The following is a 72,089-nucleotide window of genomic DNA, read 5'->3' as shown; positions in this document are numbered from 1 at the left end:
AACTCCCTGTGCCTGGCAGGGCATGATGGGAGTTGTAGTTTCACAGTTCTTACTAACGTCTTGTTCCATACAGAGTGTGGTCTCCTCTATGGCACAGCCTCATGTAAGGAGGGTGTAGGGTATTCCCTCGCCCCACCAATCGCAGCCCCTGGGTACCTCAAGCCCTGCCCTGTATGCAGTCAAATAGCCACGCTCTCCAGTAGACAGGCAGTGTGTGAGCAGGGGGTTAACAGGGAAGGTAAATTTTATACAAGAGGGGGACAACCACGAGAGGAAAGTGACGATCACCACTGAACAGAGACTAATATATCCCTCGTTGTAGGGTCATCCCAGTACTTACCTGCTACGTTGTTTTCAGATCTATATATTTTATTTATTTTTTATATAAGTACGTGGCACCGCCAGAAGGGGACATTTGACTTCCATTTTGTTTGTATCACAGGACGATTTTCTTTTGGAGTTATTTGGAACTTTTGGCTTTTTTTTTTTTTCCTCCTACTTTTTACTTTCTTGGTGCTATAAAGAAGGACGTTCAACATGGATGAAGTGTGGATCCTGTCTCTGTGCCTCACCGTATTCGGCTTTTTCCTTTTGATTCTGACCTTAAAACCCAAAAAACAAGAGGTGCCCGAGAGCATCATTAAGTCGTTTGCGGCCTCCACTTCAGTGTGTGCTAGCTCCGGTGGCAAGAGCCTGGAGGTTAGAGAGGAGGAGGTGGAGAAGATGATGGAACGGCTAAATAAACTCTTGAGCGAATCGGAGCTGAAGAAGACAGAAGTGTATCAAGAGAGCAAGAAAGCCGTTCTCGAGAAGGAAGAAGACTTTCCCCACTGTAGAGCAGACACGAAGAGCACTAATGAAACCCAAGAGCCGGCGGGCAAGGTGCCAGAGCATACCCAGCCCACAATCCAACCAAGACATCACAGGGTTCAGGTATGGGACAAGGCGTGGAGGATCAGTCCAGTCAGCAATGCCACCGAAAGCTAGGACAGAATTAGCAGCTCGAGAATTATAGGTGGATATAAATATCACCTGAGCTACCAGATCGCTCTCCAAATCTGGAAGTTTGATTTAAAATTTTGGAAATTCTGAGCCCTTCTGCTTCATTTTGGCCCCTGCACATGACTCTATCTGTTCTGTAGTCTGGAAATCCCGGATCTGCAAAATGCGGGTGCGGTCCTTGTGCATCCTGCAACTTTCGTGGGACCCACTGTCAAAAAGCCTACTCTTGTCTGCAAAATGGACACAAGCCAGGTTCTGTAATTTGTGCGTCCTGGCTTCACAGATGCAGACAGCACACGCATGACATCTGTTTTTTTTTTTTTTTTTTGTGGACCCTTAGTAATGAATGGGTCAGTGTGCGATCCACAAAAATGTGGCTTGGACACGGACCAAAAATACGGTCGTGTGCATGAGGCCTTAATGGAGTTCTGCAGTTTTATGTAAATAAAGCATCATTGCAGGGCTTTGAAATGATAGGTAACGTTCTAATATGCTGCGTGTGTCAACTTCTCCCAGTTTTCAAGATCTCTGATTGCTGTCAGTGACATGAAAACCTATTCCGATGTAGTCCAGCTCTTGCAGCATGCATGCTTTATTGGAAGAGAGGTCTCTGATATGAACCGTGCAACTGTGTTAGCGTTGCATGGCAAGTATCCAGTCTATGAATGTTTCAGTTCACTCACAGCAAGCAGAGGGACTGAATCAGTGAAGATCTGATGTACACTGGGGGCGATTTATCAGTGTATTTCTGAAAGTTTTTAGGTGTAAATACATAGAAACAATGAGACGTCTGGTTCGAAAACTTTGTTTTGGGCCCATGCAATGTTCTTCTGCAGGGCTTGCACCCCTGTGATTCTTCAGTCAGCACAAAAATCCATCAAGGGTAACACAGTAAGGGTACGTTCAGACCATGACAAAATCATCTGCGCTGTCCTGCTGTTTCTGCCGTGGGTTTTGATGTGGACTCGCTCTAGGTTTAGCTCCATTGAAGGGAACTAATCTGCAAGCAGGCTTCCCCGCTCCAGCTTTGTGAGGGGTCCGAGTGGTAACCGCACCTTTTACATTCTTGACATGGTCTTAAAAAACCGCACAGCAAAAACCCTTGGCTGCATGAACTTACAGATTCGACCCGGTTTCTGGCACAGAATCCGTGCTGAAACCAGTGTCTAAAATCCTTTGTCTGAACCTTCCCTAGGCTAAAACCAGGGAAGAGGGAGTGCGGCTGCAGAATCTCCCCCTTTGTGTCTGTGAGGCTGCATGCTGTGAGGAGGAGCTGATGTGGGGAGACGGATTGGCTCAGAGAGCAACATTTTGTAAACTTTTTGCACAAAAAAAAAGTGCAACTCATGACACTCCAAAAATGAGAGCAAAAAGTTGCATGTTGTTAATACATGACCCCCTAAGTCTGTACTGTCCATTAGTTGGTTTACAATTTTGGTGCATGGTGTGAAATCTTAGAGTCACTGTACATTCACACAGTTTCATTTAATAGAGAATGATGTAACTAGCAACATTTCTAGGGCTCTTTCACACCTGCGTTCTTGTCTTCCGGCATAGAGTTCCGTCGTCGGGGCTCTATGCCGGAAGAATCCTGATCAGGATTATCCTAATGCATTCTGAATGGAGAGAAATCCGTTCAGGATGCATCAGGATGTCTTCAGTTCCGGACCGGAACGTTTTTTGGCCGGAGAAAATACCGCAGCATGCTGCGCTTTTTGCTCCGGCCAAAAATCCTGAACACTTGCCGCAAGGCCGGATCCGGAATTAATGCCCATTGAAAGCCATTAATCCGGATCCGGCCTTAAGCTAAATGTCGTTTCGGCGCATTACCGGATCCGACGTTTAGCTTTTTCTGAATAGTTACAATGGCTGCCAGGACGCTATAGTCCTGTTTGCCATGGTAAAGTGTAGTGGGGAGCAGTATACTTACCATCCGTGCGGCTCCCGGGGCGCTTCAGAGTGACGTCAGGGTGCCCCACGCGCATGGATGACGTGATCACATGGACACGTCATCCATGCGTATGGGGCGCTCTGACGTCACTCTGGAGCGCCCCGGGAGCCGCACGGACTGTAAGTATACTGCTCCCCCGCTCCCCACTACTACTATGGCAACCAGGACTTTAATAGCGTCCTGGCTGCCATAGTAACACTGAACGCATTTTGAAGACGGATCAGTCTTCAAATGCTTTCAGATCACTTGCGATGTTACGGATCCGGCAGGCACTTCTGGCAAATGGAGTGCACGACGGATCCGGACAACGCAAGTGTGAAAGAGCCCTAAATCACTTAATTTAAAAAAAAATTCCTGCATCCACCTTAAGAAGAGCTGTAATGTCATGGCCCTAGGGGGTCTCACTTCCACCTAATTTGCAGTCCACTGTCTGATCCGTCCCTAGTAACAGAGACTCAGAAAATGGAGATGGGGGGGGGGGGGGAGATGTCAGAGCTAGCTGGGATACTGTGCCTGATAAGTGCTTCTACACAGCTTCTAAATAGGGATGAGCGAATTTCATATTTTTGAAATTCGTTTTCGGTTCGTGCTGTGGTATTTACTGAATTGCATTATGGATTCCGATACCACGGACCATGACGGAATGCATAAGGAATGCCTTAAGAGGCATTCCGTTTTTCATTCCGTCATAATAGAAGTCTATGGCCTGCCTAACGGATCCATTATGCAGGCCATAGACTTCCAGTATAACGGAATGCCTCTTAAGGCATTCCGTTATGGAATGTGTTATGGTCCGTGGGAACGGACGGATCCGGAAGTGGGTAGTGGGAAAGGACGTCATAGGAGTAAAGTTAGGGAGAATTATGCCCCATGCTTGTGAGACTAATGCGGTAACGGACGGATCCGGTAGTGGGAAAGGACGTCATAGGAGTAAAGTAAGGGAGATTTACGGCCCATGCTTGTGAGAGAAATGCAGCTAGCTGTGCAGCTGAAAAGGGAATACTATGGCTGAAAGGGACATTAGGCAAGCCCAAAAAGACCCCTTCCTTCACGGTTATGATTGTACGAAGAAGCACAGCCATTATGCGATTATATATATATATATTTTTTAACTCTGGTACGCTCTCAGTTATACCCCTTTCCCACTAAGTCATGCCCATTTTCCGCCATGCCTCTTTGTTGTGGCAGAAAAAAAGCATCTAAAACCCTTTCTAAATGTGGCGTGAACTATGTGCTCCTGATTTCTGGCACATTTGCGGTAGCAAGTTTGCTACAGTGTATCAGCTTTAAGTCAGAAAGGAAAGACAGGATACACAGAGATTCATTTATTCCATGATAGAAGGAGGGGATGTTATGGGGGCAGATTATTGTGCAAGGTCCCCTGTCACAGCGAAATGCAGAAGTGTATCTTTCTATTGCACAAGATATAAAATACGTGTTTTTAAACTTGGCGAAATTCCGTAACTCAACACGTAATAGCCAGAAATCCACAAAGGCCGTTCATTTCTCTTTGTATCGGATGAGACTATAGGGTTTAGGGCAATTATCCTGTGGAGCTCAAACCCATATACAGTATATATTAGGGATCCTCCGTAAGATGCAGCCATATTGGCCTGTGGGAACCTACTGTACCCGGTCGACATCTGATTCCATATAGAGGCGCCACGTCCCATTGGATAATGTATGGCGATACTATATGGCGGTATATGGAGTCCCAAGACTCTACACTGCGACTGTAGCGCCATTGTTCAGGCTTTTGTTGTATCTGAATATAATATTTATATAATATTGAATATAATAATTATATAATATAATCTTTTTTTATAAAAAAATTTTTGAATGAAATAAAGTTTTTCATGTACAATAAAACACACATCTGGATAGAAGAATAAGAAAGCAATATAAAAACACAAATATTGCACATTTCTAAAATCGTCATTGAATTTCATTGCAGCCCCTTCCCCCTCACTTGTTCTTTGGGTGCAGATTTTCAGTGCCTCAAATTTTTTGACTTCCCCCCCCCTAAAAAAAATTGTAATAATTAACAGTTACTTGTCCAGTCTGGTTTTTGTATCCTCTGTGGTTTATACACATAGGTGTTGCAATATTCAACATATTACATGACATTACATGATCAGTAGATGAATATCTCTCCCGTCCGGCTGTAATATCCCCAGTATCCCTGCCGGCTGCGTACATTTCATAATGGCTTCGATTGCCAAAGAGCAATCCTATCTGGATGTCACAGTGTTAGTATTTTTCCAGTGCGGGCTGCAGCTGTCTCTCCCGGGGGCCTATGAAGATGATGTATCTCGCGCTCTTCCTTAACATGTATGTTTATTGTAGTATACCCCAGGCCAATAGATGAGACTGTGACCTGCAATATCCCTAATATTCTTCTAGCAGGAGGATCTGCAGCTAGAGCATAATGGGGGTCATTTACGAATATTTTTACTCCAGCTTTTTGCATAAAATGATTTGCAAAACCCTTTTTCTTTAACATTTTGTAGCGCGGGCGTTTTTGCGACGTTCTCGACACTTGGAATTGGACTTCAGCATCCAAGCATACCTGTAAACGGGCATAAAAGAGGAGTGAAAACTATACGGGTCAGGGTCTAGGCATAAGGACTGCCGGAGGCGCGCCTAATTTATGACGAGGCCTGCACTGGCTTATGTGGCTGAGATCTGCCAGATATGATGTAAAATGTTCTGTATGGATTGAGGCCATGGGGTGAATGGAGTACTAACACTCCCGGGGTTACAGTGCATTAGGGCTCATGCACACAAACGTATGTATTTAGCGGTCCGCAAAAAACGGAACCACAAAAAATACGGATGCATTCCATATTTTGCAGAACGGAAGAGTTGGCCCCTAATAGAACAGTACTGTCCTTGCTCGTAATGCAAACAATAATAGGACATGTTCTATTTTTCTGCGAAACGGACATATGGAAACGGAATGCTTCTGGTTTTTTTTTGCGGACCTGTTGGAATGAATGGTTCCGCAAAAATAACGAAACGGATACGGAAAGAAAATACGTTCATGTGCATGAGCCCTTAGGCCAGGTGTTGATAGGCATTACAGTTCATTGTGAATAATGCACTATGTTTATTGTATGGAACACAAGTGGTAGTGAAGGGTTATCTGCCTGATTTTGCAGCATTGCTGAGTGCAGTCATCTGTCAGGGTCATACGCCTCCTGATAAACGGAAGTCCGTCAGAGACGCAAAGACAGAGACAGAGAGTAAGTTTGGAGATGCTGTCGCTGGTAAGAAAGCCAGCCAAAGTTATTCCTGCATGTAGCTAGCTAGAAGTGGAGGTGAGTGACACTAGACAGGGCCTAGATAGGGCAAGTAGCAGCTGAGCACAGCAGTGGAGAGGGAAGCATGAGCAGAAAGGAGCTGTCTATCTATAAGGCTAGGTCTACACAATGACATTTGTTGCGCGACAAATAGGGCACAACATTTGTCGCGCAACATTTTGTTGCACTAATGTCGCGCGACAATGTTTATAATGGCAGTCTATGGTGTCGCACTGCAACATGCGACATGCTGCGACGCGACAGTCGCAGAAAAATCCATCTCGAATGGATTTTCTGCAACTGTCGCAGTCGCAGCATGTCGCATGTTGCAGTGCGACACCATAGACTGCCATTATAAAAATTGTCGCGCGACATTAGTGCAACAAAATGTCGCGCGACAAATGTCGTCGTGTAGACCTAGCCTTACAGTTTCAGCAAATAAACAGTATGCTTCGCACAATGAAATGTTATACAGTACAATTGCTTGCTCTCATGCAAGCAGGACCTTCATTGCTTGCTCTGAGTAGAAATAATTCTGTCCTGGTCATGTGATGGACACAAAGGTGCACGGGCTTATTACAATACAGCTATCGGGGCTGTGTGTCCATCACATGGCCAGGAGTGAGTAAACAAGTCCCTTGCTACGGCGGTCACCAATGGGCCTTAGGCTGGGACACTGCCTTTCTATGGCTGCCTAGTCTAAGGCTGGTTTAACACTAGATATTTTAGATCCGGCAGGGAACAGCCTGCTGAATCTCCCTGCATTCTGCATTGCCAGAAACTACTGCGTTGCCTTCCGGCCCCATTAACTATAGTGGGGACTGGCGGAGATCCTGCTGCAACCTGGCAAATATGCCAAGAGTCGGCCGGACTAAGGCTCCATTCACACGTCCGCAAAATGGGTCCGCATCCGTTCCGCAATTTTGCGGAACGGGTGCGGACCTATTATTCTCTATGGGGACGGAATGGATGCGGACAGCACACAGTGTGCTGTCTGCATCCGCAATTGCGGAGCGCACCCCCGATCTTCGGGTCCGCAGCTCCGCAAAAGATAGAACATGTCCTATTCTTGTCCGCAATTTGCGGGTCCGCAACACACCACGGACGTGTGAATGGAGCCTAAAACCGATGCGTGCAGCAGTTTTTGTCTGACCAATTCTCAGCTTGTTTGTCGGGTTGCGGCCGGATCTCCACCAGTGCCCATTATAGTTAATGGGGCCGACGGGTATCAGGTAGTGTCTGGCAGTGCCGAATCCAGACTCCCTGTGTGAAACTAGCCTAAGCGCTGCATGGGTCTCCTGTGTAGTGGAGAGCGGAGATTTGGCTCTCACATGAGTGGCGAGCTCCTGCTGTAACGGCCTTGAACGGCAAAAGCTATGATCCAGGCCGTTTAACCTCTTAGATGCCACAGTCAATAGCAACTGTGGCATCTAAGCAGTTACAAAAGAAAATGGACTCCTACTGTCTGCCTATTGGCACCCCACAACTGAGACTGTGGGGTTCCGATACTTGTACATGGCAGCCTGGGACCCTGATGAAGGCCCCAGGCCTGTCTTCAGTGTTTCCCATTACACTGCACCTCTCTGCTGCACCCTGATGGCGGCTGTCAGTATAGCAGTATAATGCATTGTCCATCATAAGCTGTACAATGTATTATAGAAGTACTAGTAAATGGTTAAAAAAAAAAAAGTAAATAAAGTTTTATTAATTTAAAAAAATCTCCAAGTTAAACAATACATCCTTTTTACCATGGAAAAATTGCAACAATGAAATAAAAGCTCTCACACAGCTCCGTAGAAGAAAAAAAAAAAGTCATGGCTCTTGGATTGTAGCGATGCAAAAATATTTTTGTTTTAAAAAGTGGTGCAAAAGTAGTAAAATGTAAAAAAAAAAAATCTCCAACTAAACCGTACTCACCCAGAGAATGAAGATATCGTCACAACATTTATAAACTCAGTGGCAGTATTGCAGTTTTTTTTTCATCCTCCTCCCCAGAAAGAGTAAGTTATGTGTTCCCCAGAAATGTTGCTATAAAATCTACTTCTTGTCCTGCAAAAAACAAGGCCTCATACAGATACATTGACGGAAAAACAAAGAACGTTATAGCCCTTGGAATGCGACAAAAAAAAAAATTGCTTGGTCATTAAGGCCCCAAACAGGCTGGTTACTAAATGACAGCAAGCAGAGATTTTAAAAACTATGAGGAATTGCTAAAAATTAAAAAAAACTGTAGTTGAAATTTGTAGCATCATTAGTCAATTTAAAGAGCATCTGTCAGCAGTTTTGCCCCTATGAATGTGTTTGTAAAAGAGGTGACGCATGATCCAGGTCTGTAATACACAAGCCGACTATCTGAGAAGTGACATACTGCTTAGATCATTAACGGACAATTCTGCAGCCATCGTATTGCATTACAGAGAGGATTCTCCGGAATCTTGGCCGGCCCGCCGGCACTATGATCCAATATAATATCCATTACTGATATGACCATGGACTAGCCTCCTAAATGTCAGGAGTGCAGTCCATGGGATAATGTCATGGGCTGTATTCCCTCTCTATAATTTTATAATCCCACGTACATCTTCAAGGATTCCTCCAAAACAGGACAATTGTAGCAATCCTTACGAACCAGTAGGTTCTAATTATTTGTACAATCTACAACAGGGGTCAGCCACTTCCAACACTCCGGGTATTACAGCTCCCAGCATTGTCCATTCACTTCTGTGGGACTTCCAAGAATAGTCAAGTAAGTGTGCATGCTGGGAATTGTAGTTCCACTACAGCTGGAGTGTTGACGGTTGCAGACCTCTGATCTTGGCTACACTAACGGTGAGGCGGCAGGATGCATGGGACACTTCTCAGCATCTGAACACAGCGTGATGACCACTGTCGGACTGTGCCTCCTATGAGTTAGGCGTTGATGAGATACTTCACTATTTATTGTCACTACTATATTCCCCTAGTGAGTCCTATGATGAGGACGAAACGTGGCGTCTAGGGATGAAGTGAGGGCAAGCATAGGGAACAGGCCCCTAACTAGGGACAGGTTCCGTCTGTGTCTGCTAGGCAGTTGAATGGACTAGTTCCCCTCCTTGGTATAATTGTTAGGGAACCTGTGATTAGGGTCACTAGTTGTTGCTGCTCATGTGCAACCCAGCACCCGTCCTCAATATCCTTGGCCACTGCATTGAAGGATACCTTTCCAGTACCCACCGTACATCCATCTATCATCTACACGTCTGGATGCGATAGGACTGTATATTACCCTCTTCTATCTTGGGCAATTAGACGGTATATAACAGGTTGGATGTGCTGGTAGTGGTTCAGTCCATCTGCTGCTCACTGTCGTTTGGTGTTTTTTATGGCATATCTAGTAAAAGTTATATTTTAATGAATTTGTATACCCGGTCAACAAAGGAATTTGATTGACTGACCCCTGATCTATAATGTGATCCTAATGGTAAAAGGTGTAGTCACATGCAGTACTACCTACTTGTGTCACACTAGATATTATTTAGGCACAGATAATACTACCTCCTGTCTCTCCCTGCAAATGATGTAGATACAGATAGGTACTGCCTCCCTGTCTCTCCCTTTAAATGATGTAGGTACAGATTATACTGCCTCCCTGTCTCTCCCTTTCTCTCCCTTTAAATGATGTAGGTACAGATAGTACTGCTTTCTTGTCTCGCTATATAAATGATGTAGGTACAGATAGTACTGCCTCTCTGTCTGTTGATGTAAATGATGTAGGTACAGATAGTATTGCCTCCCTTTCTCTCCCTGTAAATGATCTAAGTACACATAGTACTGTCTCTCCTTGTAAATGATGTATGTTCAGATAGTACTGCCTCCATATCTCTCTGTCTCTATAAATGATGTAGGTACAGAAAGTACTGTCTCCCTGGACATTATTTAGGTACAGATAATACTACCTCCTTTAATTCCCTGTAATTAATGTAAGTACAGATAGTACTGCCTTCATGTGTCTGTGTCTCTCTATAAATGATGTAGGTATAGATAGTACTGCCTCCTTGTCCTACCCTGTAAATTATGTAGCTACAGATAGTACTTTTTCCCTGTCTCTCTATAAAAGATTTAGTTACAGATAGTACTGCCTCCCTGTCTCTCCCTTTAAATGATGTAGGTACAGATAGTACTGCCTCCTTGTTTCGCTATATAAATGATGTAGGTACAGATATTACCGCCTCTCTGTCTCTCTATGTAAATGATGTAGTTACAGACAGTACCACCTCCCTCTCTCCACATGTAATTGATGTAGGTACAGAGAGTACAGCCTCTCTGTCTCTCTATGTAAATAATTTAGGCACAGATAGTACTGCTTCCTTATCTTGCTATATAAATTATGTAGGTATAGATAGTACTGCCTCCCTGTCTGTTGATGTAAATGATGTAGGTACAGATAGTATTGCCTCCCTTTCTCTCCCTGTAAATGATCTAAGTACACATAGTACTGTCTCTCCTTGTAAATGATGTAGTTACAGATAGTACTGCCTCCCTGTCTCTCTGTTAATTATGTAGTTACAGATAGTACTGCCTCCCTGTCTCTCTGTTAATTATGTAGTTACAGATAGTACTGCCTCCCTGTCTCTCTGTTAATTATGTAGTTACAGATAGTACTGCCTCCCTGTCTCTCTGTTAATTATGTAGTTACAGATAGTACTGCCTCCCTGTCTCTCTGTTAATTATGTAGTTACAGATAGTACTGCCTCCCTGTCTCTCTGTTAATTATGTAGTTACAGATAGTACTGCTTCCCTCTCTCCACATGTAAATGATGTAGGTACAGATAGTACTGCCTCCCTGTCTCTCTATGTTAATTATGTAGTTACAGATAGTACTGCCTCCCTGTCTTTTCCTGTGAATCATGTAGGCCCAATCGTACTGCCTTAGTTTTTCTCTTTGTAACCTATGGCACATATCGTACACGACAAAACAAAAAAAGTTTCCTATCGTGACCAATTCAAATCTAAGTGCCATTTAGAAACTAACCTGTGATTGGTTACTATGGTTATAGAGACTCTGCACCACGGATGACACTTTACATTGAGTTCTTACAGGCGGTCTGTAGTCTGTTCCCTCATAATGTGATGTTTTCTGTGTCCTAGGAGAGATCTTCCCCGGCTGCTGTTGAAAATATCATGGATGAAATAGGTAAGTCGAAGCCTTCATCTATTGCATAAAGGGGGGGTTCTAATGTTATGTAATAAGCCTCATTTATATTTAGCAACTTTCTGATTCAACTTAAGACCCAGGGCTACTTGGATTTTGATACCCGCAAAACAGCGCCACTCTTGTCCATGGGCTGTGTCTGGTATTGCAGCTTCCTAATGATCAAATCTTCAGGCAGTTAAATTGTTCTTCTATTATCCTAGAACAAGCGGTGCAGGAGACTGTGGAACCAGACTACTACACCAGGCGTAGGCAAGAACGGGCAGCAGCTCGGGCAAAGCAATGGCAAGTAAAACATGAGAACCTGGCTATTTTCTCCCACAGGATGATGGAGGGTGCAATACATTAATCGTCCCCATCATGCCCGAGTTTTAGTTTCACAACAGCTGGAGTACCAGAGAGTACCAGAGAGATGTTGCCAGCTTCACACAGCAGACACCTGGGGCTAATGTCTGCGATCGGTGACTATGCCGATCGCAGACATTTAACCCCTCAGATGCAGTGGTCGAATGTCAACACCGCATCTGAAAGACAAAAAACCTGGAAGCATGCTTCCCAGGCAGAAGTGCCTTGATCTGGTCGAGAATGCATTCCATAGGGCCTAAAAAAAAAAAAAGTTTTTAAAAATATAAAAAAAATATATAAAAATGAAAATCATCCCACTTTTCCCAAAATAAAAAATAAAAATTAAAAATAAACATCATAGGCATTGCCACGTCCCACCTGTACTAGTAAAATATTAAAACATTTATCCCATATGGTGAAGGGCATAATGGAAAAAAAATCTATATGTTCGATTCGCAATTTTTTTTTTATCACATCAACTCCCATAAAATTGAATAAAAAGTGATCAAAAAGTCATATGCACTCCAAAATGCTATCAATAAAAGCTACAGATCATCCCACAAAATATGATCCCCTCACACAGCTCCATAGACATAACTTTAAAAAAGTTATGGGGGTCAAAATATGGCGATTAAAAGAAAAAAAGAAATTCCCCAAAGTTTTCATATTATTAAAACACAAGAAAACATATATAAATCTGGTATCATTGTAATCATACTGACCCAGAGATTGACAAGCAAGGGGTCAGTTTTACCACATAGTGAACGCCGTATAAACAAAACCCATAAAACTGTGGCGGAATTGCAATTCTTTTCCAATTCTACCCCATTTGGAATTTTGTTATTGTAATTATTGTGGTACACTACAGTACTGTTGGCCCCGCCTACTTATGTTCGCCCCGCCTTCTGTCAATTTGGACACGCCCAGAACTTAGGGCCACTTTAATTTCACATTTCGCCTCTGGGTCCACTTTTTAATTTCACATTTCGCCTCTGGGTCCACTTTTTAATTTCACATTTCGCCTCTGGGTCCACTTTTTAATTTCACATTTCGCCTCTGGGTCCCCTCTATTCATACACTGGTGAGATATTGTAAGGAAAGCCTGCGTAGCCCAAATCGCCCTCTAATGAAGGTGGGGAAAAACTATATGTGGGCCCAGTTTAGTAAATTGATGCACCAGGACATCACAGTATATGACGTCACATTTCAATGAAAATGCACACAGTGATGTCACAGTAGGGTGATAATAAATACTGTGACGTCACAACTAAAATGATTTCTCTGAAATAATTGTGTTTTCTTTGGCAGGACTGAGACGGAGGATATGTAAGGCGAGCCGTCCGCCTGGTAAGTAGACAGACGGTTTGGTCGTGTTCTGCTATAGTGAGTAATAATGACATTACTTTCAGCATGGTGGACAGACGTATTAATTGGGGCTGAGAGAATCGAAGTATCCGAAGTGGAATTTGATCCGAATTTGATGGAAAATTAGATTCGCTGTGAAACCGAATTTCATCATGCTTCGTGGAAACTAATCAATTTTCCCTGAAATGGTTTTAAAAAATAACAAAAACATACTCACCTCATCCATTTGAGCAGCGTAGAGGCCGTCGCGGCCATCTTGATTGAAGATCCTGCGCGACATCTCGTGCGCAATGACGTATGACCATGCTGGCCAGTGTGATGATGTCATCACATACCGTGCGGGATCTTCAATCAAGATGGCCTCGTCAGCCTCTAGGTGAGTATGTTATTATTTTTAACTGTTTAACCCCTGAAAGTCCTCATTTTTTATCTCTGATGCCGCGATCAGTGATGAACGCGGCATTTGAGGGGTTCTATAAGGGGGGGGTAGCAATCGCGACTCGCTGTCATTGTGCCCGCTACTTACAAAGAAATGCGAATCGCGACGAAGCAGCCGTATCGAATTTTTGTAAACTTTGCTCAGCACTAGTGTTAATAAATGAATCTTATATATTAACACATATGAGGGAGTTAATAAACTTGCCCTGGCCTAGTACAGTTCACTCCGGCCTTCAAACTCTGAATGCAAGCAATGTTTTTTCTCTGTAAAATTCCATCATTTTTATTTTTTTATGCCGCTCATGCCAAATATTAAAAGTGTGTGGGAAAGCGGGCTTGGTTAGCGATGTTAATGAGGTGTAAGCCAGATTCATCCATTGCAACTTTTTAAACAGTCATCAAAAAAGTCGTAATCTTACTCTAGTATACAAAATGTAATGTTTATAGATATGCTAAATTTAGGTTTGATAAATTTGGAGCATAGTAAGCGAATGCAGAGTCAAAACTGACTTGATAAATGATAATGAGACATTTATTCTAAATATATTACGGCGTCTTTATTGACTCATTTCTTAATAATTTCTTAATATATCTTGTATACGGTCAGAGTCCCTTTTTTCAGATTCTATTAAAGAATTGCCACCAATAGGGGGAGCTGAGGAGCTTGCTGCATGTTGATTATACATTCAATGCCATAATTAGTCTACAGTAAGCTCCTAAGCTCCCCCTAGTGGTGGCTGCAGACAGTGACTTGGAAAACCAAGCACTAACCACTATAAAGATATGGTTGAGATCAATCAGTGCAGTATTTCCAGCTTAGATTAAAATAATGAACTGATCGGGATCAGGAACATTCACGGAGAGCAGATGTAAATGTAATCATTTTGGTGGAGATGCATTTTTAATGTGAAAATATTCAGGATGGATTTCAGAGAACTGAATTTTCAAGTTGAAGGTGGTTTTCCAAGACCCAGCAAACCCTACCTTTAATTACACATAACGCATCTGTACTAGAAAGTTTGTAATATACTTACCATCCCGAGGTTGCGTGGATCGGCCGCTCAGGAACCCTGTCATGTGAAGCTCCTCTTCTAGAAATCCAGCTTCTGCCGGCGTCACGTCCTTTACCAGATTTCTGGCCTAGACTATGGACAGGGCAAAGACTATTCCTATCTTTGGCACTTGCGCAGATGTGGTGGGTTTAGGAGTTCGTGCATGCGCCAGAGAGAAGAAGAATTCTGAAGTGACGTCCGGTTCATAGTCCAGGACGGAAACCTGGTAAAAGACTGGATTTTCAGTATAGGAGAGTTACATGACTGGGTTCCTGGGTTTCTGGGAGGCCTATCCACACAACCTCGGAATGATAAATAAATTACAAACTTTCTTGTATAACCGAGATACAGTATGAGGAATTAGGGTGGGATTTGCTGGGTCTCAGAAACCCCTTTGATGTGGTTTTAATTTGCAGGATTATTTTTGATACCTTATTTTAGTGCCCGGCTCTGCAGATCTTCTTACTGTAAAGTTCCTCTATTCCGTATATAGACAGACTTTACATTGTTACTGTTCTTCCCCTTTCTTATACAGAGTCTGCCGTGGAACTTTTACCAAAAATGAAAACCACATCCCACAAACCTCTGGTCACATCCATGCAGACGCCAGGATCCTCACTTCTAGAAACACGCGGTCACGGAAGTGTACATACATGACTTGTGCCTAGATGTAATGTGGATTAAAGGCTTCATGGTGCATTTATTGGATTGTTGCATAGTTTATCAGTACACCAATTGTCAGAGCAAGGGTCTGACATTTTCCAGAAATAGCGCCACTCCCGTCTATGGGGTGTGTTTAGGTATTGCAGCTCAGACCATTTGCATGAAGGAGTCTGAACTGCAATACCAAATCTGCCCTGCTGACAAGAGGGGCGCTGATTCTGGGAAAAAAAGACAACCCCTCTGATTAATCAGGTCAGGTCTGCAGCTCTATAGAAAGAATACAGATGACATCAAACTTGGGTTATCCCGAACCCAATTACACCAGCAGTATAGACCTATAGTTGTTCCAGGGACAACCCCAGGAAGTAAGTTCCTATGTGAACCCATAGACATGCCTATCTGGGGAATACACCGCTGTATGTAAATAGGATTGTGAATTTTTGGGTTGCTTGGTTGAATGTAGTTACTATGGACCTGTTGATGAGGAAGAGCGAATATGAAAGTCTTAACTAGAGTGTGTTTAAAATTTTCCCTGACAGTGTGATACGACTACGACTACAGTGCACGAGCCAACCAATCTGGAAGGGCCATAGAGGCAGACCTTAGATCCCATCAGCTTAGGTTGGCCCAAAGTGCTATATATAAATCCATGCATACCTTCCTCGGACGTAAACAGGGGAAGATGAAAAACTGCCCTTTAAAGGGACACGTCAAAAAAGTATCACATATTAGCCTATATTCTATGTATTTTTTTTTATAATTAATAGATGGCTTTCTGGATATAATTTAATTTTCTTTCACTCCATGAATTCTACTTCCTGTCCTAGTTCGTTAACTTCCTCTTTTTAGCACGGCAGACAGTCTTGCTTAACTTTCTCAGTCAGACCATCCCTCTGACCAGAGAGACCCGCCTGTAGTGACTCAGTTAATACAATTACTATATCTAGGCCTATCAAGAGAACAACAGAACTGTCCTACTGTTATCCCAAAGTTGCTCCATGAATTCTTCTTACTTAGTTCTTTTATCTCTTTGTTGGACTTTTAGCACAGCAGACAGTCCCACTTAACTCTCTCAGTTAGACCATCACTCCGACCATAGAGAGCCCCCCCTGTATACAATCTATATATATATATAAAGAAGGACGTATATACCAAGTTTCGTTGAAATCGATAGTTGCATTTTTGAGTGATCGCGGAACATACATACATACTGTATGTATGTTCCGCGATCACTCAAAAATGCAACTATCGATTTCAACGAAACTTGGTATACACATCCCTTGCTACCTGGAAAGAAATCTTGTGGGGGTCCTGTTCCTGAGCCAATACAAGCCTGCAAGTCTTTCGCTTTTATATCCCAACTGCCATACACACGGTCACATGTCCCTTATCAGCCAATAGAAGCTCGCAGGCCCTTAGTCTCCACATACACACAGTTTTACTCCAGGTTTCCATAACAACCCAGCCATTTTTCTTCACTACTGTAGGTCAGCTTTGAAGGGGCAGGGTGCTATGGATGACACTGTTAAGGGAGCGGAGTGCTGTGGAGGTTACAGTTCAGGGGACAGGTAGAGTGCCTATTCAGGCCACCTTAAAAGACGGACTTAAAAACCAAAAGACGGACTTAAAAACCCCGCCCCGGGTCCCGCTAATCCACGTGCCCGATCCGGTTAGGCCACGCCCCTCCCACTCCTCAGCCAACAGCGATTGAAAAAATCAACTTCTGTCAGCTGCAGGGTTGGGAGGGAGGGTGACTTTCTCCTTGCAGCTCACGCTCAGACAGCACAGTGCTGCTGTCTGAGAGTGAGCTGTTCAAAAGGACATCCCTGTGTGAGATATTCCCCAAAAATGCATTAGCCAATAGAAGCCTGGTCACATGACCCTTATCAGCAGGGCGCTGTGGATGACACTGTTAAGGGAGCCGAGTGCTGTGGAGGTCTCAGTTCAGGGGCAGGTAGGGTGGCCATTCAGGCCACTCTCAAAAGATGGACTTAAAAACCCTGCCCCCAGGTCCCACTAAACCACTCCCCGTCCCACTCCGCAGCCAACCGGGAATGAACAAAATCAAGGTAAAGGTAAAAATCAACTTCTGTCAGCTGCAAGGGTGAGAGGGAGGGTGACTTTCTCCCTGCAGCTCACGCTCAGACAGTAGAGTGCTGCTGTCTGAGAGTGAGCTGTTCAAAAGAACATCCCTGTGTCCGTCTAGGCCCTGCGCCAGACGGAGTACAGGGAGTCTGAAAGCAGGACTGTCCTGCCTAAAACCGGACCTCTGGCCACCCTAGGGGCAGGCTGCTGTGGAGGTCACAGTTAAGAGGACGGTCCACTATAAAGGTCAATGTTAAGGGGCAGATTGCTGTAGAGGCCACTGTTAAGGGGACAAGTGTTGTGGAAATCACCTGTTAAGGAAATGGGGTACTGTGGAGGTCACTAATAAAGAGGCGGCCGCTGTGGAGGTCACTGTTAAAGGGGCAGGGCTGCTGTGGAGGTCACTGTTAAGTGGGCGGGATGCTGTGGATGTCACTGTTAAAGGGGCGGGCTGCTGTTGAGTTCACTGATAAGGGGCGGGATGCTGTGACGGTCACTGTTAAAGGGGCGGGCGCAGTGGCGGTCTCTGTTAAGGGGACAGGGAACTGTCACAGTTAAGGGGGTGGTCCGCTATGGAGGTCAGTGATAAGGGACGGGGTGCTGTAGAGGTCACTGTTAACAGGGCGGGGTGTTGTGGAGGTCACATTTTAAGGGAACAGAGCTCTGTAGAGATCACTGCTAAGGGGGCAGGTTATTGTGGAAATCACTGTTAATGAGACGGGGTACTGTGGAGGATCACTTATAAAAGGGCGGCCGCTGTGGAGGTCACTGTTAAAGGGGAGGGCGCTGTGGATGTTACTGTTAAGGAGGCAGGCCACTGTGGAGGTCACTGTTGAAGGGGCTGGGTGCTGTAGAGGTCACTGTTATGGGGGATAGTGTCGATATCTTTTAACGACACAAACAAACATTTAATGAAATAGATGAAATATACCCGTGCGAAGCCGGGTCCTTCTGCTAGTCAGTTAATACAAATACTTTATCTAGGCCTATCAAGAGCACAACAGAGCTGTCCTACTGTTATCCCAATTCTACATCTAGTATTATCACGAGGATTGCCTTGCAGATAACATCTTCCTCTCACAGCAGCAGTAAACTGATAATGGATTACCTGTCTATATAGAAGGTCTTATCATTTGTGTTGACTGCTAGAGACGGACAATATCTTGTATATCATTTTCGATGGCATAGTACTGTCAAAATATAAAACAGTCTTTATGAATATCGAGAATTAAAAAATTTCCCTTTCTGACAAATGTGACCCTTTAAGGAACAAAGAATACAATAAGGGTGTGGTGCTTTTTTTTTGGGTGCTTCAGAACAACTTCCCTTGAGAATAAATATCCTTTTACGTTATACATTGGTCTTTTTGTTTTATTATGTAACTTTTATACAAAATCTCTGCCCTCACACTGTCCTGTGTACCGTGGGTGGACTCTGCTGACACATTTCCTACAGTCAGTGCACCATTCCTAGTCGTTTATGTATATGATGGTGCTTATCATTTATGCTGTATTTTATGCTGCAGTACGTTTACACTCAGATGTAACAGGTCCCCAATGGGTAAAATCAGCCATATACATTTTTGAACCACCGCTACCATGCTCTCCTGCTACCATGCTCACAACAGCCAATTACTGACCGCAGCAGCTGACCCTCCATGTAAACTTGGCCATAGACATGACATATTTATTGTCATTTGCATCCAAATTTGGTGAGATTTGCTTACAATCCAATGTCTACAGTTCCCAAAATTCATCCTAAAAATACCATATGACAAACTGCCATACCGTGCATATCATAATACCAACACACAGTGACCATATGTAACAATGCCATACAAGTGAAAGGTTGTACAATTCAATTAATATTTACAGGGATGTAATATAGCTAGTGAGGGGCTGGGGGATTATACCCCCTATGATGGGTGCCAAGGGGTCGGCAACTGGCCATTTAGATATAGGATTTGGGAAGCAAACTGTAAAACACTCTGTCATCTATCCTGACATTTGTGGTTGGGTTGTGCTGGGTTTTCTTATTCTGGATGATAAGAAAGTGACCCTCCTCTCAATAGGCGATACTGTCATACAGTGTACAAAGGACCATATACTTTTATTCGCTGTACAGTATGGTGCCTAAATAACAGTGCCATACTTTGGTCAAGTAGCACTTCCATAAAGTTCGCTAAATAACAATGCTATACAGTTCTGCCAGTGCTATTCACTGCAAACCACCGCCACACAGTGCACAAACAGTACCATCATACCGTGACCAAGTGAAAGCTACATGTAATGTAATCTAATATTTTTTTTTATGTAATGCCATGTATTACTCCCAGCATAGTTCTGTATGGTAGTGACAGAGTTAACTAACTATGACATAGTCCTTTGCAGGAGGTTGCTAGATGGTGGCTGGCTCCACCCCTAGCTCTATTCAGTCTGAGGAAGGAGTAGGGATAAGAAGGAAGCAAAGTCCATGTGCTCCATCTCCTAGGTCCTCAGGATTCAGAGACTAACAGATCTCTTTGTTTGCTGCAAGATCTACAGCAAGACAGAAAGGAAAGAAGGAAAAGGTTCTAAAATTTGCAAAGCGACAAGAGTCAGTCAGTAAGGTAACCTCCGTTGAGGGCAATACAGACTTTACTGCTGTGAAGGGATTACAGGTAAGACACCCTACACACTTTTCCGCGACTTAAACACTGATGACCTAAGGAACGACCCAGACAGTTTTATCATTCAGCCTTTATGATACAGGCATAATAGTTGTGAGCCTTAGATTCTACTAAGGGAGATCACTGCGACACATCATATTGTCAAAGCCACTACCACTCCCTTCCTCCACTCTGGCTCCTCACAGACTGCTGCACAACCTCATAAAGATGACACTGGATCAGGATAATAGAAAGATTAGATTAGATAGATAGATGGATAATGAATATGGACTCACCTGCAAACTTTGTTTCCCATGGTCCTCCAGAAGCACAATCAAAAATGGGATTTGCAAACCAATAGAATTATGAGGGTGGTGCAAAAAGTGCCAGTCTTTTCCTAAATAAATCCCCTTCTGCCTGTAGAATGTCCAGTTTATGGTGCTTCATGACAGTAGAGCTGGGTGACCAAGTGGCAGCTGCACAGATTTGCTGAAGTGAGAGTTGGGCCAATGTTGCCCAGGACATGGCTGTGGACCAAGTAGAATGTGCCCTGATGTGGACACTCAAGATCTCTGAGGGACACTTCACAATAAAACAGAGAAACCATCTAGCCAATGATGCTTTACTGCCCTTGTGTCCATTATTTTGGCCATGGTGTTGTAAACAGAGTTTTTTTTGAAGCTCTGCAGTTTTTAGTCCTTAGTTCTTTGGATGGAAGACATGAAAGCTCGCCTGACGTTGAGGACATGGAAATTTTCTTGCTCTTTGTCCCGAGGATTTGAGTGAAAAAACGTTAAGGAGATTTCCAGATTGAGATTAGAGTTGAAAGAAACCTTAGGAAGAAAACCTGGCACAGTACATACAGTAGTACTAGGTGGTATCCCAGATTTCTTAGAGAATGTACTTTGTGTAACAGAGCTTGCAGCTCACTTATATGCCTCGCAGACATAATCTCCAGAAAGAGACCCCTGTAAAGGTCCAATGAAGGCAATGGTGAATAGACTACAAGATTAAACACTTTCAAAGCCAAAAAAAAGATTTGACAAGATTATGATGGTGGTACAATGTACTTACTTGTACTATACTAAAGTATTCAGCTTGAGGCCTTTCTTTACTCCATCCTGTAGAATCTATAGTAAACAGTTGACTCAGGTTCTGCTGCATTTAGGACACACCAGGAGTTGAACAGTCTCCAGATTTTATTGTAGTCTTTTACCATGGCAGGTCTTCTGGCTCCCCAAGATGGTGTGAATCACTCCAGAGGATAATCACAGGTTAATTAATTTCTCCTGCTCAACCTCCAGGGCCTTGAGGGGAAACACTAGTGGATGGGAATTAGAGGTGGCCTCGCAGTTCGCCCGGCGGTCGTTTCGTGGTGAACTTTGCTTGTTCGCCGAACAGGCGAACATATGGCGATGTCTGCGGCGCCATATTCTTTGCATTGTGCAGAACTTTGACCCATGACACATCCATCAGGTGGTACAGGACAGCCAATTGAGACGTTTCAGCCCATTGACATACCGCCTATCCTAAATAAACCCGATCTGGCTGCCATTTTACATTCAGTTTTTTGCCAGTGTAGGGAGAGGTTGCTGTGTGGAGCAGGGACAGGCTGTTAGGGACACCAAACGCTAGCTAATAGGGCCACAAAAGTCTCTTTAAGATCTGGTATAGGTGTGCTATCGATAGGTGTGATATACTGAGTGGTGTGATATACTTATAATATACTTTCTAACATAGAAAGTACATTATAGTGCATTTGTATTGTGCAGCAGTTGTGTGCGGTTCTGCAGCTAGAATAAGGAACAAACGCTATAAGAATAACTAATTGCAACTGGTCTGATATACCTGTTGCCCCCCGAAAAAAAACTGATTGAGGGGTGTGATATACCTAGAATATACCTTCTAACATAGAAAGTATATTATAGTGCAGTTGTATTGTGCAATGTGCAGCAGTTGTGTGCGGTTCTGCTGAGGTACCGCAGCTAGATAGAGGGACAAACGCTATTCGAATAACTAATTGCAACGTGTGTTATATACCTGTTTGCCCCGCCAAAAAAAAATCTGATTGAGGGGTGTGATATACCTATAATGTACCTTCTAACATAGATAGTATATTATAGTGCATTTGTATTGTGCAGCAGTTGTGTGCGGTTCTGCTGAGATACTGCAGCTAGAAAGAGGGACAAAAGCTATTGGAATAACTAATTGCAACTGGTAGGATATACCTGTTGCCCCCCAAAAGAAATCTGATTGAGGGGTGTGATATACCTATAATGTACCTTCTAACATAGAAAGTATATTATAGTGCATTTCTATTGTATAGCAGTTGTGTGGTCCTGCTGAGATACCGCAGCTATATAAAGGGATAAACGCTATTCGAATAACTAATTGAAACTGGTGTGATATACCTGTTGCCCCCAAAAAATCTGATTAAGAGGTGCAATATACCTGCTTCCACAAAATACTGATTGAGGGGTGTGATACATCGGCTTCCACAAAATATTGATTGAGGCCTGCGATACACTTCCACCAAATATTGATTAAGGGGTTTGATATATCAGCTTCCAGCAGATACTCATTATTGGGTTGTATATACCTGTTTCCACAAAATACTGATAGAGGGGATTGATATACCTGCTTCCACCAAATTTTATTGAGGCCTGCGATACACCGGCTTCCACCAAATGTTGATTAGGGGGTTTGATTTACCTGCTTCCAGCAAATACTCATTATTGGGTTGTATATACCTGTTTCCACAAAATACTGATAGAGGGGATTGCTATACCTGCTTCCACAAATACTGCTCTTCTATAGGGACTTTGTCACAGGGTCATTTTGAAAATGACAGGCAGAGGAAGAGGCAGGCCATTCCGCAGGGGTGGTAGGGGTCGGGCAGGTGCACCAGGCCGGAGCCTAAGTGGGAAGTTGGAGAAGGTGTGTGCGATTACGTCAAAGGACGCACCAGAGTTGGTTGAGTGGCTCACTCAGCCTTCCACTTCTGCACCCTCCTCATCCTCTGTATCAGCACCCTCCTCACTCTCTGCTATGTCCACCCCCAAAGACACCACCACCACCACCATAGCCCCTCCACTCGAGTCAGAGGTATTATTTTCCCATCCATTCCCAGACCTTACCGATGCACAGCCATTCTTGGCATCGGATGAGGAAGAGGAGGTAGCAACGGTCGCCACCTAGCAGTCTGACGACAGTACCCAGATCAGCCCAAGGAGGGTGGTCCCCGCTGTTGCTGCCTACTCTGAAATCTCTAATGTCAGTGGTGGTGAAGGTGACGATGATGACATGTCGATGGACGTCACGTGGGTGCCCACAATAGAGGAAGAGGAGGGGAGTTCAGAGGGAGAGACGGAGCAGCAGATAGGGAGGAGAAGGAGGAGAAGCAGGCAGAACTTACAGAGCACAGGAGGCAAAAAGCAGACTGCTAATGTATCTGGAATGAGCCATCCACCATGCACGGCTTTTTTTAACGTGTCAGCTGCTGACAATAGTGTTGCCATCTGCAGCCTGTGCTGTCAACGCATAAGTCGCAGTAAGCCCAACACTCACCTAGGGACGACCGCCTTAAGAAGGCACCTGGCTTTCCATTACCGAGCCCAGTGGGAGCAATACCATCAGAACCCACAAAGCCACACTTCCGGCGCTCCAAGTACTGCCTCTTCTCCTTCTCCTCCCATTTGTCCTCCACTCCACCTTCCACCGTGCCGTCGTCGCGTTCATCTGGCAAAAGGCAGGCTTCCGTGGCCCAAATGTCCGAATGTAAAAAGTTAATGACGCAAGCTGTGGATTCTCGTCCCTCCACTATTCGGGGAGTCCGTCCATGGAGAGATACTTGCTTAGAAGTATAGTGGCAAGCCGACACAAGTGAAGGAGAGATCCGAGGGAAGTGAAGGCAAGATGGCGCTGGAAGATCGCGCGGACACATGTGAGTCCCAGACGCACTCTCCAGACATGTTTATGGGAGATCCGGAGTTGTCAGCTCCTGAAAACAGGGGCACCCTGCTGGATTATAAAAGCTTAGCTGTTGCCCCAGACATCAAGGACTCTCTCATTACAGTGGTTGAAAATGTGAAAGGAAAGAATAATAATAACCGCAATAGACCTGGAGGGGCCAGTCCGAGCACTAGAATAGGGATTGGATCAGAGGAGCGGGATTTATATGCCCACTAGTTGCCTTGTACAGTATATCAGAACACCATGGTTCAAGCGAGGATGTTAAAAAATTAAAATATATTGAAATAAATGGACTGATATACCTTGACAGATATTCAGAATCACTATATTATATCGATCAAATTAAAACCATTAGATAGTGAACTTCACTCACTTCACAGGGAGGATTTCCTATTGGGATAAAGCTCAAGACACCCAAAAGGAATCCTCCCTATCCTGGATCACCTGTAGAATCTTATGATGAAGCAGCAGTCTGAGACCCGGATACTTCTTGCAATTTCCTTTATTGGTATGAAGGCAGGATATAAAGCTCAACGCATTTCGGGGAAATAGATGTCCCCTTCATCAGGAGCAAGTAATTACAGTGGTGTCAGCCTCTTTTCAAGAGATAGACGGGCAGAGGTAGAGTCACACTCTTCTAGAATAGGGGAAATGGAGCAAAGGATTATGAACCTGGAAGAGGAGGCGACAGGGGCTTACAATACAATTAAGAAGCTAGCACATGACAACGCCATACTACGTGATCGCATGGAAGACCTGGAAAATAGGTCCCGCAGGAACAATTTAAGAATTCTGGGGGTCCCAGAGTCCATTAAACCTGCGCAGCTCCAGGCTCTATGTGAAGAAGAAATCCCAGCAGTCCTAGACCTTACTGGTCTCAAGCGGGTGGAAAGAGCTCACCGTGTGGGCCGTATACGATTTGCACCATCGCATCAGACAAACGCGACACATTCATATGGGAATAAGCCCAGACAAGTCATTGTCAAATTCTTAGACTACAACCATAAAAGGAAATTTTTAGAGCATTTCGCTCCAGAAAAAAACCATTGGAACTGCACGGGAAAAAACTGCTGATTTCTGCAGACTACTGCGCGGAGGTGGCGAAGAAAAGGAGGGAATACAGTACCATATGTTCCACGTTGTATGCCAAAAAGATTAAATTTTAGCTGCAATACCCGGCGACACTAAGAATTCAAATATCGGGTGAAGCCCCACATGTCTTCAAAAACCCGGGAGACGCGCAAAAGTTTGTGGCAGACCAGGGATGGATGACAGACAAGGAGCCAAACAAGCCTATCAGAAAACAGTCGCCAAACCGATGTACAGGGAGTGACAAAGTCAGTTTTCAAATCAACAACCAGTCACTCACTTCATTGGGGCATGAATGGTCAGAATGGAGAAGAAGGCCTGGAAAAGAGAAGCAAGCCTCAGAAGTCAATTCCTCCCCAAAGAAACAGAGAGTGCAAAGATCAAACCGATACTTAACCTTAGCCGTTGACTGATAAGTATGGGAGGCTTGATCTAGAACTATTAGTGTTGGCGTAGTACATGCTTACAGTGTTAATTGCCTCTTTCATATGTCTTTCTTGCTACGTCTTTCCTCTCACCCTGCTCTATTGATTATATGTGTTCAGTTACTGTAGGATTAAGTAATTGCTGATGATGACTTGGAGCGGACTCAAGTCCGTGTGCAAGGGGATTAGTAAGGAGAGGATGCCTGAAGTAAGATGGGGAATCTATATGAGGAGGTTGAGGGAGGGAGGGGGTGAAAAGGGGAAATAGATGTCTTAGTTCCAGAAAAAAGTGTAGTCCAGGATAGTCAAAGATGAGAGGTAGGAGAGAGAGAGAGGAGGTCCGACTACACCAGGTCAACCTCCTCAATGTTGTTCACTGTTCCCGAGCACAAACATTTACTTGTATGTCGTATTGGTCTGTATATGAATCAGAGGAAGCATAAAATACAACATAGGTTTTATTCCAGGGAAAAATGAATAGGAACATTATAACATGTACGCAGGACTTCTGTTTGTGAATATCATTGGCATAACAACCAAACATGCGTATAGTCACATGGAACGTTAAGGGGGCTTCGTACCCCTGAGAAACGATTAATGGTTCTCCGACACCTAAAAAGATTGAAAGCAGACGTTGCATTACTGCAGGAGACACACTTGGGTGAAGGGGACTGGAAAAGGATGTGTAAACTCTGGCTAGGTGCGGTTTATGGTTCTCCAGCAAAAGGTAGATCTGCAGGGGTACTTACTTTAATTAGTAAATCTCTACCACACAAGATACTATCTGTACGACCGGATGATGAGGGTCGCTTACTGCATTTGACCGTTGATTCACCATGCGGCCTGTTAGAAATATTTAACATCTATGGCCCAAACAGTGATAATAGAGAGTTTTTTCAGAATCTAGAAACGCGGCTCACCACCCAGACAACAGGAGTGCGGATAGTAGGAGGTGATTTTAATTTGGTAATAGACCAGGACATAGATAGGGGGAGAGATATAATACAGCAAAAACTAGCTCGAAAAGCAAGTCAGGACAATAATCTTGGTTCTTTTATAGACTCTACGGGATTGGTAGACTCATGGAGATATTTACACCCTGAGGGCAGGCAATACTCTTTCTATTCCCATGCTCACTCCTCATGGTCTAGGATAGACTACTTGTTGGTGCAGCGTCCCTTGCTACCCAGGATCATATCAACAGAGATGAAGGATATTGTTATATCCGATCATGCTCCTCTAGTGATGACATTAGCGGATATTCAAAGAAAGGGATCGGACATCGTCTGGAGGTTACCGGCTCATCTAGCCAAAGATGAATGCTCCAGTAATGGAGGAGGAGGTTTTGGAAACCATCGGATCTTTAAAAACATACAAAGCACCAGGTCCGGACGGATTAGCAGGGGAATTTTACAAAATATTAAAAGACCAGATAAGGAACATTTAGCCACTTTAGTTTTTAATTCTGCATTAGGGGAAGGAGGCCTTCCACAGTCCTCTTCCTTGGCATATATAAAATTGTTGATAAAACCTGGCAAGGATGAGCTTCACCCTGAGTCATACAGGCCAATCTCATTAATTAATGTAGACACTAAAATATTGTCAAAGATTATGGCTGTCAGGTTGGGAACCTTTATGCCTTCTTTGATAAATCCAATGGAGGTGGGTTTCACACAGGGCAGCTGTGACCGTCATACGAACAGTATTAGCGGTCCTGGATAGAGTTCCGCACTGGCCCCGTCGGGGAGAAACACCAGCTCTTCCAACACTGGATGCAGAATAAGCGTTCGACAATGTCAGGTGGAGCTGGCTGGGGGCAGTGCTGGATAAAATGGGGTTTGAAGGCCCGTTCCGAAAATTACTAGGTCATATATTTAGACAACCTAAAGCGAGAATCTACACCGGTGGTCATTTGGTCAACCCGATTTCACTTACAAAAGGGCACCAGGCACCTTTGTTGTTCAATATAGCTATTGAACCCTTGTCCCGTTACCTCCAAACTTCTGGACTTTTTGAAGGCATAATGGTGGGAGAACGTGAAGTAAAGATAGCGTTATTCGCAGACAATATTATCTTATTCCTAAATAATCCAACCATACACATACCTAAAATATTTTCTGCGCTGACATAATTTGGCCTGTATTCAGGATACAAGGCAGCGTAAAAAATGCATTTTAGCGAACTGGCTACTCCCACAGCCCCCAAATACTAGACAGGTTGTACTGGTTCTGAAAAAGGCCTTATGGATGGAACAAATAATAACGGTAAAGGACAAAGAGAGTCGGACAAAAAAGTTCTTTACAAAATGGAAATACTTTATTGTTAGATATTGTGAAGACAGGGAGAGAGACACTTTAGTAGATCCCTTCAGGCACCTGGTATCTTTTGGAGGAAATAAAGGGCACTTTAGGGAAACTAGGAGAGACAACATCCAGAAATAGATCCTGAATTCATTACCCTGGTTAAGGAAGGGAATTGCCTGGAGACCTATTATTTTCTCTATACTAAAGTAACAGACTCATAGGGAAAGTTATATAGTTATGATCTTATGTTGTTGCACAAAATGTTGTATCTCCTTTGTGTAAAGATTGATTAATATCTGTCACATTAGAATTTTTTTATACGATCAGATTGTATAGATATACAAAATTTGCTAAATAAAATAAAATTTTAAAGAGAATAAACTGGTGGACTCGGAGGCCTTTTGAAAATTTGTGACCATTGGCACACCTCAATGGAAGGTCCCCCGAAGGAAATATTTCCCCCCAGAAGGGCACCCCAGAGCAATATGGCCACGTTCAGTGGCAAGTGAATGTACTCTGGCACACAGTGTCGATGCCAAGATACATCTGACCAGACACGTGGTCTAGCAAACACAGGCAGGGAAGGTACAGAACTTTTACTGCCCACTGGGTGAACCTTCTGATGGCCATCAAGCATGCAACCCGTGGCACCCGTGTGGATTTGGTGTTACCGCCACGGATTGCATGCAGGCCTGCCTCTTCTTCTCCTCCTGCTACTCCATCCTCCGTCTCCTCCTCGGCTGACTCCTCCTTTTCCACTGCTACCGCCTCTTCCGCTGCGCCCCCCAAGCGCCCCAGAACCTATTAGACGTGCCAGGTGAGACGTTGCCATGCTGTGCTGCGGCTGTTGTGCCTGGAAGCCAAGAGCCACACTGGTCCTGCACTCCTTTCAGCTCTGCGGTCACAGGCCGATCAGTGGCTAACCCCGCTCAATTTGACAGTTGGTAAAGTAGTGTGCGACAACAGTGCTAATCTGCTGAGCGAGCCGAAACAGGGCAAAATGACATGGCACACGTCCTGAACTTAGTCATGCACCAATTCGTTGCTAAATACCCCGGGGTCCAGGAAGTCTTGCGGCAGGCCAGGAAAATCTCTGGCCATTTTAGAAGATCTTACACGGCCATGGATCGCTTTGCTGTGGTTCAGCGGAGACACCACTTGCCCATCAGACGTCTGATTTGTGACAGCCCAACGTGCTGGAACTCCACCTTGTATATGCTTGATAGTCTGCTCCAGCAGAAACGTGCCGTTCAGGACTACCGGTACGAACTCTGCAGCAGGACAGGTTCTGGGAGCTTGGTTTCTCTTTACCGCGCCAGTGGCTGCTCATGCGCGACGCATGCAGACTTCTGCGGCCATTTGATGAGATCACCAAACTGGTCAGTCGCAGCCAGGGCGCCATCAGTGACATTGTACCTTACGCCTTCTTTCTGGAGCGTGCATTGCGTTGTGTCATTGATAAAGCCGTCGAGGAGCTGGAAGATGAGGAAGTCGCAATGCTGAATGACTTCCCAGGGGGGCTACTCCATCTGAGACAAGTCAGCAGTAGTCTGAAGAGGAGTCAGAGGAGGATGGTGGCTGCGGGGAGGAGGAGGAGCTAGAAGAGCAGCCTTTAAACTTTTCTGGGATCCCTGGTGTTGTCAGTGGCTGGGGGGAGGAGACCGAGGACGACATTGTCCTGGGCGATGAGCAGGAGTCAGGCCGCTCCACCGCTTCCAATTTAGTGCAAATGGGGGCCTTCATGCTCCAGTGTTTGAAGAGGGACCCCCGTATAAAAAGCATAAAGGGCAAGGACCAGTACTGGGTGGCAACGTACTTAGACCCCCGGTTCAAACACAAAATGGTGGACATGTTACCAGCATCACAGAGGGCTGTCAGGATGCAGCATTTCCAGGCCTTGCTTCGAGAGATGCTGCATCCTGCTGTTGCAGGCGCTGGCAGAGGAATTTCCACCCACAGAGAAACTGTTGCAGGTACCAATCCTACAGCGCATGCAAGAAGAGGGCGGTTTGAAGATGTGTTGGTCACTTCTGATATGAGATCATTCTTGCAGCCAACCCATCGACAGCCGCCCTCCGGATCCAGCCTCAGGGAACGCCTATATCGACAGGTGTCCGACTACATCGGGTTAACAGCCAATGTGGACGCTCTGAGAAGCGAGGAACCCCTGGACAAATGGGTGTGCAGGCTTGACCTGTGGCCAGAGCTGGCACAATTTGCCACGGAACTCTTGGCTTGCCCCTCGTCGAGTGTCTTGTTCAAAATGATGTTTATCGCAGCAGGGGGGGTTGTGACCGAAACGCGCACTCGCCTATCTCACGACCTAAAAAGGAATGAGGCATGGATCTCGGACGAATTCAACACCTGTGACGACCACTTTTAATTGAATTTCCTCATGCCTGCCCACACATATCCGCCACCACACAGAACAAATAATGGTTCCTGTCTTATGTAAATACAGCGGCATAAAAGGCATTTTCTATCCGATGAATGCCTAATGTTTGGGGCCACGGAGGAATTCAACACCTGTGACGACCACGTGTTATCGAATTTCAACTATTATCATTTGGGGGGTTTTCAAGAGGGGGGATTTCGTTAGCTATGTTTCATCCAATTTTATATTTTTAGTTCTTTTAAACATATGTATTTGACATATATTTGTACTGGCCTGCATTAAAAATTGATATCCAATGACCGTCTAATATACCTCAAGCCACATAATCACTTGATGTTTTCTGTCCGTTGAATGAATAATTTTTGGGGCCTGTAGTCCACTGGCCTGCAGTAAAATTGATATTCATCGACCTTCTAATATACCTCCAGCCACTGTCACGGTCATATTGGTGTTTGACCATGACGCGGTTGCTGTGCAGACTGGTTGCCAGGGGCAACGTGTAGTTTGTGGTTTGCATGTGCACTTCCCCTTTAAGGTGTGCCTCCCTGCTGTTTGGTGAGCAAGGGGTTAATTTTCTGGCTAGTGTGGATTAAGGTGTTTCCTGGGTGTGGCCGCAAGCTTGATATAAACTTGTGGCTTGCTGGCTGGGTGCAGTTGTACTACAGTCTTGCTTAGTGTTGGAGCTTTGCTCCTTGCCTGGGTGTTCCAGCCCAGTCCTTGAGGGCCACCTTATGGAACATAAATTGTCCTCCCTTATGAACCCTCCTTGTACCTTTACCCTCACTTGTATGTGGGGTGTGGGTTCATGTTCTGGGTGTGTTAAGTGTTTTGTTGGTTGTAACCTGTCTGGGCTTTTGTTGGTGTTGGTCCCTGCATGTATGCTATATGTCACCCGGTATGCTGATACCTCCGTGAGGGGGCTGGTTTCCTGGAGGGGTTAACTATTAGTCTGTATGCAGTGCTGCCTGGGGCTGCCATGCTCCTTGCGGCATGGGGTCTCGGCAGTATCAGGAGTGCTGGATACCTGTGTGTGTGTGTGTTGTCTGTACGGTGTCCTGTTTGGTGTGTGGGCATCTGTACTTATGCTCGGGTTCCAGTCTTGGTGGCAGCGGCAGGTAAGTGAGTTTTCCGGTGTTCTTACCTGCTGATCCAGATGCTGCATATGGATCAGCCCCTGATGAACGAATTGCCTCCTATTCCTGGCCCCTATGCCAGGGACCGTCAGGGTCAGCAGGATCCAGGTTCAAGTGCATGAGCCCTCCCACCTTCAGGGTTTTCTTGTGCGGTCAGGAGATCAGGGTCAGGATTAGGGTGGCTGTAGGTTGTAGCCTGCTCCCTTCATTGTTGTCTGGCCTAGTAACAGATCCTACTATACGGTGGGGAGTTTCCCCACCGTGACAGCCACATAATCACTTGATCTTTTATGTACAGTGAATGCATAATTTTTGGGGCCTGTAATCTAACTGGCCAACAGTAAAATTGCTATACGGTGACCGCCTAATGTACCTCCAGCCACATTATCAATTGTTCTTTTCTGTATGGTGAATGAATAATTTTTGGGACCTGAAGTCCACTGGCCTGCAGTAAAATTGATATCCATTGACCGTCTAATATAGTCGCATAATCACTTGATGTTTTCTGCGTGGTCTAAAATAACATTTTTCTAGGCTCCAGCAGGGCACATTTTTGACAGTTTCCCTTTAAGACGCATAAAAATGGCCCCTGATTAAAATACATATTTTTTGTGGGCATTTTTGCCATTAATCCCCCTCTGGTATGTCACTGTCCATGTAGTAAGTATTTGGTGGCTGCAAATATCACCTGAAGATTTTTTAGGTTCGCCTGCCATTAAAGTGAATAGGGCCTATCTGCTCCTTTCCAGATTACTAACGGCTCGCGTCAGGGGTGCCCTTTATCACCCCTCCTTTTCGTATTGGCTCTTGAGCCTTTAGCCCAACATATCCGACGAACACTTAGCATTCAAGGGGTAGTTATTGGAGGGAGGGACCACAGGATATCGCTATATGCTGACGACATTATCCTTACTCTCTCAAACCCCCTTCAGTCATTGGACTCGGCTTTAGACTTGATAACACAATTTGGTACCCTCTCGTATTATAAAATTAACAATTCCAAGTCCCAGGCCCTATTGCTTAATATTCCCCGAGAAGAGGATAGAATGTTACGGTCCCGTTTTACCCTAGATTGGCAGGATATGGAACTTCCGTACTTGGGAATTAAGTTGACGTACCCCAGTACGCAGTTGTATAAATTAAATTATGAACCTCTTCTCGAAACCATGGCAACTGACTTCACCCAATATTCCATGAGGGAAGTGTCCTGGGTTGGTAGAGTGGCAGCGTTTCAGATGATGACATTACCCAAATTGATATACGTGTTTAGGGCCCTTCCTATCCCAGTCCCTGATCTGTTCTTCCAAAAAGCGCAGGCAGCATTGTCCAAATATGTTTGGAAATCATCTAAGCCCCGGGTTGCCCAAAAGCAGCTCTTCTTACGGAAAAAAGCAGGAGGACTAGGTTTGCCTTGCATTAGCGACTACCACAGAGCCATTGGCCTGTCGCTGGCCAGGGAATGGTGGGATAAAGGTTGTAACAAAGCCTGGCATCAAATAGAATCCCACTCGATTAAAGAGGGTTCCTTGAAGGACTGGTTGATTAGCATATTGTGGAGCAGGAAGGTCCCTGATGTTCCCCTACAAACCATGAGACATGTGGGGAGAATTTGGTTATATTTTCACAGTTCGTATGCAGATTCTACGGATACCCTATTCTCCCACTTTGATGTCTGCTCCCTAGAGTGGATCTTGAGAGATATAAATCTTCGGAAGTGGCAGGACCAAGGAATTGAGAAGGTCTCCCAACTCATTGGCTCTACAACGGTTATTCCGTTTGCTACGGTCCAACAGGCGTTTCAGCTTCCAACAGGCGGAATATTTAATTATCTTAGGGTTAAACACCTCCTGTCGTCAATTATCTCCAAACCCCCTCCTACGCACAAGGGGATCCTCCAACTCTACTGCTTTCAAAATTTGCTGAAAAAAGGGGCGACGGGGCGTATTTATGACTACATGGGGGATAAGTCTGAGTTTGCCAAATCCAAATCATTCAAGAGGTGGGAAAGTGTGTTGGGCAGTTCATATTCCACGGCTGACTGGTCCTCTGCTATAGGCTTTTTGGCCTCTAACTTCAAGTGTGTCACACATTATGAAGCTGGGGTTAAAACGCTTCTAAATTGGTATTATACACCTGAGAGATTGCACGTTATTTATCCTACATCTTCTCCTATGTGCTGGAGGGGGTGTGGAAGCGTTGGCTCCCTATTCCACGTCCTGTGGGCATGCCCAGTTATCACTGATTACTGGAAACAGGTATTTACGTTGCTAGGTGAAATATCTGGCCAACACAACCCTGGAGATCTCCAGGAATTGCTCTTTTGTTTTTGGGCATTCAGCAAATCTGCCCATCATATAGACCAGTGGTAGGGCACGTTTTACTCAGTGCCAAATTGGTTATCACCCGCCATTGGAAGGAGATGAACCCCCCGGTTGTTGCGGAGGTGATTGCTGAGCTGAATAATACTTGCAGATATGAGAGGTTGGTTTCGCCTTCTGTGCTTTCTCCTGTGAGGTATGTACGCACCTGGAATCCATGGATAGCTCACCCGAAATTCTCCAGGTAGACAGTCATCAAGGATATATCACCATGGGGGAGATGGATACTGGTGTCTTCCTTGAGCATTCCTTTTAGAGGTCCCTCCTGCAACCTAGCCTTCTGTGTAGACGGATTTATGTTTGGCACTTGTTACTCACTGTTATAGTGTTTGATGTGCATTCTAATGATTGTATTCTGACAATACTGTTGGCTTGATCTTCTGGCTAAATGTAATGACTTGTATCCTAGGTGGCTGCGTCCACTTCAATATATTTATTCACTGTATCTATGCAATGCTTTGCTTGCTAACACTTGGAATTGAAAATCTCAATAAAAAACCGTTGAATTCAAAGTGAATAGGGCCCGCCACGAACTTGCGGTTCATGAACATTTGATCGCGTTCGCGAATCGTCCCGGCCGATGTTCGTCCATTAATAATGGGAATGAAGGATCTCCTCTTGGCAGAACTGGTAGTTTCCAGAAGTTGCCTTTCGAGAGGGACCATGCCAGGAAGCACTGTGCCCTGTGCGGCCGACATAAAGGAATTGCAATCACCTCTGCTTGGTTCTTTAAGGTCTTTTTCAAGACCTTCAGAATGAGGGAAAGAGAGGAAAGACATATACTAGTTATTTCTTCAAGGTGGTTGATAGATCGTATGTCTCCATCTCTTTGAAAAAGATGATCTTCCAAATCCTGCCCCAACTGGCTGACCCAGACACATAGCAGAATGGCTGAAAGAGAATGTTTTCTGCCTTCTGCTTCTGATCCATAGGGTCTTTTAGAAGGGAAATATCTTCTGATGGAAAACTTGCCCTTTTAGAAAGCCTTTCTAACACCAAATCCTCTTGGGGTTTGATCCCCATTCATCGGTGAATTTCCCATCCAGTCTATAAATGGACTTGAACCCAGGTCTGTCCCAATCCATCAAAGACTGGGTGATCAGGGAAAACCTCGCCCTTAGGCCTCATGCACACGACCGTTCCGTTTTTTGCGGTCCGTAAACCGCGGATCCGCAAAAAACGGAAGCCGCCCGTGTGCCTTTCGTAATTTGCGGAACGGAACGGGCGGCCCATTGTAGACATGCCTATTCTTGTCTGCAAAACGGACAAGAATAGGACATGTTATATTTTTTTTGCGGGGCCACGGAACGAAGCAACGGATGCGGACAGCACACGGAGTGCTGTCCACATTTTTTGCAGCCCCATTAAAGAGAATGGGTCCGCACCCGAGCCGCAAAAACTGCGGACCCGAGCAACGGTTGTGTGCATGAGGCCTTAATGCAAGGGAAATTTCTCACTTTTTTAGCTTTATTCTGAATGTCTCTGTTTCTGTTTCTTTAACAGCTTATGTCGTTTATCTTTATGGGAAAGATGGTGTTCCTCGGAATCAGAGTCCTCTGTAACAATCTCTGCTTCCAAGGGCACTTTCACACGTGACAGAATTTCTTGCAGAAAATATCTGCGACTGAAAATCAGTTCCATTCAACTAAATGGGACTTGCACAATTCCATGGGCCAGATTTATCATTAGCTCGGGTCAGAATAATGGAGTGAAAAAGTCCCAAAAAAGTCCCAAACGCTAAAACTGCGCACAAATTTGCGACTTTTTTCTGCTCTGCACTATGCTCGGCAGTTTTCTGAAAGTGGGCGTGTTTTCTTATGTAAATGAATCTCTAGACAGATTTTCTATTGGGACTATTTAAAAAGTCGCAAAAAAGTCGCACAAAAGTCGCAATTTCACTCCAGTGAGGACCATGCTTATCTCATGAGACTTTTTAATAGAACATGCGACTTTTTCATAAAAACGTGCGACTTTTTCATAAAGATGTGCGACTTTTGTAAAGCTGCTTACTGACGGATAAACTGCTACCGTCAAACCACATTTATTACAGTCTTAAAAGGCCGATCATAAATCTGACTTGGCTAAAACTGACTTTAGCCATATGTGAAAGTGGAGTGAGCTGTCAGTCATGATAAATCTGGCCCAATGTCTTTAAACCAGGAGAGAAAGTTCCTTGTCTGAGACTGAACAAAAGAAGATCCTTCAGACTGCCAAGTAGAGTAGACATCAGACAACAAATCATCCGGGTAAGGGTTGTTGGCATCTTCTATGGAGTTTATGCCTGGACTTGCTTTTAGTCTTCATGAAGGGTTCATTACGAGAAAACATCTCCATAACAAACAGTGTATGAGCTGCCAGTACATAAGCAAGAAGGAGAGACGCCCCATAACCAGCGATGTCTATATACACATCCACATATGCAGCATTGGACTGGCCCACCAGAAGTACCAGAGGATCCTCCAGGAGGCCCAGGCTCTTATACTAATGCAGCCCCCAAAGGTTCAGGAGAAAAAAATCCTATTTGAAGCCGCCTTCGAAATCTATTAGACTTCATTGATAATATAGGGGTTGGGCCTCAGCAACAATGCCCATGTGCACTTAACCATAGTAAGTAGAGGGGGTTGGCAATCTGGCAGAGTGCGCCAGTGGTTAGAACAGACTGGGCGTTATTGGCTGGGAATTTGCAGTGACGCACTGGACATTCCTGCACATGCGCTAGAATTCTCAGATTGGACGGAACATGTGCGAACACTACAACAGCTCTTATAAAACAATATATACAAAATATATATGGAGAAAAGTCAATCCTGAGTCCCAACAAGGACAAGTACTTGCGCTGCTGGTCCCGATAAGGTGTGGTGAAGCTCTACCTGGAACCAAAGGTGAGTGTTTGAAGCACTACTTCAGGTCGTGGACTCCAGGAGATGGCCAGCTCCATGCCAACAAATGCCAGGGGACCAATGCCCTTATACAGCCCAGTCAGACTGGGGATTTGACCACAAGTGGCACTAATGTCATAAATTCTGCACATAGATAGATAGATATGAAATAGATATGAGATAGCTTTGCCTATGCTAAATGTATTTAGTCTTGCCAATAAAGCAAATTTGAATTACGGTAGATAGATAGATGATAGATAGATAGATAGATAGATAGATAGATAGGAGAAAGATAATAGATAGATAGATAGATAGATAGATAGATAGATAGATAGGAGAAAGATAATAGATAGATAGATAGATAGATAGATAGATAGATAGATAGATAGATAGATAGATAGGAGAAAGATAATAAATAGATAGATAGATAGATAGATAGATAGATATTATAGAGATAATTAAGAAATGTGAAATCAAGGATAGATAGATAAATTCCAAGAAAAATGATGAGGCAGCACTCCAACGTAGAAAAGGCCCCATTGAGAAACGTTGCTAAAAGGGTCCCACATCTTTTTCCTAGGTTGGAGTGCTGCTGCCTCATCATTTTTCTAGGAATTTATCTATGGACTTTATTGCCTGCTGTCCATGAGGGATTGCAGCCATCTTCACACGTTTCCTGTGCTGCTGCTCTTTGTTTTCTAGATAGATAGATAGACTATGAGATAGCTTTGCCTATGCTAGATGTATTTAGGCTTGCCAATAAAGCAAATTTGAATTAGATATATAGATAGATAGATAAATATTATATATATAGATAAATAAGAAATGTGAAATCAAGGATAGATAGAAGATAGATAGATAGAAGATAGATAGATAGAATGCATCTACAGCTTTACTGGATACAGATTAGTGGATATTATTTTCGTCAGTAACCGTAGTTTTTGGCTAGTGGTCAGTAAGTGTAAAGTGAAGGGTTAACCAGTCTCCTCTCAGCAGTGACCAACATCTGGTAGTCATCAGGCCTCCTCTCTACCCCCATCCCTAATCCCTTCAGTGGGGAAGGATCCTAAAACAGATCTTGGTGTTTTACAGCAACGTGTACATTAAAGGTTTCGGATTTCAGAGAAAAGTAACACACTTTTTATCCAGGGTTTCTGGGAATCAGAGGGGAGGAGAAGAGGAAGTTGGGAAGTGGCCTTCAGTGAAAATTGGGGCAGACATGCGGTGGAGGAGACAGGATGCTCAGTAAGTTTCATGGGGCCTGTAATGGTAAATTAGTGGTGGGATTATATAAATGTAGATTTAGTATAACAAGGATGGGCCGGAGAGCTAGCACTCACAGCTCCGACTCCCTGGTGTCACCCGGCTCACCTTCCAGGGGGGTTCAATGTTATTTGTAAGAAAACTTCTATATTTCTTCTCTGGTGAAATGTCTTTAGCTATGATAATATTTACAGAGGGGAGAGACAATAATGTATAGTGTCATGTATGTTACTACTAGACTCAACCGATTATCTATCTATCTATCTATCTATCTATCCTCTATCTATCTATCTATCTATCCTCTATCTATCTATCTATCTATCTATATCTATCTATTATCCATCTATCTATCTATCTGTCTGTCTATCTATCTATCTATCTATATCTATCTATCTATTATCCATCTATCTATCTGTCTGTCTATCTATCTATCTATATCTATCTGTCTGTCTATCTATCTATATCTATCTATGTATCTATCTATATATTATCCATCTAAATATCTATCATCTATCTATTATTGATCTAAATATCTACAAAGTATATATCTTATATCTATCTATATATCTATCTAAAAAGTCCAAAAACAAGGCAGCACTCCAAATTCAAGTGAAAAGGTGATGACCCAAATTCATTTCCCAGTGCCTGGGAAATAAATTTGGGTCATCACCTTTTTCTCTTGAATTTGGAGTGCTGCCTTGTTTTTGGACTTTTAATTTTTACATAATGGTGCAGACTCCTGCCTTCCTTGAGGATTTGCACCCTTTTCACATCATCTAACTGTGCTGCTGTGTTATTTGTGTTGTGGTATCTATCTATTATCTATCTATCTATTATCTATCTATCTATTATCTATCTATTATCTATCTCCTATCTATCTGATATCTATCTATCTATCTATCTATCTATCTATCTATAATCTGTCTATCTATATATCTATTATCTATCTATCTATTATCTATCTATCTATTATCTATCTATCTATCTATCTATCTATCTATAATCTGTCTATCTATCTATCTATTATCTATCTATCTATCTATCTAAAATTTGAAGAAAGATGCAGCACTCCAGCTCCAAAGTATTTATACATACCCCCAACTATTTGAATAGTCAAAGACTGACACTTATGGTTCATTTTTTTCCTGCATATTTATACACTTCAATAGTGCAATAATCAAGGGCCCAGGCACCAATGCATATGGCCCAATTCTCTAAGTTGAACAACCGCACCCCCCCCCCCCCCCCCCAGCAAACACTAGCACTGAAGACATTTTGCTATACAGCAGCACATACCTCTCACATCCAGGGCCTCCAGGTGACGTCTCCTCTGATGTAGATCTTCTCCATTCGGTCCGGACACTTCTCTCGGCCGCCTCGTCCTTGCAGAGTGTGACACACAGACATCTTAGCTTCCTTACTTTTCTGTACCCCCAAATACTATCCTGAAGAAAAATGAGTGCCCCCCATAGTAACAGTACTCCTCATAGTCCCACCAATAGTAATTCCCTTCTAGAATGCTCTCATTAGTAATACTGCCTCCATTAGTAGAAGAGCCCTTCAGTATTAATAATACCCTCACAGAGCCCCCAGTAAAAATACGGCCCCCTATTATTCCCCCAGTGGTAATAAAGCTCTCTACAGACCCCTCAGTAGTAATAGGGCCCCCATAGTGCTCTTAGTAGAAATAATGCGGATCCTTCCTATAGAGCCCCCAGTTGTAATAAGCCTAATGTCCCCTGAATTTAAAATGCCTCACAGTGCCCCCAGTATTTATACTGCCCTCTACTGTTATAATGCTCGCCCTGAAGCGCCCCCAATATTTATAATGCCACCTGCAGTGCCCCCTGTAGTTATATTCCTTCTGTTTAGTGTCCTCAGAAATTATAATTCCTTAGCACCTCCGCCATACAGTCCCATGTAAATAACACTATTTCCCTCCCTCCGCCATAAAGTTCCACATAAATACCATCACATCATCTATCCAGCCCCCTCCAATATAGAGTCCCATGTAAATAACATCCCTCTCTATCTACAGCCCCCTCCAAAATACAGTACCATGTAAATAACATCACCCCCTCCCCAGCCGCCTTCAACATACAGTCCCATGTAAAAAAAATCACCCCCTCACCAGCTACCTCCAACATGCAGTTCCATATAAATAACATCACCCCTCAACATACAGTCCCATGTAAATAACATCACCCTACCCCAGCCACTTCCAAATTTCAGTCCCATTTAATTAACATCACTCCACCCCACTGTCCCATGTAAATAACTTCCCTCCCTTCAGCCCTAACATACAGTCCCAGTTAAATAACTACAACTCCCAACATTGCTCTGCCTCTCACACTGAGTAATCTACCCCTTCACTTACCTCTCCTCATGTAGCAGACCTCACCTAAGCCTCTTCCCAGGGCTTCTCTTCACTGCCTGAGCCGTCCTCTCCTGCACTGGTCACATGATGGTGACATCATCGCAGGTCCTTTTCAGCTACTGCATTTAGCACTGATCACATGACCTGTGAGGTCATCACAGGTCCTTCAGCTCTTGCAGTGCATTAGATTCAATTGTATTGCCGTCCTGAGGACGGCAATACAGTTATATCTAACAGGCGGGCAGGACATTCGGGGCCTGGGATAAAACATCAGTAGGCCCAGGCCCCGAATGTTTTGACCTAGCAATAATTATCTGAATATAGACATTTCTAAAAATCCAAATTGCATCAAATAATTATTATACAAGGCGAGCAATAATATGTCGTTAGGAACCAGGCAAACACTTTGTGGATCAATATTGTACATTTAATAATGCAAAGCTATACCTGAAATGAAGAGGGACAGAGGGGCACTTGGGGGGCCTGTTTACTCTTTTAGGTGCACTGAACATGAGTAATAAACACTGAGTATTTCAGTGGATCTTCTGCAGTGCTGCATCATTCTCCAGTGACCCTGGATCAAGGTTTATTTTGCTGGCACTCACCCGTGTGCGAAATCCAGAATGCTACTGTGTTTCTCTTTCTTCTCTATATCTATCTATCTATCTATCTATCTATCTATCTATCTATCTATCTAATAACTATATATCTACAGTATCTATCAATCTATTTACCATCTCATATCTATCTATCTATCTATCTAATAACTATATATCTAGTATCTATCTACCGTCTCATAGCTATCTACAGTATCTATCAATCTATTTACCATCTCATATCTATCTATCTATCTATCTAATATTTCCAAAAAATGAGGCAGCACTCCAGATAAAAGTGAAAGGTGATGACTCAATTTATTCCCAGGCCACGTTTCAGCCACTCATGGAGGCCAATGAAGCTTGACAAAGGCCTCATTGAGTGGGCTGAAATGTTGCCTGGGAATAAATTGGGTCATCACCTTTCACATCTGGAGTGCTGCCTCATTTTTTGGAAATATTGCTGCAGTGGAATGGTCGCCTACCTTCCCTGAGGATTTGCACCCGATTAACTTTTTTTCTAACTGTGCTGCTGTTGTATTTTAGTTTTTTGTATCTATCTTCTATCTTTCTGCACTTGCGCGGCCACCACTTCCATTCACTTCTTTGGGGCTGATGGAAATAGCTGAGCCAGGGCTGTTTTCGGCAGCTCTATAGAAAATGAATGGAGGACGACTGCGCATGCACAGTGCGCCCTCCACCTCTTTTGGGGCTCTCTCTTAGATAATTTCTTGCTACCTTTTAGCCCCCTGCATGGCAAACATGCCTAGTGATGCCCAGCAGCCGGGGCCTCTTCAGCTTTTACAGATATTGGGGAGACTCTCTGATTAGCTATTTATAAGGCACTATAGCACTGTTGATAAAAAAAAGTGCAGTGCATGGTGTATAACATTTGCTTAGAAGTGATGTGCAGGAGCTGGAGCGGAGGATGGGAGTAGTAGTGGCTCTGGCTGTAACAGTCAATCACAGTGGCTGTCCTCACACCGATGCTCCCTAGGGCAGTGCAGTGAAAGGTGGCGGGACCCTTTCTTCCCTCGGGAGACACCCTGATGCTCCTGCCTTATGGTAGTCGAGGTGTCCGTGAAGTTAAGTGTTTGTATAGGTGCAACGCAGGGCATGTGGAGTGCAATGGGCCGGCGTGTGGTGGAACCAGGCCAGAAGTAGAAGAATAAACATATGTCTTTACTGTAGTGCAAAATAGGAGTTGTAGTACATCCACCAATAGCAAAACACATCTCCAACTGTACACAGGGCAATTATTTCCAGATAACGATGTATGGATTTAGGCAAGGATGGGAGTTATGGCCCTCTCTGTCTCAAATCTCAGCCTGCAGATTCGATGGTGGGCAATAATGCTCTTGCAATGGTGGTTGTAATGTTCACTGAGGAGACAGTGTTAGGGCTCATTCAGACGGCCGTATGAATGATTCCACAAAATTTCGGAACGGGTGTGGACCTATTCATTTCAATAAGGGCTGCAAAAGATGCGTGTGCTGTCCGCAGTCCGTGGTTCCGTTCCGCAATCTTGGCTAAGAATAGGCATTTTCTACTATGGTTGCGGCCACGTGCGGTCCGCACTACGGCCGTCTGAATGGGCCCTTATAAAGATACGACTGGCCAAGTCCTTTCTAGGTGTGAAGGGTGTCCCTCACAGCAGTAAAGTCTTAACAGCTTTTGGTAGCAGGTTACCTCACTGACTCCAATGCTCAGCCATGCAGACTCTAAGTTCTCTCATTCATCTTGCTCCTTCTCTCCTTCTGTAGATCATGCAGAGATCGGTTAGTCTCTGTAGCTTTTAAGGCCTCCTTCTGTAGATCAGTTAGTCTCTGTAGCTTTTTAGGCCTAAGAAGAGGGAGCACAAGTCACAGATTCCCTCCATTCCAAACTCCAGTCTAGACTGACCTAAAGTTAGTGGTGGGACCAGCCCACACCTAACCTCCTACGAGGATTGTTAGCCCCTGGCTGTGCCATTCATGCCTGGCTATACTGGGTTTAATACATAGCAGGAAATAGCAGCTAGCCCCTTGCTCTGGAATAAGGTTAGGAGATGAAAAACCTTCATTTGACGCTCTGGACGTCTGCAGTTCTTCTATACGAGGTCCTTTCCTTCTAATCAATTTCAGTCTTCCAAGTTTATTATAAATATCCATTTCTCATAATGACACAGGGAATCTTGGGTCATCGCTGACTTTTCCTCGAATATTTTTGGATATTTTTTGCACGTTGTAATAATTACTACATATCCTGTGAGTCATGCGCCTCACTGAGTCATCCGACTGACAGCCACTTCTAAACACACTTCAGTTTATGTGTTTTTCTGTATAAAGGGAGAGAAATCTGGATGCATGTCACCACTTCCCGGAGATGTCTGAACCCAGGAGCATCTGCGTCTGGTTCGTATCAAGGACTCGATATTTTGTGTATTTTGTCGCCTTTCCCTCTGTCACCAGCCTGCAACTTGAGCACGCAAATATTAAAGGGGCAGTCTGCATTACAGATATTGATGACCTATCCTCAGCGTTGGTGGCAATCCGACACCTGGCACCCCACCCTACAGCTGTTTGGGGCAGAAGCGGCATCGAAAACTGCACAAAACAGCTGTAGGGTGGGGGTCCTAGGTGTCGGACCCCCACCGATCTCATATTGATGACCTATCCTGAGGATAGGCCACCAATATCTGTAGCCTGGACAACTCCTTTAAAGAATAGAATAAGCCTTATACCATAAAGGCTAATATTTCCACCGGAGTCTTATGGGTCTGAAAGCAAATCTACTGATTAGACAATCATGGCTTCTTTGCTCTAAAAACAGCGCCACTCCTGTCCATGGGGTGTGTCTGGTATTGCAGCTCAGCTCCAATGAATTGAATAGGACTAAGCTGCAGTACTACACATAACCTGCAGGCAGGTGTGGCGCTGTTTTTGGAAGTATCTTATCTAGATTCGTTAAGTAGTGCACAAAGTATGAATTCAGAGTATAGACCCCTGAACCCAGGGGCAGAGCATGAAGATCCTGGCCCCTAGTGCAAAACTTGTAACACGACCCCCACCTATCATGTGCCTTATGTAATATGTCTTCTGATGTGGCAGAGGGGCTTTTGGGCCCACCAGGCACTAGGACCCAGGTGTAACTGCTGCTTTGCACCCTCTTATTACCTGGTTACAAACTATTTACTGCAAACTATCATACTACATTTCCTATCATCTGTAATATTCAACTTGAGAAGTAGTAGTCCTAGAGTTCTGGAAATAAAGGGTAAGACACGCCACCTCACTGCTGCAGTTATATACATTGTTCTGTGTCCTATGGACAGTTGCACCCGTCCTTCAAGGAAGATGAATTTGATTTATTATAGCACTGGCTATATTATATTTTATGTTGTTACAGATCTCCATGAAATAGCGATTCTGTGGTAGATTTTCTTACAACTCTGTGTTGTGCTGTTCCTCTTTTATTCCTCCTATAAACATTTGAATAAATTGTCAACTGGGTGTTACCAGTTGAGGTGGTGTCCCTGCACAGTCTAAATGCAATCAGTGCTGCCAGTGTCAGACTGTGCACGGACCCCCTCCCCCATTTGCAGTTGTCAATTTATTAATAAATGTTCAGGAGGAATAACAGAGGGACGGTAGAGCACTAAGATATGAGAAAAGATGCTCCAGAATGGTTATTTCAAGAGGATTACAAGTATTTACTGAAATAGTATCAGAAGTGGTGACAAGTTCTATTTAAAGGGGTTGTCCAGGAATTTCATCTAGATCAGGGATGCCCAACCTGCAGCCCCCCAGCTGTTGCAAAACTACAATTCCTAGCATGCCTAGACAGCCTACAGCTATTAGGGCATGCTGGGAGTTGTAGTTTTGCAACAGCTGGAGGGCCGCAGGTTGAGCATCCCTGATCGATATCAATATCAGATCGGTGGGGGTCCGATGCACCGCATCGCCACCAGTCAGCTGTTTCGGGGTAGCTCTGGTGCTGGAAGTCGGCACTGGGACTGCATTGCTCCATCCACTGTGTAGTTATAGAAAGTCAGAAATGCAGCGCTCACCTGCGTATCGTATCAGAGGCACGGATGTGGCTAGGACAAGGCCGACATAAACTGTGCAAAAAGTAGGAGGTTCCAGCTTCTGGTAAAACGATATCCTTCATTTAATGCGGTACAATCCATACAGTGCAAGACAAGTGCAAAATTGACGCGTTTCGGATCCCAAGTTAATGGCTCTCCTATATAAATACACCTCCTCTAATCAAACACATGGAAACAACATCACATGGAAACAGGTATGGGCCGATCACAAAACATGGAACAGCAAATCCAAACGTATACAAAGGAGAAAATAAAATAAATAAATACATAAATAAATTAATAAAACTTTCTTAAATTCCTTAGGGCTCTTTCACACTTGCGTTCTTTTCTTCCGGCATAGAGTTCCGTCGTCGGGGCTGTATGCCGGAAGAATCCTGATCAGTTTTATCCTAATTCATTCTGAATGGAGAGAAATCCGTTCAGGATGCATCAGGATGTCTTCAGTTCCGGACCGGAACGTTTTTTGGCCGGAGAAAATACCGCAGCATGCTGCGCTTTATGCTCCGGCCAAAAATCCTGAACACTTGCCGCAAGGCTGGATCCGGAATAAATGCCCATTGAAATGCATTGATCCGGATCCGGCCTTAAGCTAAACCTCGTTTCGGCGCATTGCCGGATCCGATGTTTAGCTTTTTCTGAATGGTTATCATGGCTGCCAGGACGCTAAAGTCCTGGTGGCCATGGTAAAGTGTAGTGGGGAGCAGGGGAGCAGCATACTTACCGTCCGTGCGGCTCCCGGGGCGCTCCAGAGTGACATCAGGGCGCCCCACGCGCATGGATCACGTGATCGCATGGCACGTCATCCATGCGCATGGGGCGCTCTGACGTTATTCTGGAGCGCCCCGGGAGCCGCACGGACTGTAAGTATACCGCTCCCCCGCTCCCCACTACTACTATGGCAACCAGGACTTTAATAGCGTCCTGACTGCCATAGTAACACTGAACGCATTTTGAAGACTGATCCGTCTTCAAATGCTTTCAGTTCACTTGCGTTTTTCCGGATCCGGCGTGTAATTCCGGCAAATGGAGTGCACGACTGATCCGGACAACGCAAGTGTGAAAGAGCCCTTAGTATTGTAAAATCAAATCATGTTTTTTGTTCATGCCAGTGGGAAAGCAGCTACCAAGTTCGAACATCCAATATGCCTCTCTACTTAGTAGCTTGCGTCTGTGGTCCCCCCCCCCCCCCAACTGGGAGCGTGACCCTCTCCACACTTTGTTCTCTGTGTTGTGTTACCCTTATGTACAATGGCAAAATGCAGAGTGGCAGAAGAAACATTACGTCACGTGTTTGATAGTGAGGTATGTCAGATAAATGTTTCCGTATCCTGTTTTTAATCTGTTTGGTAGTGCATCCTACATATTGCATGGAGCATTCAACACGTGTGATTAAGTAAACTGCAAACTCAGTGTTTTAGTTGATATATTGTTTAATCTTATGACTTCTACCATTCGCTGTAGATGTAATTGTTTGACTGACAGATGTTTTCATCATGTGTTGACTGACAGATGTGAATTGTTTGACTGTGGCCGCATTTGTAACATAGTAACATACACTGAACAAAAATATAAACGCAACACTTTCGGTTTTGCTCCCATTTTGCATGAGCTGAACTCAAAGATCTGAAACATTTTCTACATACACAAAAGACCCATTACTCGCAAATATTGTTCACAAATCTGTCTAAATCTGTGTTAGTGAGCACTTCTCCTTTGCCGAGATAATCCTTCCCACCTCACAGGTGTGGCATATCAAGGGGCTGATTAGACAGCATGAATACTGCACAGGTGTGCCTTAGACAGCCCACAATAAAAGGCCACTCTGAAATGTGCACGGTCTTGCCTTACTGGGGGGGGTCAGAGAACCAGTCAGTATCTGGTGTGGCCACCATTTGCCTCAAGCAGTGCAACACATCTCCGTCGCATAGAGTTGATCAGGTTGTTTCTGCCTTGTTCACAGGAGCCCAGAACTGTACACAGTACTCCATCTGTGGTCTGACCTGTGATTTGTAAAGTGGTAGGACTATGTTCTCATCACGGGCATCTGTGCCCCTTTTGATGCAACCCATTATCTTATTGACCTTGACAGCAGCTGCCTGACACTGGTTTTTACAGCTTAGTTTGCCGTTCACTAAAATTCCTAGATCTTTTTCCATGTCAGTGTTACCCAGTGTTTTACCATTTAGTATGCACGGGTGACTTGCATTATTCCTTCCCATGTGCATAACCTTACATTTGTCAGTGTTAAACCTCACCTGCCACTTCTCTGCCCAAGCCTCCAATCTATCCAGATCCCTCTGTAGCAGTATACTGTCCTCTTCAGTGTTAATTACTTTACACAGTTTAGTGTCATCTGCAAAAATTGATATTTTACTGTGCAAGATATCTATAAGATCATCATTAAATATATTGAAGAGGATAAGGCCCAGTAAAACGGACAAGAATAGGACATGTTCTATTTTTTTTTTGCGGGGCTACAGAACGGACATACTGATGCAGACAGCACGCGGTGTGCTGTCCGCATTTTTTGCGGACCCATTGAAATGAATGGGTCCGCATCCTATCCGCAGAAAAAAACGGAAGTGACACGGAAACAAAATACGTTTGTGTGCATGTAGCCTTAGGCTACATGCACACGACTGTATGTGTTTTGTGGTCCGCAAATTGCAGATCTGCAAAAAAAACTGTCCAGTGCTAACGCCCATTGTCTAGCTTTCCTAATGGATCGTGTAGTGTATGATCTGGAGTGTAACCTAGAGCTGATAACAGCAGCCTCTTCAGCAAAAGACTCATTGGTGGAGCAATTGCGTCGTGCTCTCACCATTTCTTCTTTTGGTATACAGGTGAAACTCGAAAAATTAGAATATCGTGCAAAAGTCCTTTTTTTCAGTAATGCAAAAAGGAATTTCATTATTGCAGCTTAAAATTTGAATATTGTGAAAAGGTTCAATATTCTAGGCTCAAAGTGTCACCCTCTAGTCAGCTAATTAATCCATACCCCCTAAACAAAGCAGACCTCAAAATTGAGACTTTGGGGTTTCATAAGCTGTGAGCCATAATCATCCAAATTATAAGAAATAAAGGCTTGGAATATCTCGCTTTGCCTGTAATGAGTCTCATGTGTTAGTTTCACCTTTTATGTTGCATTACTGAAATAAAAGAACTTTGCACAATATTCTAATTTTTCGAGTTTCACCTGTATATACTGTTGTATCCTCCAACATTTTTAAAACCTGTGATTTGTAAATATACTTTTCCTCTCCAGGCATTGCGTTCATCCAACGTCAGGTTCTCTCTTTTGTTGCTTGGTGTGATTTGTTTCTCCTGATTATATGTTTCCATGTGTGTGATTAGAGGAGGTGTATTTATATGGGAGAGTCACAGATAGCATTTTATATAATGAGTAAGGATCGTTAACTTGGGATCCGAAACGCGTCGATATTGCACTTGTCTTAGACTGTATGGATTTTACTGCATCAAATAAAGGATATCGTTTTACCAGAGGCTGGATCCTCTTACTTCATCCACTGTGTAGTGGACCGAGCTGGAACGGAAGCAGCACTGGAAAGAAGCTGATCGTCGGAGGTGTCCAACCCCCACCGATCTGATATTAAAGGGGTCCCCCCCATGAATAATGTTAAAAATGAAAATCATACATAACCTAGTGCATGACAATCTCTTACAAACAAAGCTAGAACCAGCCCTGTACCTCACATGGATCCAGAGATCTCCCCATGTATTGCTCCAGCTTAGGGAGCTTGTCTTTTCTCAGAGGGCATGTCCTTTCAGCTACATCTGATGAAAGTTGAAGGATGGAACTGAGCATGTGCTTCTGTCTCAGTGAGCTGAACAGAAAAATGAGAAAAAGAGAAAACAGCAGGTGGCGCTATACAGATTGTTTCATCTAAAAGAAATGCAATTGCAAAAGTATTCAAATCCAGATGCTGGTGTGAAAACTGTAGAATATTTTTGGTGGGACAACCCCTTTAATGACCTATCCTGAACACAGGCCATCAATATCAAAATTATGGACAAGTCCTTTAATATTAGATTCAGCTATGACTTTCATATTGATATTGTGGATGATTGATGTCTTTTCCAGAACTTTGATATGTTGAAGCTTCATAGACTACTGCTTCGAGAAGAGATACCATCTTGGGACCATTGCCTCCTTGAGATCCTCCACCTCGTATTCCCATATTCTCTACTGAGGGGGAACATTGTCCTTCTGTTCACGATTTGAGGACTTGGTAGAGAAGTAAAGGGAGATATGGCATCTTTGAAGTCAACAGTGGTTGTATTACTTGGGATGTTCTTGGTCGTCAAATGTCAGAACTTTATAAAAAACTCCAAGGAGATGAATCCAGAAGGACGACTCTTCATCAGTGAAGTAAACCCAGATAACCCTGGGTACGACACTAGCGAGTTTATTGAGCTTCATCATACCAGTGGCCAAAATGTCTCCCTCGATGGCTTCACACTGGTCTTCTATAATGGAAAAACCAACACAGCCTATAAAGTCGTCAACTTATCAGGATACTCCACAGATAAGAAAGGGTTCTTCCTCATTGGGTCTTCTAGCCTTAGACCAGTTCCCAATATTGTCCTGCCACCCAACACCATCCAGAATGGACCCGATGCCATTGCTCTTTATTTTGGAAAAGGACCTTACTATGTGGCAATGCAAGTGACCCGTGAAGGGTTAGTGGACGTCTTGGTACACAAGACCAAGAGCACAGACCAGGCTGATGGTCTCGTCAACACCCTGACACCAGGAATGGACGCCTTCTGGGAGGACGCTGACTTTCACATCACAGATGAGTCCATAGGGAGGTGCTTGGACGAAGATGGACAACTCATCTTCCAACTGACGCACCCGTCGCCGGGCAGAGAGAATTTCTGTAGGGTGTCTTTAGTCGTGCTGAACGAAGTTTCATCTCCTTACGCCGAAGATTTATACGTAGAAATCCATGGGCCGCCATCCACCTTTCTCCAAGGCATGAGCCTGGCATTTATTAGCGCTATGGATCAATTGGTCTATTACGCTTCGGATATAAGAGGTCAAACCGATGCCAATGGGTTGTTTTTGCTGGCAAGTGGAAAGCAGGATCACCGAGGTAAGCAAATTCCTGTTAAAGAAGCACTCCTACAAACATTTTTATTCTCTGACCTGTTAGAAAGATGCATGATGTAAACTGTAGTGAATGTAATTTAACAGTGAATGTATTTGTGGGTTATAACCTCCCTTCTGATCCTCAGCTGTGTCATGTGACCAGCACTCTGACTTTCCAAATAACACAGCATCTTATGAGTGGACAGGAAGTCAGTTTCTTTATCTATTCCTATGGGAGCCTCAATGTCAGTCTCATAGGAATGAATAGACAAGGAACTGACTTCCTGTCCTGTGTCAGTTGAAGATTAGAGTGTTGGTCACATGACACAGCTGAGGATCAGAAAGGAGGTTATTACTCACAAATACAGTCACTGGTGAGAAGATTACCTGCACCATCGATTTCATCATGTATCTTTCTAACAGGTTAGAGGGACATTCCCATCTGGAGATTTACGACTTATTGGTAGGATATGCCTGAGTGCCGCGGTGCTTTCTTCTTCATGCTATGATATGCCATAAATGTCTAATAGGTGCAGATCCCCTCCTATTTCCAGAACAGAGCCCCATTTTGAATGGAGGGCAAGCGGCACAAGTTTGGCTTTCTCCATTCATGGGTATGGGACATCCAGAAAAAGGCAAGCGTGCTCGCTTGGTTATTTTCGGAAGTCCCATAGCAGTGAATGGAGGGAACGCATGCGCAGCTTGTTCTTCATTCACAATGGAGCTCTGTTTTTGAAATAGTAATGGGTCCCAGCGGTGGGATCGGTGGGATCTGCACCTATCGGTGGGATCTGCACCTATCAGACGTTTATGGTATATCCTACCTGACATAAATCTCCAGATGGGAATGTCCTGTTAAAGGGGTTCTCAGGGCTTTACCAGAACCCAATGCTTTCCTCAGCCCTGTGGAAGAAAGTCAGCGTGGTTAATACTTACCCGTCCCGCGCACCACCGATGCTGCCATCTCCACTGCACTCACATGGGCTGCGGACTCTTACACTCGGGTCCCGACCGGACGTGTCCTGTAAATTCAGCTGAACAGGACGACAAGGGAACACTTCACGTTGGAACCCACATCCCATGTGAGTGCAGCGCAGACGCCAGCATCGGTGGAGCGAGGGGTGGGTAAGTATTTACCAAACTGCCTTTCTTCCACAGGGCTGGAGAAAGCATTGGGCTCTTGAAAAGCCTGGAGAACCCCTTTAATTCTTATTTTGCATGAAATTGGGGTGCCATCTACATGTGGAAGCTGCTTAGACTCTTCGAGGTGATTATTATCTGTATAATTAATGGGTTCCCCAGGATTTAATAATTGATGACCTATCAGTAGAGATCGATCACCAATTGTTAAATTCTGGAGTACCCCTTCCTTTCCCCGGGATATAAAAGTATCCTTTATCCATTGGATATGGCGATATAGGGGTTTCTGGAAGTTCAATATTAATGGCCAGGATAGGTCAATATCTGAATTGGGGGGGGGTGACATCCAGCACCCCTGCTGCCCAGCTGTGTGAAGGAGGGAGCGTCGCTCTTTCTAGGCTGCATGGCGTATTTGCAGCTCAGTCCCATTCGAGGGAATGGACCTGGGACATCAATGCCAAGCACAGGCCATTATACAATGTATGGTGCTGAGCCATAGCTTCTTCAAACATGATCGATGGGGGTGCTGCTAAATTGGATATTGATGACCTTGTCCTGAGATAGAAAACCCCTTTAGGATATCTGATCATGGGGGGTCTGACTGCTGGGACCCCCACTGATCATGAGGGCAGGATTTTTGTGTCCCTGTATGAATGAAGTGACAGGTCGCACTGTGCTCCGCTATCTCTGTCCCTCCCTGAAAAAATGAATGGAGCTGCAGCACCCATGCTCGGCCCGCCATGGAAGCACTGCGTCTGGGTAGAGTACTGAAAGCCTAGCCACAGGATGTTCTATGGGGATATTCCTTATATATGGACATATGTTATAATCACTATAATCGTATCCGTTTTTATTGTTTTTGTCTTGGTCCTCGACCGTCCAGCTCAGCAGGCCCTGCCCGAAAGCACTCGCTTGCTCACCAAGGGTGGCGGTGCGGTGGCTCTGTACTTGGGGAAGAGCAGTGAAGTCGTGCAGAACAAGCGATACAATACCAGCGGATTGATCAATGCTGTGGTGTATGGTGACTACGAGGACATGGCCGCTCACCCCCTTCAGGACCTGACCATAGGCAATAGTATCATTTACTGGCACACATGGTAAGAAGGAGAACCTAGGAGCTTACTAATAAAAGCAACTGAGCTGCAATACCAGACACTGTCTATGGGCAAGAGTGGCGCTGTTAATATTAATGAAAAAAAAAAAGTAGGTCTTAAACTCTTCCCCTAACCTCTCGAAAATATCTCTTTATGGGGAAGAGTAAAAATAAAAAATAAATTATAAAATTAATTCATTAATTAAAAAAACGGACATGGAGGCTCATCCCCTTCAGGAACTGGCCATAGGCTATAGTATAATTTACTGGCACACATGGTAAGGCCTCATGCACACGACCGTTGTTTAATTCCGTGTCCGTTGCGCCGTTTTTCGTGATTTTCTGCGGACCCATTGACTTTTAATGGGTCCGTTGAAAACTCGCTAATGCACCATTTGCCATCCGCGTCCGTGATCCGTGGTTCCAGCCCGTCATAAAAATATAACCTGTCCTATTATTTTCGCGGAAAACGGTTCGCAAACCCATTCAAGTCAATGGGACCACTAAAAAACGCGGAGGCACACAAGATTGCATCCGCGTCCGCATCCGTTTTTTTCCTATCATTTGCATGGCAAACCTGTCTTAGACTTTTTTTTACTTTCCTTTATGTCTGGTGGGCCTCCAAAAATCAAGGAAGACACACGGAAACAAAAACGGATCACGGAACCCCATTTTGCGGAAACGGAACACAACAACGGTCGTGTGCATGAGGCCTAAGAAGGAGAACCTAGGGGCTTACTAATAAAGGCGAATATATACATATATATATAGCGGTATACTTTATTATGAATAGGCTGGTATTGCATTATTGACTTTTAAATGAACTGAGCTGCAATACCAGAGGCTGTCTACGGGCAAGAGTGGCGCTGTTTCTATGAATGATAAAAAAAAGTAGGTCTCAAACTGTTCCCTATCTCTTTATGGGGAAGAGTAAAAATGTAAAAAAAAAAATTATTTAAAAAGGACATGGCGGCTCACCCCTGTCAGGACCTGACCATAGGCAATAGTATAATTTACTGGCATACTTGGCAAGGCTACATGCACGCGGTCCGCAAAACACAGATGTCGGCCTTGTGCATTCCACAATTTGCGGAACGGAACGGCCCGCCCATTATAGAAATGCCTATTCTTGGCTGCAAAACGGACAAGTATAGGATATGTTCTAATTTTTTTTGCTTGGCCACGGAATGGAGCAACTAATGCAGTCAGCACGCGGAGAGCTATCTGCATCTTTTGCGGCCCCATTGAAGTGAACCAAACAATGGTCATGTGCATGAGGCCTAAGGCTTATTGCACACGAACGCGTGCGCTCCGTGGCCGTATTGCGCGCTCCATTGCCGTATTGCGTACCGCATTTGCGGATCCGCAACACACGGGCACTGTCCCGTATGCATTCCGCATCACGGATGCGGACCCATTCACTTCAATGGGTCCGCAAATCAGGAGATGCGGAATGGTGCGGAACGGAAGCAAGGAACGGAACCCTACGGAGTGCTTCCGTAGGGTTTCATCTCGTACTTCCGTTCCGCAAAAAGATAGAACAAGTGAATGGGTCCGCAATCCGCTGCGGCTGCCCCACGGTGGGTGTTCGTGCATTGCGGCCCGCAAAAGGCCTAAGAAGGAGAACCTGTGATGGCTAACCTCCGGCACTCCAGCTGTGGGAAAACTACGACTCCCAAGATGTACTCTTGCTTGGCTGTTCTCAGAACTCCCATAGAAGTAAATTGAGCATGCTGGGAGTCATAGTTTTACCACAGCTGGAGTGCTGGAGGCTAGCTATCACCTAGGTCAGGAATGGCCAACCTGAGGCTCCCCAGCTGTTGCCAAACTACAACTCCCAGCATGCCTAGACTGCCTACATCTATTATCTTACCGCAGGGCATGGTGGGAGTTGTAGTTTTACAACAGCTGGAGAGCCGCAGGTTGGCCATGCCTGACCTAGGTGCTTACTAATAAAGTCTAATATATTTTTATATACAGTATATTTTATATTTTATATATATATATATATATATATATATATACAGTGCATATACCTATATATATATATCATCTATTTATAGGCTGTGCCTGGTATTGCAGTATTGACCAAAGGGACTGAACTGCAATACCAGGCACTGTCTATGGGCAGGAGTGGCGCTGTTTCTATGTATAAAAATTAGTAGATCATAGACTATTCAAAATAGCTCTTTATGGAGAAAAGTAAAAATATCATAATAAAATAACATCATTAAAAAAGTAAAAATGGGAGCTAATATATGTGCAAAATACAATTGTCCTTGACAAATCCTAATTCAGTCACGTAAGAGTAAAACCTTCTTAAAAAAGACAGTCAAGAAGTAGTATAATAAAATGAAAAAAATAATTAAAAAACGTCTCCTGAGGGTGTCAAAATGGGCCAAATCTTGAAGGGGTTAATAATATGATGTTTCATCCATATGTACTAAAAATCTTGTGTAATACGACTGATATATATATTTTTTTTTTTTTGCATCTAGGGATGTGAACATTTCTGCCAGCCTGTGTAATGTGGGTGAGGACCCCAAGTTTATACTCGGGGGTAGCACTCCAGGACAGCCAAATAATTGCCCCCAGAGCTATCACACGGTGAGGCTGTGCTTCCAGATTACTACAGGTAACAAGATCCACATTTCAAAAAATAAAAGTGAATTTACAGCAGATATGCTTGATATTGATGCTATATGTGGCTGATCTGCAATACCGGGCACAGCCAGAGGGCAAGGGGGGGGGCGCTGTTTCTGAATATAGGCAATTTGTTTTTTTACTACTCTGCTGTTTTCTTCATTCCTTTCTTCATGCAGATTGCTCTGAATGGGAAGGAGACCAAGTCTCCTCTAAGGTTCTGAGTGCGGTGGTCCGATCCTGGCAGTCCGTCTGCAAATGTCACGTATCTTCAAGCTTATTTACAGGTGGGATGGAACCCTGAATTGGGTCTATACATTGGGAGATGTTGAATCTGGGACGTACCCGAAGCACTGCGTATGATAAAGTCATCAGGATTAACCCTATTAAACCAGGCATACAGCCTGGTAGGGTTGATCCTACTGATTCAAAGGATACTTGTCTTATGAAAAATGATTGTGACATTCCAGAGGGGAAAAAAAAAACAACAACCTTTATTCCTTATGCAAATGAAGGCTCAGTGCACTGAGGGGCGGGGCATAGCCCTTCAGTACACCTCATTTTCCCATCACTGGCTCCACCCCTTGGTGCACTGAGGCCCTCATTTGCATAAGGAATCAAAGTCTTTTCTCTCTGGAACGCCGCAACCAATTTTCACAAGACAGGTATCATTTTGCTCAGCAGGATCAACCCTACCAGGCCGTATTGGGTTCATTCTGCTGACAGAAGCTCCTTAAAAGGGTAATGCTATTTCAGCATATAAACGTAAAAAGTTATACCATTTCTCCAAAATACTTTCTGTATTGATCCCTCACTGTTTTCAAGATCTCTGATTGCTGTCAATGACAGATTGTTGATAACTGATGTTATATACTTCTAACAGTTTTTTTTTCCTTGTTATGTAGATGCCAACCTGACGTGCCAGTCCCACCAGTTAATTCTTCATGTCCGACCGAACGCCACCCTATCTTCTCAGAATGATGAACTTGACATTGTCCCGCCATTTGTATTAATGGGGAGAGTGATAAATGTGCAGAACAAGAATGCCACCTTCACCGTCTGCCCACAACCCAGTGACCTGCCGACATCACCTCCAGGTAATAGACACTGGCCAGGATTTACATACTCACCAACAGGGCAGGTTGGTAAATTATGGAAAATATACCCCGCCCCAGGAAAGCCCCAAACCCGATGGGACCGCCTGTTTATAGGCAGGACTTACATAAGCCCCATCCATTTGTAGCTCGGGACTAGCCCAAAATTTGCAAAGGACAATTTCTGAAAATTAGGTGCAGTACCTGCAAATTTGGTGAGAAAATGTTATGCAAATGAGCCTCTAGGACAAAGGGGGCGTTGCCATTACACCTAGAGGCTCTGCTCTCTCTGCAACTGCTGCGCCCTCTGCACTCTGATTGACAGGACCAGGCTGTGTAAATATGATCACACCTGGCCCTGACTTCTAAAGTGCACTTAAGTATCTGGCGCAGTCGCAGTGAAAAAATGGCCGGCAGTTCTCTTCTGTACTGCGAGCCTTTTTCCTGTACTGCGCCTGCGCTGGGTAGTGAAGCACACGGCGCAGCGCGAGACTTTAGGAGAAGTCACGGCCAGACGTGATGACTTTTACGCTGCCTGGCCTTGTCAATCAAAGTGCAGAGGGCACGGCAGTTGCAGAGAGAGCAGAGCCTCTAAGTGTAACGGCAACGCCCCCGTTGCTCCTAGAGGCTCATTTGCATATATTAAAACATCATTTTTCTCAGCAATGCGGACACATATGAACATGGGAGCAACACAGACGCCTTCAGCTGCCAAGCGCACATGTAACAGGTCAGCCAGTGTCATGGGCACAAAACTGCTGACAGATGCCCTTTAAATACATAAATTTCAAGTCCTATTGAATCTTTTCCCAGAAAACTATACGTATATATATAAATCTGCTCAGCGCCTCCTGCGCTATATCAAGCAGGCTGCAGATCAGACTGATTAAATCTATGAATGTATTGCCTCGTGGTACTTGAATCCTCCCTGTCCTCGGAGCGAACTCTTTCTTATGAATGTATTGCTTCTAACATTCTCAGCTGCAGTCTGTCAGGAGCGCTGTGTATAGTCAATAGCTTGTAGGCTGCGGGATCTCCTAAAAAACTATAAAAGGGATGTCCCACCAAAAAATATTCTGCAGTTTTCAAACCAGCGCCTGGATCTGAATACTTTTGTAATTGGATGTAATTTAAAATGTATTATAGCCACAGAGTTATTTAACCCTTTCTACCCGGGAGTTTTTTTTTTACCTTGCATTTTCATTTTTTGCTCCCCGCCTTCCCAGAGCCATTTTTCCATTCACATAGTCGTATGAGGGCTTATTTTTTTGTGAGACAAGTTGTACTTTACAACGCCATCATTTAATATTGCATAGAATGCAGTGATGGAATTGGAAAAAACTTTTGACAGTTTTACGGCGTTTTTTATTTATGACGTTCATTATGCGTGTTGATGCTGAAAAAAATAAATAAAAAAATATATATTTTTTCTGTCGTATTCTGACCCTAACTTTTTTGTAGCTATGTGTGTGGAGCTGTATGAGGGCTCATTTTTTGTGTACTTTTCATTGATACCATTCTGGAGCGTGTACGGCTTTTTGATCACTTTTTATAAAAAAAAAAAATTGTGGGAGGAAAAGCGACCAAAAAATAGAAAATCAGCCATTTTGCCCCTTTTTGCCCCCTCGGCAGCGGGCCCCATCTTCTAAAGATCCGACCCGTCAAGAAGGAGTTAATAAAATGTATCTGTATAGCGCCACCTGCAGTTTTTTTCTTTAATTTCTTTGTCCTGCTCACTGTTATGGCCTCACGTGATCAGTTTCATCCTTTGACTGCCTTCTGAGTTGTGATAGGGAGAGAGCAGCAGCAGAATGGACACGCCCCCTGAGCTGTGATAGGACAGAGCATGGACACGCCCCCTGAGCTGCAGCAGAATAGACACTCCCCTTGAGCTGCCAGCTTGATATAAATCTAGCAGAGCAATGAATGGGGAGATCTCTGGACCCAAGTGAGGTACAGGGCTGGTTCTAGCTTTGTGAGAAAGAGGTTGTCGTGTACTATATATGATGCCTGATTTTCATTTTTTACATTAGTCATGAGATAACCCCTTTAAAACCATAAGCTGTCCCCTTTCCTGATATGTATTTGGTGATATATAGTTAAAAAAAAAAACACCAAAAAGGGAAACCCTGCAGTTTTACCACTAACTACTGAGCCTCCCAATAGGCTGACACTTCCTGTTCTGTAGAAATCACTTCACAGTAGACAGTACCTACCCACCATTCACAATAGGTGATGTCACAGCTCACCTCCTCCCCTTCCCTGTACAATGACCTCTGCACAGGTCACAGAGCATTCCCACAACACTCTACCAATGTTTTTAAATAACGTCCCATGATGCCTTGTTATCTTGTAGAATTATGGTGGTACCTGGTATACTACTGACCTCCTTGCTTCCATTTCTACAGCACGACCGACCAAATCTCCTTATGTTCTTCTAATTAGTGAAGTGAACCCTAATACCCCGGGATCGGCTGAAGATACTGAATTTGTGGAGCTTTACCACACAAGCAGCAGCTCGGTCAGCCTGGCTGGATACTGGCTAGTGCTCTTCAACGGGAAGAACAATTTGGCATACAGCGTCCTGAACCTCAAGGGCCACTACACAGATAAAAATGGCTACTTCCTGGTAGGCAGCGCCAAGATGACTCCTAAACCTCACATTCTCTTACGTCCTAACACCATACAGAATGGGGCAGATGCGGTTGCCTTGTTTTACCGTCCGGCAAAGCAATATGGGGTCAACATGCCTGTGACAGAAGATGGCCTTGTGGACGCTGTAGTATACGCTTCACAAGCCAAGGATGATGCTTCTGGCCTTTTAAATGTCTTAACCCCAGGACAGGAGGCTGTACATGAAGATGAAAAATTCCTTGCGGAGGACGAGTCTTTGAGTCGTTGCTATGGGTTTGCTCCATTGGACCACTCCAGCTTTCAGGTACTTTGGAAAATGACCAGATATTTGATGGGACACATCGGTGGAAGTTGAAGGGACCACCAATGTCTAGATGGAACAGGTTCAGAGACATAACTGGGCCCCAGTATACAATCTATGACAGGGCCCCCACCTGGTATGTCTGATTTATAATACTGGTGTGCCTAAGACCTGATTGGACCTAAGACAACCAAAAGGTCAACTGCACCATAGACTACAGAGAAATACATTTATTGGTAGGTCTCTGGACATAGATGAGTCAACTAATGGCCTGAATTCCAAGTCTGAATCCCAGAACCTGAATATTAGGATCACCAATGTCTAGCGGGAACAAGTTTAGATGCATAACTAAGCTTCTGGGCCCTAGTGCAAAATCTGTAACAGGGCGCCCACCAAGTATGTCTCATTTATAATACCGGTGTGCCTAAGACCCAAGATTGGACCTAAGACAACGGAAAGGTCAGTTGCACCATAGACTACAGGGAAATAAATTTATAGACCTAGATGAGCCAACTAATGGCCTGATGTCCAAGTCTGAGCCCCATAACCTGAATATTACAATCTTGGATGGTTACATGTTCAATACTCTCCATTGATGATCCAGAGGGAATGGGGTGTTATCATCTAGGGTCCAAGCTTTCAGAGAATTGTCTCCTTTTGTATGATGATCATTACATTGAACATTTGAGAAGATGATATTATACAATGGTTTACATTTTTGATTTATGTTCCAGATCACTAGGATTACCCCTCTTACGAAGAACGACTGCGATACTGTGTTATCAGTCCACAACTCCATATGAGACCTCAAGATCGGTCAACTTCCGCCCCCATGACACTTTCAATCAGTGAGGTGGGGGTCTTGCAGGGATCTATGCCATACAACTTCATTGAACTCAAGGGACCCCCTGGAGCCCCAGTTGAGGATCATACATTGGTCCTGTATTCTAGCGATGGGAAGGTCTATTATAGGATTGGTTTGCAAGGCAAAATCTCAGATGATGGGTTCTATCTCATCAGCAACAATGAAACTAGTGGTAAGTAGCCCTAATTTTACAAGCCTGCGTTATGGATGCTAGTACAATTAGGGGTGTGAAGTTGTTCTTCGAGGTGTAGGATCACTTCTGATGGACCTGTCCTTACCAGAGCCTGACTCAAAAAGAGGGTGCAAGGTGGGGGGCGTAGACTAAAATAACCTACCCCATACGTTTCTGGCCATACACCTGAGATATAAGTTGATTTCATTGGTCTCGTATAGGGGTAGGGGACCTCACAACTGTCCCCTGACAGCAGATTTTGGGGGAAAGTGGGATCGGCTATGTTGAGTTTGGACCTTTCTTTTAATTACTTGGGCAATAAAATGCTAATATCTGTCACATGTACTGTATTTATCCAGTAGAGATGATGGAGGTTTTACACCGGTATGGTGTCAGGTATGAGGCTTACACATCCCTGGTCTGCTGCGCAGCGTCCTATTCTTAGCCCAGTACTGGCCGGTAGTCAGCGGATGAGTCCAGAGATATTTCCATTTAGACTGTACTGTGATGTTTGCTGAGAATGAAATGCTAACGACTCATTTCTACAAGTATTCACTAAGTACAAAGTAATTTGTTACTGAGGTGTTGAGTCAATCACATCTCCTATCTATCTATCTATCTATCTATCTATCTATATCCTTTCTTTCTTTCTTCTCTCTATATCTATCTCATATCTATCATCTTGTAACATCAATCAGTCTATCTCATATCTATCTATCTATCTATCTATCTATCTAATTCAAATCAGCTTTAATGGCGGGACTAAATACATTTTAGTCCTCCCTTCCTTCCTTCCTCCCTCCCCGTGACCTGGTGACCAAAGATGTCTCTCCATAGTCTTTAGACTCCCACGGTATGAAGAGCATTATGTAACCTAATGTACAAAATAACGCACAGGAACATTCATTCTGTCCAAAAGTTTCCTGTATGAAATGTGGCAGGAACACACTGGCCAAATGACACTCCACAAATAGTGCGGTGCTCCTTTGTGCCCGATCTGTCCATACTGATGCCTTCAGAGGTGGTGAGTTGGTGGAGGCACCTAGATGGCGTTGGCTCCAGGGCATTTGCCCTTTGTTCCACTCTTTTATTTCCAATCTCGCTTCTATCAGGATTTGGGTTCTGTTGGTCTTAGAAATATCTGTCAGTCCAATAAAACTTTATTTTGAATTCTTCTGATGTCTATTGCTTTCTGCTCACAGACCAGCAGCTTCCTCTGATCTCCCGACCACGCGTTCTTAGCCCTGAGGCCCTGGCTGTCTACAGGGGGTGCCCTGAGTCATTCCCTGTTGGGTCCTTCATGACGAAGAAAGATATTTTGGACGCCTTTATTTTTTCATGGGAAAATAGCTCAAGTACAGAAATTCTAAAAGATTTAACTCTACACAGTGTTACCTTCTACGAAACTAAACTGTGAGTACCACCAGTGACCACGTATGCTATAATAATGTGAAAAATCACCTTCTGATCACTTTATCAACTTGCACACAAGCCCTCCTGCAACTTTTACTAAATCTGATGCTGACTTTCTATGGTATTCTTTCTTTTCAGTCAAAGCATATAGTCCTATGTTACTAGACAGATCCGTTTCATGGGATAGATAGATAGATGCAAAAAAGGCCAAGGCAGCACTCAAATATCGGTGAAAAACAGAGGGTATTTTATTAACCCATGTGGTAACAGCAACGTTTCAGCTCACTCCATGGAGCCTTTGTCAAGCCATGGAGTAAGCTGAAACGTTGAGTGCTGCCTTGGCCTTTTTTGCACATATCTAACAAGACCGGGTCAGTGGTCTGCTTTAAGGTATTGCACCAACTTTTATTTGTGTGCTGCTCTTCAACTTTTTTCATTGATAGATAGATAGATAGATAGATACGGTAGATAGATAGATATACAGATATTTATAATCCTTTATGGATCTTGAGTTGACCAGCATAATTGACAAGGCATGATGTGGATGGTGTTACTAGACATGTTCATCTGGAGGCTGTGGTGATCGTCTTGGTGTTCTCGTTGATGTTCTTGATGTCCTTGGTCTCATCAGTGATGTTCTTCTCATCCGCTTCAGCTTCTCTGTCTTCTTTGGTCTCCAGGGACATTTTTATATTTTCTCCCAATAACTTGTGCATGATGGTAAATGGGTTTGAACATAAGAATATGTCATCCATGTCCTCTGGTCTATCAGTGATGACCGCCTCAAGCTCTTGAGTATCATGCTTTTGGCTTCTTTTCTTTCCGAAGTACAGATAAAGAGCAATGGTTGCTGCAATCCTTGCAATTAGTACCGCTAAACTAGTAATCAGTATAGTGAGCCAGAAATCTGGAGATAGATAGATAGATATGAGATAGATACTGTAGATAGCTTTTAGATGGTAGGCAGATAGATAGATAGATAATAGACATAAAGAAAGATAGATAGATAGATAGATAGATAGATAGAAGATAGATAGATACTGTAGATTGCCTTGAGATGGTAGATAGATACTAGATAGTTATTAGATAGATGATAGATAGATATGAGATAGATAGATAGATGGTAGGTAGATAGATAAATAGATAGACAGATACTGTAGATTGCTTTGAGATGGTAGATAGATACTAGATAGTTATTAGATAGATGATAGATAATAGATAGATAGATAGATAGATATGAGATAGATAGATATTAGATATATAGATATGAGATAGATGGATAGATAGATAGATATGAGATAGAGATAGATAGATAGATAGATAGATAGATAGATAGATACATAGATGATTGATCAATAGCGGATACACCCCGTGGTCTATTGATTGGGCAGTGCTCTTTGGCCACTGTATAATTGTATTATTTGGCCTCTATATTGCGGGATATCCATAGAAGGTTCTTTACAGGACACCGACCAACCCAATGTCAAATAGATAGTAACTCCTAAAATGTTCACATAGCTACCCCTCCCCCCCTTGTTTGTGCTTACAATAATTATATCCAAATTCATCCATAGTCAATTTAAGAATATAATAAATCACAGCACAAACCTGACATGACTCTCGCCACCTTCAAGAACCCACAAAAGGACAACTGATCAGCGCCGTACGTCCTCACTGCCATAACTGTGACATCACCGCCTAGCAGCGCTCATAATGATGTAATCATGCTATGATGTCATCTCAAAACCGGCTTTACATCTCAAGTGACCAAACACCCCCCAAGGCTGCCTGTGAATTAGAACAGGTGGCCATGCATTGGAATCAATAGGTATCCTAATTCATAACGGGGGGGAAAACAAATGCTTATAGTAGGATTGCAACAAAAAAAAGAAGTTAAAAGTGTAATAAAATAATAGGGCATATTTACTAATAGTGACGTACTTTGCACTGTCTAAGAATACGAATCTCAGTCGTAATGTTAAACAAATTCACTATTCTGGCGCATGGACCTTCGTCAATTTGGAGCAGATTTATGATAGAATTGTGTCCGTTTCCCAAAAACTGACTAGTCTACGTTTACACCACATATGAGTTAGTGTAGTTTTACTCCAAAAATGTGCATTATTGGCGCGCAGGGCCTCGTTCAGGCCACATCTCCTTTTAACAAGGTCACGCCCGCTTAGAAAAGTGTGTAAATATCATGTAAAGCTTGCGCGCCCATTTTTTGCACTGTTGCATTTTCATTAGTAAATCTGCCCCAATATGTTAAAAATAAATAAAAATGAAAACAAAATTACAATAAATTCTCACAGTTGTTATAGCCCCCCTAGTGGTGACCCAGGTAATTGCATTAGTAAATATGAACAGCTCTTTGGACTCCTGCGCGGTGAGTCTTGCAGTTACTGACCTCTTTATGTTGTATTATATTGCTTTATGTTAGGTAGCACATTTATACCTTGTCTTTTTATGTCTCGCTCCAGATTGGTGTCAGTGAGTCTCTGTGCTCACCCTAGCGGATCCTCTCCTGTTATTCTGCCTGTCCAACAACCAAGCCCAGGCTCTGAAAATATCTGTCCTTCCGCCATCACTGCAATACAGCTCGACCTTTGCATCAATGGCGCCAGCATCGGTAATTGGGGACTATTTTGTGACAGTGGCTGCTGGTGGCGTCCATAGAGCCAGCGGAATTTATCCAGTACATATAGCGGGGATTAACATTTTACTGTAGAGGAAGTCGGGACACACTGTATATATGGATGCCTAGTCTATAATATATGCAAATTAGCAATTAAGTGCAATGAGGGCGGGGTCAAGCCATTCTGTGCACCCCTTCCCTTTCCTTAATTGACTGGGCCAGGTGAGATGACTATGCAGGAACCTGGCCCTGTCAATCAAAAAGGAGAGGGAGGGTCTGACAGAAAGCAGGAGGAGCCAAAGTGCACTTAGTGATTCGGGCCCGCCCTCTGTGCACTTAATTGCTCATTTGCATATGGATTAAAAGGAGACCTTATTACAAGACACAGCTCTGATAACCCAGGTGTCCATCACATAATCGAGACATATTAGAAAAGATCGAAATAAAGACCCCTATTATGGTTCAGCCCCTTCTTGATGCTTGGACTACTTTCCCACCATCTTCTAATCAAGTCCTGCGCAGATCCTTGTTACTTCATAGCAAAGAGGATGTTTACCAATCAGTGATTTCCAAAAGCCCCACATGGGTGCAATGAAGGCTGCCATTGCATGACTGCAAGCAGAGATCTTGAAAACTGCAGAACTGGTATAGAAGGTGTATGGTGGATCAGGTAATGCCGCCATATCATGTACAGTGAAATGACTTATATTCTCTTCTTACAGATTGCTCTGAATGGCAGACAGGGAGTCAAAGTGCTGTGGATAGCCTGAAGATCGGCCTCAGCCAGTCCGTGCAGCAGCACTGTTCATGTACCGCCCCACCAGCCTATATTCAAGGTCGCCCCACTTCAAATAAAAAAAAATATATATATATATCATTAAGGATGCACAATGTTTATTGGTCTTACTCCACTTCTTTTAGATGTGAATGTTACATGTCGCCAGGAAAGGCTTTCCATCTCTGGCAATGTCTTGAGCGCACGCAGCGACCAGCACCTCGTACAAAGATGGAACGCAGACCTGCTCAGCCAGGGAGACACATTCACCTTGCAAGGCTCCTCCATGGGCTCCTCGGGGTGCTTCATTCAAATGAAGACAGGTAAGACACAAGAAAGACAGATCAGCGGATAATTATAAAAAAGAGACGGCGGACAACCGCGGTTCAGTTTCCGCACCTCTTGACTTCAGGCTCTCCTTCAGTGTTATGCAGATGTGACATCATCAGTATGGCCAAACCAGGCTTGAGCCTTCCCTGAAAAGACATTAAAGGGGTTGCCATGACTTAAAGGGTTTATCCCATGATTAATATAACATGACAATCTCTTTCTAACAAAGCTAGAACCGGCCCTGCACCTCACATGGATCCAGGGGTCTTCCCAAAGGGGTTGTCTCACTTCAGAAACCCGTGGGCCTCATTTATCAACACTGCCCATAGCAACCAATGACAGCACAGCTTAAAGGGGTTGTCTCCCTTCAGCAAATGGCATTTATCATGTAGAGTAAGTTAATACAAGGCACTTACTAATGTATTGTGATTGTCCATATTGCCTCCTTTGCTGGCTGGATTCATTTTTCCATCACATTATACGCTGCTCGCTTCCATGGTTACGACCACTCTGCGATCCAGCAACGGTGGTCGTGCTTACACACTATTGAAAAAGGCGCTGGCCTCTCTGGAGGCAGGGACTGCAGGAGTGCGCATAGGCCAGGGTATTTTCCTACAGTTTGCTGGATTGCAGGGTGGTCGTAACCATGGAAACGAGCAGTGTATAATGTGATGGAAAAATAAATCAAGCCAGCAAAGGAGGCAATATGGACAATCACAATACATTAGTAAGTGCCTTGTATTAACTTTCTGTACATGATAAATGCCATTTGCTGAAGGGAGAGAACCCCTTTAAGCTGTGCTGTCATTGGTTGATAAATGAGGCCCACGGGTTTCTCTTTTTTGGTGCTCTCTGAACCTGTGTCATGCCCCGCCCCCTCAGCTCCTGCACATGGCATAGCACAATAAATCAGATGTGTGTGGAGTGCTCCTTTAAATCATATGATGTGATATTTAGTACATTCTGAGAGCAGCCCCTGAACCTCATCGTTCTTTTCCATTTTGACCTTTTACAAGCAGAGTCATCTTTTATTTGGCTCCAGCCTTTAGTCGCTCTCTTTTCCTGATATTACAACCACGGTGCGCTGCCCGAGGAAGACACCCGATCCTCAGTTATTTATAGGGCATGGCGGAGGAAAATGATGGATGATATCAGGAGTATATCCATCATCTGGTGACTCATGTACACTGCCGGTCTGTCTCTGAGACCCAGTACTGGGGGACATTTATCAAAACTGGCTTAGTTGCCCATAGCAACCAATCAGATTCCACCTTTCATTTTTCAGAGCCACTTTGGCAAATGAAAGGTGGAATCTGATTGGTTGCCGTGGGCAACTAAGCCAGTTTTCCTTGACACCAGTTTTCATAAATCTTCCCCAGTATGTTTTAGTTTACGTCATCTCATGGAGCAGAATGATAGCACTAGAAGAGGACCCGTCCCCTCTCCGGACATGTCTGCTTTAGTAACTACTTGCATTCCCCATGTAATCACAATTCTGAAACATCTTCTCACATGACTCTATGTTGTGACGTTCCTCTATTATTCCTGCTAGAAATTTAGGAGTGAATTGCCAGCAGTATGTAGTAAAAGGTCCAGATGGGTATTACCAGTTGGGGGGGTTTCCCTGCCCAGTCTGACACTATCCAGTTAGTGCTGCCATGGTCAGACCTTGCAAGGACACCACCCCCAACTGGTAACACTCAGGATGGACCTTCACTGCAGTCTGCTAGTAAGTCATTCATCAATTCCTAGTTGGAATAATTGAGGGACAGTGCAAAAGACGCTCCATGGGGAATACAATTACTGGTAGTCACTTAAATAAACATGTCAGGACAGATAACGGGGTCCTTTTTAAAGGGGTTGTCTCATTGCTGCTGTCTGCCCCGCTCCTTTATGATGTCCATGTGCTGACAGTTTGCTGCAGTGTATCGGTAAGGCCTCATGCACAGGCAGCCTGTGCCCGTGTTGTGGCCCGCAAACAGCGGGTCCGCAATATACGGGCACCAACCATGTGCGCACTGTATCACGGATGCAGGACCCATTCACTTTAATGGATCCGCAATCCGGGAGAGAAGATGCGGTGCGGAACGGAGGCACGGATCGAAAGCCTACGGAGGCACTACTGAGTGTTTGCGTGGGTTTTCTGTCTGCATGCACTACTTTTTTGCTGTGTGGACCGTCGGATACGGATCATGGACCCCATTCAAGTGAATGGGTCCACGTCAATTTGTGGGGGCAGCACAGACATGGCCGGCACACTAAATGGTAAAGTATATCAGGAGTATCCTGATTAATGAAATCTAGGGCATACCCACTGGAAATAGGTTCAGGCCCCATCTTGGCAGGTGCAGTCTAAGGTGACCACTAGAAGACCTGGACATACGTGTTTCCTTTCAAGTCTATGCATAACCGTGCGTAATTAGGCAGAATACCCTTTTAAGATTTACATATCACTGGAACCCCCACCCCCTTTGGGTACCCCGAAAGAGCCTTGTGTCATATTGTCTCAATTATGTCTTGGTTTCTAGGATCCTTCAAAGCCTGGCAGGTCTCCCTCCTGGTGCTGCTGTTACTGCTCATGATATGTGGATTCATTGGATTCATCATCTACCTACGGAAAAGGTAACCGAACAGACACCCGGGTCCAAAAAATCCGACCCCCCCCCCCTCAGATCAACCCTACAAGGGGCCTGGAAGGAGAGATCTGAGCTGCTGTATGCAGAGACTGGTTTAGTTCTGTCTTTGAGCTGACAGCTTCGGCGCAAATAGTGCAGCTGCCATAAAGCGCACACACCCTGCTGCGCTGTCCATACAGGACGGAGTTGCGTACCTCCAGTATGGCCGTCCCCAGGGTTTTTATTATGGAATGCTAAAGAAATTGCTACAATGCTTAAAACAATAACACAGAGTGTTAACAATGGAGGTTCTGACACTTTGTAACATATTTACATCAGTGCGGGACCCCCCTTTAAACATTTCTCCAATGTTAGGACCCTGCATCCAGTAGCCCAAAACTCTTCCAGAACCCAGTGGGTCACATTTACTATAGTGTCTGCGCCTGTTTTTAGGCGAAAAAATGCTGTTTTAGACTGTCTTTTTTAAAAAAAAATTCTCATTTACTCTGTTTTGGAAGCTTTTGCGCCTCCTTCTCCTATTTTGATTTGTTAGATTAATTCAGAAGTTTTCTAACTTTTGCGCCTATTTTCCAACCTATTTAGGTAGGAACAACTTATTTTGCGCCTGATTTAATGTACTTTTCTGTGTCTGTTTTGAGTGGCGAGTTGCGCCACATTTTGGCAAAACAAATGTGGGGATGTGCACCTAATTTCAGTTCACTTGTGCCAGAATTTTCATGCACATATTAATTAGACCAGTCTTAGGCCTCATGCACACGAACGTATATTCTTTCTGTGTCTGTTCCATTTGCGGACTGTATCCGGAACCATTCATTTCAATGGGTTCGCCAAAAAAACTGAAGTTACTCCGTGTGCAATCTGTTTCCGAATGTCCGTATTTCCGTTCCGCAAAAAAATAGAACATGTTCTATTATTGTCCGCATTACGGACAAGGATAGTTCTGTTCTATCAGGGGCCAGCTGTTCCGTTCCGCAAAATACGGAATGCACACGGAAGTCATCCGTATTTTTTATGGACCGCAAAATACATACGGTCGTGTGCATGAGGCCTTAGTGAATATGAATCTGTCATACTGATGAACAACCACTAGGGGTCAGAGTAATGCCAATTTACCTCTTCTAATTTTTCAAGTGCTTGATAAATAGTTGGCAAAAGAAAGACAGTAGAACAGTCCTATCCTTGTCCGTAATGTGGACAATAATAGGAAATGTTCTATTTTTTTGTGGAGCAACCATGCATACACGGAAGACATTTCCGTTTTTTTGCAGCCCCCTTTGAAGTGAATGGTTCCACATACAGGCTGCAAAAAAAGCTGAACGGATGCGTGAAAAAAGCCTTTGAATCCCTTGATCAACTCTTTTTTTAAATTTAAGTGGAAAGACTGGTGGCAGGCGGACTTGTCTTGGATTGCATCACCGTAGCCTTGAGGGTCATAATTAACCTAGCAATGAAAGATGTGCCGCCGGAACAGCAGAAGTCATAGGGTTGAGATGCAGTGGGGGATCAGTAAAACACATAGGGGCGTCTGGTCAACTTACTACCTCTCGTAGATTGCAATTGAATGTTTTGGTATCATACGGTTTTCATAAAATTGCGTTTGTTCTCCAGGACCCCCCAGAACTACACAACCATTGAAATGAATCCACACACAGAGTTAACAGCCGACTACTGATGACTGGGGATCTACCGCTAACATCACGGCCTACAGACATGCGACTCATCTCGAGCTCAGCCAAGGCTGGACTTAATTACTGGTGTCCGAGTGGTCTCATCCTCCTTCTTGCGGGAATAAGGCAAGGGGTACGCGGTGACATTTGTCGCACAACATTTTTTCTAATGATAGTCCATGGTGTTGCACTGTGACATGCTGCGACAGTCGCACAAAAATCCATCCAAGTTACATAAAATGTTGCGCGACATTACTGCGACAAATGTTATCATGTAGCCGTATCTCCAGGCCTCATGCACACGACCGTGTTGCAGTCCACAAACCCCAGATACGCAAAATACGGACACCTTCCACGTGCAATCCACATTTTTCTCTCTCGATCACTATGCATGATCATGTGCATGAGCCCTAACATATATCCAAGAATACTAAACTATTAGGCCTCATGCACATGACCGTATCCGTTTTGCCGTCCCCAAACTCTGGATCCGCAAATTATGGATGCGGTCCGTATGCCGTTTTTTTTTTTTTTTGCAGACCTATTGACTTCAGTGGCCTGTAATATTATTACACTCCATAAATACATCCAGGCCCCTCTTGAATTCTTTTTTTGCACTCACCATCACCACCTCCTCAGTCTGAAGTCAATGGGTCTGCAAAGAAAATGCGGATGCAACACGGACGGTATGAGTATTTTGCGGATCTGCTATTTGCAGACCACAAAATACAAACTGTCATGTGCATGAGGCCTTAGTAGGAGGACATGGAGCAGAAGACATTCAGATAACTTGGAAAATGATTCAGCCTAAGATTACACCAAATCCAAGATGTTGTCCAGACACTTCAGACTCAAGTTTAAGGAAGAAACAATCATAGACGGATCTAGAACATTATTCTCTTTTAGGACATTGAACAGTTTAGAACATGCTCTAGGTCCTCAGACATGAGGAATTTCTCAGAGGACACTGGGACTAGAAAACCATTACTTTGAAGGGATCAGATCATGGTTTTGGTGGGACTGGTCTTCACAGAACGTCATCATAGCAGGAACGCCCTTATCGCATGTTGGATGATAAATTTAAAAAATTTGAGAAATCCTGGAGATGATAGGTTGTAACTCTCAGCTTTACATGGACACTTCAGGTTCCTTTGATGTCCTCAAGATGTGTAGACTTCCATTACTACATTCTCAAGGACGTTCAGTCCCTCAGTTACAATTGAACTTTTAAGGACAAAAACAAGGCACGAGGAAGCTGAAGGCACTAAGGTGACTCAAATGTTGGGTAGGTCCAATCCATCAAACTGTCTTGCCTATGGAGGTATACTCACCTTTACCTGGATTCTTCTAAACATTTGTTCTGTTTTTTCGAAGCAAAGGACATGATTATTTTTGTACAGTTTTTGGTTTTCAAGAAAAATAGTTTTAATAAAAAATAAAGTTGTGGACGTGTGTGAGGTTTCTGCTTATTGGGGCAGCGAAGGGCACCAATAAGAGCAAGATCAAGGAGGTCATACACTCTAGAAATAATGTATTTACTCTAGAAATAAAGCTGGCTAACAGGTTTGGTCCCGATAACTTCTGATATGATGGCTGGTATATTAAAGGGGTCACCCCAAAATGTAAACGTATCCTATATCCAGTGGAAGTATCGGTTTGGTGGGAGTCCAACCATTGAGTCCCCTCACAGATATCAAAAGGAGTCTATGACATCACTAAGTAAACGCTGGACAACCCCTTTAATTGTAACCTGGCTTCCTGAGTTGGAAGGCAGTGATATTCTATGACCCTTGAGACCTCCTCAAGCAGGTCAGACAACCATCAGGCACTAGATTATCAGGCATTCTGGATGATCAGATGAGGAATTAAAGGGATAGTCTGTTCTATGGTTTGTAGACAAGAAGAGCAAAAACTAACAAAATGTCAAAAACTTTTAATAACTTTTGCAAACCCTGTACAGAGCGGAGCTGTAAATAAAGAGGCGGTTATCAAAAACCATCACGCGGTATTTTATTTGCAAATTATATAGTATTTGTGTTTTGTTTTACAAAAGTTTAACATTTCCGTTCCTATCTCTGAGATTATAAAAATTTAAGAAAGGAATCCATGATTTCCCCTGAAGGTAGTCCATGGCTTATAAGAGAGTGAAAGACATTCAGACAGACATTCTCATGGGCACCTATATGAGGCAAATGTTAAAAATACCCCCCCCCCCCCGATATAACATATTTGACTTTTGTGGAAAAACCAAGGTCTGTGGCTCTGCACTTTGTAAAGTCTACAGACATGAGCTTGCAGGAGCCTAATAATGATGGCTGTGATATTTTTGAAAGCGCTGCAGAAAACAAATCTGTATTTCAGTTTATAGCTGCAGAAAATATTGTACAAATCTGAAAAAACAAGATTTTGTAAAACTTATCAGTAAAATCTTTTTCTCGCTCTTCATTGGGGGACACAGAGACCTTGGGTATAGCTATGTCCTCTAGGAGGCGTTGACACTAGTAACAGCTGTTAGCTCCTTCCCTGGCAGCTATACCCCCTCCAGCCTGGCGAGAGAGCTTCAGTTTGTGAGAAGTAGTAGGAGAAGCAAGTAAACCAACGAAAAAACATGGAACACCAACCATGCCAAGAACCGAACTG

The 72,089-nt window shown here is 44.0% G+C and overlaps 1 protein-coding gene across 1 annotated transcript; it reads left to right on the top strand.

Annotated features, from left to right (window-relative positions):
- The first annotated feature begins 37,710 nt into the window (after nucleotides 1–37,710).
- On the top strand, nucleotides 37,711–69,655 carry LOC122944440. Its single transcript, XM_044302711.1, is given in 16 exon segments — nucleotides 37,711–37,860; nucleotides 43,179–43,244; nucleotides 49,041–50,055; nucleotides 52,075–52,288; nucleotides 54,783–54,919; nucleotides 55,107–55,214; nucleotides 55,833–56,024; nucleotides 58,430–58,959; nucleotides 59,691–59,733; nucleotides 59,736–59,993; nucleotides 61,196–61,406; nucleotides 63,887–64,035; nucleotides 64,764–64,877; nucleotides 64,963–65,139; nucleotides 67,675–67,768; nucleotides 69,391–69,655. Coding segments are annotated over 14 exon segments (3,138 nt in total). The 5' UTR covers nucleotides 37,711–37,860; nucleotides 43,179–43,244; nucleotides 49,041–49,208; the 3' UTR covers nucleotides 69,455–69,655.
- Nucleotides 69,656–72,089: the final 2,434 nt, after the last annotated feature.

The sequence above is a fragment of the Bufo gargarizans genome, chromosome 8, assembly GCF_014858855.1.
Source record: "Bufo gargarizans isolate SCDJY-AF-19 chromosome 8, ASM1485885v1, whole genome shotgun sequence".
In the NCBI taxonomy this organism is placed as follows: Eukaryota; Metazoa; Chordata; class Amphibia; order Anura; family Bufonidae; genus Bufo; species Bufo gargarizans.
The sequence above is the reverse complement of the archived record's forward strand: the minus strand, read 5'-3'. Positions and strand labels throughout refer to the sequence as shown.